The sequence below is a fragment of the Euprymna scolopes genome, chromosome 6 (assembly GCF_053919585.1).
Source record: "Euprymna scolopes isolate OS-2025 chromosome 6, ASM5391958v1, whole genome shotgun sequence".
In the NCBI taxonomy this organism is placed as follows: Eukaryota; Metazoa; Mollusca; class Cephalopoda; order Sepiida; family Sepiolidae; genus Euprymna; species Euprymna scolopes.
In genome coordinates, this window is record NC_136487.1 from 26,136,786 (window position 1) to 26,208,874 (window position 72,089).

The window sequence follows — 72,089 nt, forward strand, 5'->3', positions numbered from 1 at the left end:
TATATACATACATACATATATGTGTGATCGTTTATGTATATTCATGTTTATTTAATTTATTTATTTGTTTATTTTCTATTGTTTTTGTTAGTTTTAAAGCTATTTTGCATCGCTATCCTAGAGTAAGTTTTATTTTGTGAACACAGTTATTTGCTATTTCTCTTCTACGGTTTAATAGATTTTGGGGGTTCTTTAAAGTACAGGATAGCAAATTTTTCATGAAGGCATAATTTACATGGGTAGTCTAAATTCCTACACGTGGTAGCTTGTCTTATTATTTTCCATTCGACTACAGGCGAATGACCGCTTTCTTTGAGTTCCGAGTATTTATTCGCTAGTGTTGTTTTTATACGGTGTTTTTTTTATTGTTGAATGACCACAAAAGTACACTGCCCTGGTGTTTGGATGTGTCTGTTGAACAAAAAAAAAAGTGCTAGTAGGAAGGCAGGCTTGAACCCGTACCGCAAAGGAGGAAAAGAACGGGGTAAAACCTAACGTTTATGCTGTTACCACCACCGCCAAACCGGAAGCGACATTTTTTTTAAATTAAGGCTAGACAATCTAAAGGAGTGGATAACTTTCAAATATATCGGCGAAAAAAGTGACCCCCCTCCCTGTAAAAAAGTGCCTAGTGAAAGGGGAAGATATTAATGTTTTTAGCCAATTTTTCGATATTTGTCGTATGAAAGATCGAACTTCAAAACGATGCTGATCTTGGTAAAATCCGTCGCCTCTATTGAAAGTTTAAGGCAGACATGCAAACAGACATACATACATACATTTATATATTGGTAACTAAAAAGTTTCGACCCAAACTGATGAAAAAGCTTTCCCTGTCTTTGAATACGCTTTATGTAAAATTTCAAATATTTAGACCAGAAATTGTCTGAGTAATTTGGAAGAGACCGCAGAGGTCAATTGTTTTTAACTTTGACCCCTATTATGGCCACTTAAAAGTTATTGTTTTGGGCTCAAATCAAGTTATTAAGTTAGATCCATGTCCAAGGAACCTATATCTAAAATTTCAAGTGCGTAGACACAAAAATTGTCGGAGGAGTTTGGTAGAGTTCTCAAAGGTCAAATCGTTGAACTTTGACCCCTTAATCGCCAAATTTCTGGCCAAAAACCGATCACATCGATTTTCCCAAATCTTAGTAATCTCTATATATCAAACTTCGAGTCTGTAGACTAAAAATTTACAGAGTTATTGCGTAAGGAAATGTACACAGACACACAGACACATAGATACACAGATACACAGACACACACACAGACACTTTCACTTTTATATATATAATAGTGGGGGGGTACCCAGCATTGCTCGAGTGTTTGGAGGTGTGTGTGGTGGGGGGTGTTAATGAAAACCTAAGAATAAGCGAAGTAAAAAAAGAAAACAGAAAAACGAACGTTAAAACTTAAGCGGGGGGTAACCGGGCGGTGTGGGGTGGGGTGGGGATGTATGGTAATCGAAAAAAAACAAAAAAAAAAACTAAAGTAAGGCAAACGGACGATGTTAAATGTAAAAATCGAAAAAGAAACAAAAGAAAACAGAAAAACGAACGTTAAAACTTATCTGAAAAATAAAGCGGGGGTACCCGGGCGGTGGGGGTGTCTAATCAAAACAAAAAACACAAAAAAAACTAACGTAAGGCAAACGAATGATGTTAAATGTAAAAATCTGAAAAACAAAAAGGAAAAGGAAAACAGAAAAACGAACGTTAAAACTTCTGAAAAATAAAAACCAAAAAAAAAAATAAAATAAAACACGTGAAAAGTGGCTTAAATAAGCCTGTTTCGATATTAAAATTTTAAAAATCGGTGGGTACCCGGGTGTTTTTGGGTGTGTGTGGTCGGTTGGGGTTGGGGGTGTTAATGAAAACCTAAGAATAAACGAAGTAAAAAAAAAGCAAAAAAAGAACGTTACGTGAAAAATGGCATAAATAACACTGCTTCATTATTTAAATTTAAAAAATCGAAAAAAAAAAAATCTCACACCACGATTCGAACCCAAAACGTTTAGATAATGAACCAACGCTCCAATCAACTGAGCTATCACAAGAAATTCTTTCAGTTCTTCAAATATTTAAACTAAATCAGGTCATGACGTCGTCTGATGCATGCGTAGAACTGATCATGAGAGGGCGGTTTTTGTTGATCCCCCCCCCTGTAGAAAATTGTTGATTTCAGAATGAAAACATCAACGTTTTTGGCCAATTTTTCGATATTTTTCGGGCGAAGGATGGGGCTTCAATATGAGGCCAAGTTTGTTAATTTTTAGTCTGTCTGTCGAAAGTTTTTACATACATACATCTTCGCTTTTATATATATATATATATATATATATATATATATATATATATATATATATATATACATTAGTGTTTCATCCTTTCAGGAATCTTCAGTGCGGGGTCATGATTAATACCAGTCGAACGATTCGAACTCGCAACACGAGACATCTCTGGCTCGATTAGTGAAGACCTAATCAATTCGGCTACCATTAACCGCGTGGAATAACGTTGAATTTAAACATTTTAATTTTTTTTTTTAAATGTTCATTTACGTCAGTCAGTCAATGATCTAATCGTTATACGATGATCTATGCATTAGAGCTAAATTGACCGATTTTAATTCAACTGAAAGTGCTCAACGATAAGAGACGAATTTCTTAAAGGGGCTGCCATATATATATATATATATATATATATATATATATATATATATATATATATATTTATATATTAAAAATTTTGACTCATGTTCAGGTAACTTAAATAAAAAATTTCAAATGGTTCGACCCACACCACAATTGGCGGAGTAGTTTGGTAGAGTTTTCAAAGGTCAACACCTTCAACTTTAACATCTTGGCAGCCAAATTTTCGCCCAAAAACTGAGTAAAAAACTTGCTGCATGTCTGAATACTCTTTATTTAAAATTTAAAATGTTTAGACCAAAAATTAAAGAAATAATTTGCTAGACACGGCAAAGGTCAAATCTTTTGAACTTTGATGCCTTGACAGTTAAATTCTCGGCCAAACAACGATTAAAAGTCTTCTCCTATGTTTAAATACACTTTAAAGATTAGCTGAGTAATTTGGTAGAGACCGCAGATGTAAATTTTTTTTTTTAATTTGGCCCCAATTTTAACCCCTTAACATTTATTGTTTTGGGCTCAAATCAAGTTAAAAAGTTTGATCTATGTCCAAGTAACCTACATCTAAAATCTCAAGTATTTAGACCCAAAGTTGGCGGAGAAGTTTGGTAGTGTTTTCAAAGGTCAAATTGTTTAACTTTGACCATTTGACAACCAAATTTCTGGCCGAAAACGTATTAAAAAGATTTTCCCAAATCTCAATACCCTTTATGTCAAATCTCGAGTCTGTAAATTGAAAATTGACAGAGTAGTTTGGTAGTTTGGTAGGGAAATATACGCACACACAGACAATTCCACTTTTATAGATATACTAGCATAGGTGCCCGGCGTTGCCCAGGTATTTGGAGATGTATGCTGAGCAAAAAAAAAAAGCGGTAATTTTTTTAAAACTTTGACCCCTATTATGACCCATTAACTTTTATTGTTTTGGGCTCAACTCAAGTTATTAAGTAAGATCCATGTCCACGGAACCTATATGTAAAATTTCAAATGTGTAGCCCCAATTGTCTGAGGAGTTTAGTAGAGTTCTCAAAGGTCAAATCATTGAACTTTGACCCCTTAACAGCCAAATCCCTGGCCGAAACCCGATCACACAGATTTTCCCAAATGTCAGTACCCTGTATATCAAATTTCGAGTCTGTAGACTAAAAATTGACAGAGTTACAGACAGACACACACAGACACACAGACACGTTCACTTTTGTAGATATACTAGCATTTCGGCCCGACGTTGCCCAGGGGATTGGAGGTGTATGCTGAGCAAAAAAAAAAAACAAAACAAACAAAAAAAAAAACCAACGGTAATTTTTTTAACTTTTACCCCTATTATGCCCTCATTAAATTTATTGTTTTGGGTTCAACTCAAGTTATTAAGTTAGATCCATGTCCAAGGAACCAATATCTAAAATATCAAGTGTTTAGACCAAAAATTGTCGGAGGAGTTTCTTAAAGGTCAAATCGTTGAACTTTGACCTTTCAACAGCGAAATTTCTGGCCGAACCCCGATCACATCGATTTTCCCAAATCTCAGTACCCTGTATATCAAATTTCGAGTCTGTAGACTAAAAATTGACAGTTATTGCGTAGGGAAATGTACACACACACACACACACACACACACACACACACGTTCACTTTTATAGATAGATAGATAGATAGATAGATAGATAGATAGATAGATAGATAGATAAACTAGCATTTCAGCCCGGCGTTGCCCGGGTGTTTTGAGCAAAAAAGAAAAAAGAAAAAAACAAGAAGAAAAAAAGTGTTAGTAGAAAGGTAGGCTCGAACCCGTACCGCGAAGGAGGAAAAGAACGGGGAAAAAAAACTGACGTCCATGCTGTTACGACCACCGCCAAACCTGAAGTGACATTTAAAAAAAAAAAAAAAGATGATGACTTTCAAAATAATCGGCGAAAAAAGCGACCCCACTTCCTATAGAAAAGTTCCCAGTTGAAGGTGAAGATATTAATGTGTTTAGCCAATTTTTCGATATTTGTCGTCTGAAAAGTCGGACATTAGAATGGTACTGACTTTGGTAAAATCCGTCTCCTCTGTCGAAAGTTTTAGGCAGACATGCAAACATACATTTATATATTGGTAACTAAAGATTTTTGACCCAAACTGATGAAAAAGCTTGCCCTATCTCTGAATACCCTTTATGTAAAATTTCAAATATTTAGACCAGAAATTGTCTGAGTAATTTGGAAGAGACCGCAGAGGTCAATTGTTTTTAACTTTGACCCCTATTATGACCACTTAAAAGTTATTGTTTTGGGCTCAAATCAAGTTATTAAGTTAGATCCATGTCAAAAAAAACTATATCTAAAATTTCAAGTGCGTAGACCCAAAGTTGTTGAAGGAGTTTGGTAGAGTTCTCAAAGGTCAAATCGTTGAACTTTTACCCCTTAATCGCCAAATTTCTGTCCAAAAACCGATCACATCGATTTTCCCAAATCTCATTACCCTGTTTATCAAATTTCGAGTCTGTAGACTAAAAATTTGGAGAGTTATTGTGAAGAGAAATGTACACACACAGGCAGACACACAGATACACAGCCAGATACACAGACACGTTCACTTTTATAGATATAATAGCATGGGTGCCCGGCTTTGCCCCGGGTATTTTGAGATGTATGTTGAGCCAAAAAAAAAAAAGTGGTCAATTTTTTAAACTTTGACCCCTATTATGACCCCTTAAAATTCATTGTTTTGGGCTCAAATCAAGTTATTAAGTTAGATCCATGTCCAAGGAACCCATATCTAAAATTTAAAGTGTTTAGACCAAAAATTGTCGGAGGAGTTTGGTAGAGTTCTCAAAGGTCAAATCGTTGAACTTTGGCCCCTTAACAGCCAAATTTCTGACCGAAAACCAATCATGTAGATCTTCTCAAATCTCAGTACCCTGTATATCAAATTTCGAGTCTGTAGACTAAAAATTGAGTTATTCCGTAGGGAAATAGACACAGACAGACAGACACAGACACATAGACATACACAGAAACACTGAAAATGTTTGACTCATGTCCTACTAAAATTTCAAGTGTTTAGACCCACAAGTAGCTGAATAGTTTGCTAGAGAACGCAAAGGTAAAATCATTTCAACTTTTACCCATTCGTAACCACATTTTCGGAAAAAAAACGATTAAAAAGCTTGTTATGAACAGTACATATGGCCCGAGCAAAGCCGGGCTAAACTGCTAGTCTATATATCTATGAAAGTGAAATTGTTTGTGTGGATGTCTGTGTGTGTACATTTCCCTACCAAACTACTCTTTCAATTTTCTGTCTACAGACTCGAGATTTGTCATAAGCAGTATTGAAATTTGGGAAAATCTTTTTAATTCGTTTTCGGCCAGAAATCCGGGTCTCAAAGCATCAAAGTTCAATGATTTGATCTTTGAAAACTCTACCAAAGAACTCTGCCAATTTTAGGTCTAAACGCCTGAAATTTTAGATGTAGGTTACATGGACAGGGATCAGACTTTTTAATTCAATCTGAACCCAAAACAATAAATGTTAAGGGGTTAAAATTGGGGTCAAATTTAAAAAAAAAAATTGACCTCTCAGCTAATTTTTGGTCTAAACATTTGAAATTTTACATAAAGTGTATTCAGATATAGGGCAAGCTTTTTTTTTTATCGGTTTTTGGCCGAAAATTTGACTACCAAGGGGTCAAAGTTCAAAAGATTTTACTTTTGCGGTCTCTAGCAAACTATTCAGCCAATTTTTGGTCTAAACATTTGAAATTTTACATAAAGGGTATTCAGACATGCAAAAAGCTGTTTAATCAGTTTGGGGGCGAAAATTTGGCTGCCAAGAGGGCAAAGTTTTAAGAGTTAACCTTTACAGACTCTACCAAACTCCTCCGCCAATTATGGGTCTAAACACTGTACATTTTAGATGTAGGTTACCTCGTCATGAGTCAAACTTTTTAATATAATATATATACATATACACATAAAGTTATGAACAGTACATGGGGCCCGAGCGAAGCTGGGCTGACTGCTAGTAATTAATAATAGCAGTAAATCTTACATTCAACCATTGTTAAATATTTATCTACCATTAATGGAAAGTCAAATTGCACGAGTTCGAATCCTCTATTGATCTCATTTTTCTAATTGAAAATTTCCATGTTCCAAGCGACACATTGACAGCTTCATTTAATAACAGTATTACACACGGCATAATCACGTTAACACACCGGTTCCCATTATATCACAGGAGTGAAGCGACGTTGAGCCTAGCCAATAATAACATTTATAGTCATTTGCAAATACCAGATCCTGTATGTGGGAAAGCTCTCCGCTTATCTCTGCATTGTTTCCAGTTATCATGGATTTTGACTTACGATTGAAATCAAGCAGTAACGACTCAGGAGAGATGTTGTTTCCTCTGTCTTTTTTGTTCAAACAGTATCGGAACTTTAAAACTGCGAAACTTATCGGCAAAACTTACCACTAAAACCTATCCCTGAAATTTCCGTTAAATAATGGTCCCTGCATTCTTTCCATTATATTCCTAGCTCTATCGACTTCTTAAGCTCGTCCCAACCCACAATAGTTCTGTATAACATCCTACGGCTCTAATGTTAGAACTTTAACGAATGTTGTGTAGTCCCTCATTTATCACTACTCCCAGGCCCACTCTGACCTGGAGTACTGCAGGGGTTTAGCTATGAGGTAAATAAAAGTTATCCCCCTTTATCCACTAAACTGCTTTGGAAACCCTTAGGCAAATTGTTTGCCTCTATACTATCCCACCACCTAGAAACACATCTTTCCAAACCATTTCTAATTTTTTTTTCTGCTTAACTATCCACTACTGTAACTCCCTAACACCCAAACCATAATCCTAACTCTAAGCCTTCCCCGCCATCATGCATATGACACATAACTGCATCCAGTTACGAGGCCTTTAGTCTTTTTCTTACAATTTCTCGGACGCAGCGTAGTATTATCTGAGAGAGCTATATTTATGGGTTCAATAAAAACTATCGTTCACATATTTATTTACGAAATACTTATGCCTACCATCAACAACAAATCAATCAACAAACAAATCAATCTACAAAGAAATCATATGTAGGGTTTCAACATGAAATGATTCAACAACGGTTGACATGCCGTAAAACCCAACAACGACAAAATATTTCAGATTTATAATTTAGCTAGCGGTGGTGTCAGGCGTTGCCCGGGTGTTTGGAGGTGTGTGTTGAGCAATAAATAAATAAATAAATAAATAAAGTGGTAGTAGGCAGGCAGGCAGGCTTGAACCCGTACAGCGAAGGAGGAAAAGAACGTAAAGAAAAAGAGGATAGTGAATTAAATGAGTTGGTAATTAACTTTTGCCCGAGTGGAGAATATTGGCGCAAAGATGAAATTAAAAAAGTTTTTAAAAATATAGAGAGGTGTGATCGAACTCGAAAATATAGTTTACGTAGTCTTCCTCACTAAACATTACGCCAGAGAGGACACTGAAATCAATGATTTTGTAATAAAGTTAAGAATCATAGGAGGCGGCGCAGAAATGAAAGTTGCTTTTAAACCTGGCCGACGGCCAGTTAAGCTTTCCACTTTCTTTCATGGTATTTATTTGCTTCTCCACGAAAGCAAATTAGACACAAGGTCATTTATAATCTGGGAGAAAAACCAGCCCCCCCCAAAAGTGGAGCACTCTGGTAATATCCAAATAAATAGTAATTGTCTCAATGTGAAGGGTTTCCCCTACATTGACCAATGACCAATTACAGAACAGATACTAGCCGGTTCGAAGTCTGGGAGTTTGCGGTTGCGTTCAATTAGTTTTGCTTTACGAAAAAGACAAACAAACACTCAAAACGAGGGAATTTTTTAAAACTCGATCAAAAGGAAAAGATAGAGACAGAAAAAAAAAAGATAGAGACAATGTCAGTTTGCAAATCTGAGATATTATCATCTAAGAAGTATAAGAAAACTTCTCCTGGAATCTAACTGACACGAGAACCCCAACACAAAATATGACCTTCACCTTCACTGAGGTGCACGACATATGATCTTCATCGAGGTGCGCGACTTGACACAAAAAAACCAGCCTCTTAATCACCTGCTAACGCACGCATCACTGTAACGTCCAATCACAACAACAACAACAACAACAAAAAAAACAACAACAACCTTCTCACTCGACCTGCCTTTTATACCACTATCTCAATCCCTCCTCTTACGCATGCGCCCGTAGATTCCTGATAACCTCGAGACTTCCGCTTATAAAAACCCAAGTTTTGTTGTCGCGCATGCCTACACAAGGCACAAACACGTGGGCGTTTGTTTTGTTGGTAAGTACTACACAAAAAGCCTTTCCTGGACACACACAAACGCTCGCGCCCATTTTGCTTTTTATATAATAGACTAACCTGAGTATTCGGCGTTGCCCAGGTGTTTGGAGGTGTGTGTTGAGCAAAAACAAAAAAAAATGGTAGTAGGCAGGCAGACTCGAACCGGTATCACGAAGGAGGAAAAGAACGTGAAAAAAAAACGTGGTGTCTTGTGGCGTCCATCGCAAAACCAGAGGTTAAGGCGACCCCCTCCTTGTACCTATATACAATGCCTCCCCACGGGTCAGAGTTAGACACCAAGGTCGTTCCCCTCCTTGTAGAAAAGTTGAGGGTGAATAAATTCATGTTTTGGACCAATTTTTCAATATTTGTCGCCCGAAAGGTCGAGCTTCAAAACGATACCGATCTCGTGAAAATCAGTCGCGTTTGTTGAAAGTTTTAGGCAGATATACATACATACATACATACATACATACATACATACATACATACATACATATATACATACATACATACATACATCTAAATAGGCAGGTGAGATTTATATTATAGATATCGATAGTAGATCTAAAGGTTGCTGTTGTTGTTGTTGTTCTTCTTCTTCTTCTGCTTCTTCTTCTTCTTCTTCTTCTTCTTTTTCTTCAGAATCACATGTTTAGTGATTTATTAACGAATTGTCATTTAATTGGAGCGCATAAAAAAATATATTTACAAATGGTGACAGTTTTGCGACAAAAAAGGCGGGATTTTCCCAGTCCTCCTATTATTTCCGTTTTTCCTTTTCTTTTCTCCTGTTTTTAAATACAGCTCATTGTTTTTGTTTTTTATGTCTTTTTTTGTCGTGTTTGTTATAAATAAGTTATTTTCACTTGGTTGACTGCTGTACAAGTAGGAAAAGCAGTTTTGAAAAAGACAGTGACTCAGCCTCAGGTTCACATTTTGCTAAAAAAAGATTTACTGCAGTCGCCATTATGATTTTATCTGAAAACTTATACAACACGGAACAGTAAACAAAACTTGATGATCACTTTAAATTTGGCTAAAACATATAATTCTAGCTGATTCATTGCGAGCTGCACCTATCCGGTGTTGCCCGAAAGTCTTACTTTCATTTTTGTTTTTAATTTATAATTAATAGAGCTCGGTAGTAAGTTATGAAAATATATATGGCAATAAAGCTACACAGAATATTCCGCGTTTCATCCACACTAGGATTCGTCGACGAATCCTAGTGTGGATAAAACGCGGAATATTCTGTGTAGCTTTATTGCCATATATATTTTCATAACTTACTACCGAGCTCTACCTATGTATTGAGCAATGGGGAAGTAAATTCTTAGTTTACGCATAAAATTATATTTTCGTATATTAATTTATGTGATTAATTGAAGTAATGTTATATATATATATATATATATATATATATATATATATATATATATATATATATATACTAGAAAAAGTACCCGTCGTTGACTGGGTTAAAAAACAGCCTACAGAAAATGGACTCTGATTTATTAAAGTATGATAGGTTATGAAAAGGAAGGGTTGTAAAGAGATAGCTTCGAATTAGGGGGTATCAAAACCAAAGTAAAATATGATGAAAGTAAAAATATAATCGATAAACCCCATAATTTATTATACCATACCTGTTCACACTGAAACACTTATCACAATATTCTGTGGATCTATATTAAAAAAACGTTGTTAAACTTTGTGATACATTTCCATTCTATGGAGGTTAAGTGCGAACGGACACCCCATAATTTTATTATACCATATTTCTTCAAACTGTAACATAATTATCAAAGTATATTTACGCAGATAGATATGAAAAATCTTTATTAAAGTTTGTGCCTATTTCCATTCTATGAAGGCAATGCGCGAACGCAGACCCCACCCTAACCCTAACCCAAACCCTAACCCTAACCCAAACCCTAACCCTAACCATCCCTATTTAAGTTAAAACATACTTATCAAAGTATTATTATGTACATATATATCAAAAACACTTATAAACGTTTTTTTTTTTTTTTTTTAAATTTTTTATTTCCATACTTTGTGGACCAGGCGCGTACACAGACCCCACAATTTTAATGAATCATCATTATGCCAGATCAAACATACCCATTCCTGAGTCTCGATACATCTTCTATCATTATATGTGATAAGTTTCATGTAATAGTCAACCATATAGGAGCCTATTCGTGACCAGAGATTTATTTGCTCCCCCACTGAGCAAATTAGGTACAAGGCCGATTTTTAAAGTGAGGAGTTAAGGGGAAATGGGGACCAACTCCCTGGGGAGTAGAGGAGCTGGATAGTGACAATTGGTATGAAGGGTTGCGCATACATTGACCAAGGTCTTATATGTGGGGTTGCCTCCACATATGGCCTTTGCTTGCAGTATGTATTTATTTGCTTCCCCACTGAGCAAATTAGGTACAAGGCCGTTTTTTAATGTGGAGAGAGAGGGAGGGGGAGAGAAAAGCGGACCAGCTCCCGATGGGTGGTAAATGGGAGCTGGATAGCAACTGTTGGTATGAAGGCTTTCCCCTACATTGACCAATTCTGATATGTGGAGTTACCCCCACATATGGTCTTTGCTTGCAGTATCTGTTCCGACAGATGGTATTTATTTTCTCCCCCACCGAGCAAATTAGGCACAAGGCCGATTTTTAAAGTGAGGAGTGAAGGGGAAATGGGGACCAACTCCCCGGGGAGTAGGGGAGCTGGATAGTGACAATTGGTATGAAGGGTTGCCCCTACATTGACCAAGGTCTTATATGTGGGGTCGCCCCCGCATATGGTCTTTGCTTGCAGTATCTACCGGAACAGATGGTATTTATTTGCTCCCCCACCGAGCAAATTAGGCACAAGGCCGATTTTTAAAGTGAGGAGTGAAGGGGAAATGGGGACCAACTCCCCGGGGAGTAGGGAAGCTGGATAGTGACAATTGGTATGAAGGGTTGCCCCTACATTGACCAAGGTCTTATATGTGAGGTTGCCCACACATAGGGTCTTTGCTTGCAGTATCTGCCGGAACAGATGGTATTTATTTGCTCCCCCACCGAGCAAATTAGGCACAAGGCCGATTTTTAATGTGAGGAGTGAAGGGAGGGGGAAGGGGAAAAGGGGACCAGCTCCCGAGAGGTGGGAAATGGGAGCTGGTTAAAGGTCAGACATGTGGGGTTGCCCCCACATCTGGGCTTTGCTAGTCATAGCTAGTCATAGCTTGCAGCATCTGCCGGAACAGATACTACACTTTGATCTTGGCCCGAAGGCCACGGAGGTGGCCTATTCGTGACCAGGCACACACACAGACATTCAGCTTTATATTATAGATATAGCAAGTTATAAAATATATATGACGATTAAGCTACACTGAATATTCCGCGTTTCATCCACGCTAGGATTTTTCAGACTTATAAGCCTGAAGAATCCTAGAGGAGATTAAACGCGGAATATTCAGTGTAGCTTAATCGCCATATATATTTTATAACTTACTAACTAGTATTGAGCACTGTTGAAATAAATACTTTAAGTTTACGCATAAATATATTTCTAATCCATTCCTTGTGTTAATCTTTTTCCTTTTTCCAGGTACATTATTGCCATTTACACTCATTTTCGCATGGGTCTGAGTTTTACGTTACGCATCTACTTTAAATGAAATCCGTTGCTGGTGAAATAAACGAGTGTTTGTGCAATCGAGTTGAAATCCCGATAGAGCGTAACAAATTTCCCTTGTTTTATTTTTTCGGCTATCATCATTTAAACTATGCTGAAATTCATTATTTTGCGGTTATGCGGCATGTCAATTAATTATGGCCAATAAAACATTATATACATAAAAAGAATTACTGCGTAGAAGGTTCGTCTCTTATCCACAAAGAAACGTTACAGTGCCAGAACAAGTCATGCTTTTAAGAATATATCGCTCGACTCATCGACATATTACATCATTTAAAAAAAATATAATTTAAAGTTAACAGATTATCCACATGCGCGTAAAAAGAACATAAAAAAGCGAACAGCCGTTTGGTTGATTTTTTACTTCAGCCCAGTCAACTGAACTAGTAAAGAAAGATGAACCAGTTCGAAGAAAGGTCGTGGATGCCCTTCAACCCCAAAGATTCATCAAACCGCAGTTTTAAACACGATGGGTATGCATGACAATCTCTCGCTTTCAGGGAGCGTTATGAGAAAAAGTGATATCAGATTAGATGAGGGGGTCGGCTATTATTAGTTCAAACATTTATCAATATCAGAAACATGATTTCTTTTACTCGTCATCAATTACTTGAAACACATGTAAACATCTTAATTTATATTTTTAGCAACTTTTGCGTCTGGGTGAGAACAATTCGTTGTTTAAATTACATGTAAATTGAATTCTCCATTGCAGATTTTTAGCAAGAATATTACCTAAATGTATCTCTTTGACTTATAGACTCCCACCACCTATGTGTTTGAGGAGGGGCGGGGACACATGCAAATTACTGTAAGGCTTATTTACAAATACAAAACTCGAGGTCGAACTTTTAAAATAAGATCAACGTATATGAAATATATATATATATATATATATATATATATATATATATATATATATATATATATATATATATATAGTCATCCACATACAGTACTGTTTCGCTCTTTCACAGCTCATCAGTGCGACTAGACAGGCAACTGTCTCAAGCAAGGATCGAGACCTGACCGGCCAAATGACAGTCAAGGCTTCTTACCATTACTCTATATGGCTGCTGCTGTGTGGGTAATGAATTTAACGATGTCGTCCAAATACCTCCGCTCGATTTGTTTACATAAAGAGCATCGCTTTATACGTTAATGGCAGTTTTTATATCACTTCCCATAATGCTGAACACAGGATAGGGAGCATTATACATTAAGCAGCATTTTTTCATTCAAGCAAACATTATTAAATGCAACGGAGATACTTTGCTTTATGATTCTTTTTTTATCTTTTCGATTTTCCGCATAAAAGGATAAATAAATATTTTTTTCGATTTTCCGTATAATAGGAAGTAAAAGTAAGAAGGAGCGAAAACAGAAATTAAAAAGTGAAAAGTAAAACATACATTAAACCGCGTTAAGTGAAGGTAAGTTAAAATATATAAAGTCGATGAGAAATCAAATAAAAAAATTAAAAATTATATTATTAAAATTTCCATTTTCGCTCCTTCTCAGTTTTACTTCCTCAACACCTGAAGATGATTCGTGGACGAATCGAAAGCGCTCATGCCAGTACCAATTATGGAACCTTCATTAATATTTTCAATTTTGATATAAAAAAATCATACGGAAAATAGAAAAATAAAAAGCAGAATCATAAAGCAAAGTATATCCGTTGCATTTAATAATGTTTGCTTGAATATATATATATATATATATATATATATATATATATATATATATATATATATATATATATATATATATATAGTGGAAATGGTAATTAATAAAAACTGAAGAAAGTGCTCAATGCTGTTGTAGAGCTAATATGCGTTTTATTTTTTTATTGCCGTATCTTTCTGTTAAGTTACATTATTGTTTCAGCTACCCGGCCGTTTTTTTGACCGTCTGTAACTTCCTCAGACTTTTACAGAAACCGTTCTGTTCTGTAAAAGTCTAAGGAAGCTACAGACGGCAAAAAAAAAAACGGCCGGGTAGCTGAAACAATAATGAAACTTAACAGAAAGATACGGTAATAAAAAATAAAACGTATAAATTAAAATGTTTAAAATTCAACACTATTTCACACGGTTAATAGTAGCCGAATGGATACGGCCTCCGGTAATCGAGCCAGAGATGTCTCGTGTCGCGGGGTTCGAATCGTTCGACTGGTAGTAATCGTGACACCCTGCACTGAAGAATCCCGAAAGGATGAAACACTAGTGTCTGTAGGTATTTAATTATTATAGTAAAAAAATTATGACAGCCCCTTTAAGAAATTCGTTTCTTATCGTTGAGCACTTTCCGTTGAATTAAAAAGTCGGTCAATTTAGCTCTTATGCGTAGATCATCGTATAACGATTTGATCACTGTCTGTCTGACGTAATGAACATTTAAATTAAAATGTTTAAAATTCAACGCTATTTCACACGGTTAATAGTAGCCGAATGGATACGGCCTCCGCTAATCGAGCCAGAGATGTCTCGTGTCGCGGGGTTCGAATCGTTCGACTGGTAGTAATCGTGACACCCTGCACTGAAGAATCCCGAAAGGATGAAACACTAGTGTCTGTAGGTATTTAATTATTATAGTAAAAAAATAATTATATATATATATATATATATCCACATTTAGTAGAAGAGACTCAGTTATTCATTATATTAAATAATCTGGATGATAACAAGATGAAGATCAGAGTGTGAATAGACATCGCGTTTGAGATGCAGCTGTGACTTTTTTGATAATTCCAAGATTGAAAGTAAAATTACAATTCTAAGCATTTTTTGTTTATATTTGGACGTATATCCACCAATAAATGTATTAAAAACAATTGCAGAATTACGTCACTGATCGAGAGAAGGTAAGATCATCAAAACAATACTTGACGATCGAAGGCAGCAAAAGTTCCCCCTTTTTTCTCCTGCAGTTGGGGTTGGGAGTTAGCTCTAAAAGGAATGTCGATATTCTACATGCAATAAACTGCTTTGAATATGTATTGGTTAGAACAAGTAATCAGAGGTGATTGTGACTTTTCTAAAAATAGGACAAACGTTTTATGTGAATATTTACTCTCAATGCGTGACGGCTGTTACATGGGTATTGTGGATTCGAAACGTTCTATTTTCAATAATTTATACGATATTTATTAAATTATCTCTCTCTATATAAATAAAATGAACTCATTTTTCCCGTCTGATTTTGACATTAATAGGATTAAAAATCAAGATATTTCATGCAAATATAATATGCACAAACGGCAGAACGATATCTGAGGTGTGTTATAGGCTTATTATTTCTCAAATTCCTCGATAATCTTAGATTTCTATACTTTTTCTGCTGAGAAGTCACGGCCAAAATCGGTTAAGATCAACGGAAGTGGTAAAATATTTTCTCTCTAATAAATTCCTCCTCCCCTGCCACCACTTAACGCCGTTTGGGGATCGTTCACAAGGAACAGTTGAGAAGAGAACACCGGTTTGGCTTCGTAGTTCTTTCATGTGAAGTTATTTAAAATCACTAAACTAAACTGCAGTGCTCTGTGGCGTAGTGGTTAGCGTGCTGGACAATTCACATTATATTTTCACGTTCGCGCTGACCTACCGTAGTCGTTTTTTTTTTTTTGTTTTTTTTCCTAAACAACTGGAATGGACTTTTCTTGGCGGCCGAACTGTTAACGTTGCAGATGTTTGTTTTTTTTTGTTTGTTTTTTTTCACACTTTATTTTCCTACTTTTACTCATGACTCCGGGTTTGATCCTTCCTACTTACCTACCATAACATTTTTTAAAACTCCCCCCCCCGTCCCGGAAACAAACACTCGGGCAACGCCGGGTACCCCCGCTAGTATATGATATAATATAATCAATACTTTATATATCTATATGTGTGTGTGTATGTGTGTGTGTCTGCGTGTATCCGTTTTTTCTTGTTGTTGTTATCCTTTTCATTTTTCTTAAATCGAAGTTTCTTGAATTGAAAACCACCTTTAATTTCAGAAGAGTTTCCGATGAGTAGCTATTCTGTACAATTCCTGGATATGAAGAGTTTTCTGTATGTCTCGGACTTTAAAATTTTGCAGGCAAAAAGCAAAAGATCTTTCTCACGTTGACATGAAAAAGTTATATGCCAGAATGCTAAAAGATTCAATATTTTTATGGAAAAATTTTGATTTCTGATTGGTTTCTAGCAGAACGTTGCTCCATTTAATTGGTCTGTTCCTATCGCTAGTGCCTATGAGCAGAGCCTTCCAACTTTCGGTGATCATACCCTTTTCTTATATAAAAAATATTGCAAGTTCTCAGAAACCAAGGAGGCCCCTCCTTGGGCTAACACTTTATCTCTATATGAGATAGATAGCTATTCGAATATAAATATGAATAATATGAATTAATGTTCAGGTTTTCTTATTTAATGCTTATTATTTGTACAAAAGCAGGAATTATGTTTTCGGTTGCGTTTGTTTGTTTGTGTACAGCGTAACGGCAAAACTACTTGACCAAACTAAATCAAAATATCGATCATGGTCTAATTGATTTAATTCGGAGATGTCTAGGTCAAAAGTGAATGTGAAGGTCACGGAAAGATAGACGAAGACTCTCTATTGTGCCCATATTGTAACCAATGAAGTCCCACATTTTATGTGACATTGGATCTTGAGAAGCGGTCTAAGTCGAAATTTTGACAGAATTTCAACTTTCGATTTTTCCAAAGTTAATGCATAAACCCCATGCTTTTTGATTACGTAACCACCATGCAAAATTCCAGGCTGAGCAGATAAATAGTTTTTGAAGTTATCGACCTTTTCATTGCATCATTTAGACAATGCTTTATTCGATATTGAGATGTAATGTGATGCTATGTGTATCACCCCTCTTGACAATCGCCGACTCCAACGCTATGTGCCGTGATTTCATCTTGTATTCTGGCTGTCATCTTGCCAAGTTTGGATGACGTGAGCTTGCAAGTATACAAACAAAACAGAACAACACAAATTCACAAAAACAAACACAACCCGATATATCGTGTCTAGGCCAGTTGTGAATCTCCAAACGTTGTCTGTTTATAGTTTTCCCTCGAGACATGTTTGTCGGTCGGCTAATCAGTTCATCTTCTTATCTGCTAAAGCTCTGCCCGATCTGACTCCAATCTCTCCGATCTCTCTCAAGGGAGCTCCAAGCTGCCTGTCGTCGTCAACTGTCCCAAACTGGAAACTTTCTAGAAACTAACTCTGACTCCTAAATTTATTTATTCAAAATCGGAAATCCAAAAGCATCTCGTCTTTGTCTAAGATAAGCAGAAATGACCTGCTCTCTCAGCAATTCCCAGTTGATTACTGATCGCCTTTGTGTACTATGTTGAATCACTTTCCCTATTGTATTAGACAATGGCTTTTTTAATTTGCAACAACTTTTCTTCTATTATTTATGATTCATTTCCCAATGTTTCACTGAGTCTTGGCTTTAGGCGGGGGAGGAGACGTCTATAATATCACAATCAATCTCATATAAGGTTTTGGTCCATCCTTACATTGTCAGCCAAAGGCATGCAGTCTCACGACTCACTTATGCTCTTGTCTGAAAATATAATTTGAGTATATTGGTGAAGAAATTTGTTTTTTTTATATATAAGCTAGCGAGGGGTACCCCGCGTTGCCTGGGTGTTTTTCGGGGTATGTGAAAAAACCCCGAAAATGTGAAAAAAAACAGGTACCCGTGAAAAAAAAACGAAGCCTTCACGACGCGTAGTTGGAAAATAGTAGTGTTTAAAAAAACAGGTGCGCGTTATTGATTGACGTGACGGCGATAGGTATTCAGCAGTTAGCATTTTGTGCGGGACAGTTTTGAATGAAGTGAATAAATCGGTTTGTTTGTTTTTAAAAACCCGCTCCCTGTTTATTAAGAGGAGCGAAATGAAAGCTACAGTCTGATATGACGAAGTCGACATTGAACAAACGTTACTTAGCTCTCTTGAGATAACTGGCTTTCGGCCTGTGATTAGAGTCGAGTTTCGCTTTTTTTTATACCGAAAACCGAATGTAACGCGTGCCGATGCGGGAAATGTCGAATAATTAACGTTTGAAAGCCAATAAAATTAAATAGACAGGCGAGCTCCGTGGGTAACTCTGAGATATTACAATTTATAAATTTATTTATATATAAAAAGTTTTAAGAAGTTGTGAACCGAGCAAGCGCTTCTCTGAAAGAAGCCTTTTGTGGACATCGAGGAAAAGCGTACGTACGTACATACATACATACATACATACATACATACATACATACATACATACATTTTCGCTTTTATATATATAGATGATCGAACATTAAAGTTTTAAATCCCTGAAATTTTTATTTTTCTGAAAACCCATCTCAAGTCACAAACCGCGATTTGTGAGAATTCAGCAAAATTCTCACGATAACCGAACAGTACATTAGATCACGCTTTAATGTGAGTTAAGCCACGAGCACCAAGAAGAGTGGCTTGTAGCAATTTATAAAATTGCCTGCATTGGACCCTTTGGCATTTCTAGTAATAGCAATAATTCTCTCTTTCTCTCTCTCTCTCTCTCTCTCTCTCTATATATATATATATATATATATATATATATATAAACCTTCATAGTGAAAATTTATTCAAATTTTCATATCAGCTGGACCTGTGGAAATTCCACGGCGGACTCTTTCATATGAAACATATTGATGTTTGCATTCTGTGGATATTCAGCGTAAATGGAGACGCCCTGATATTATTATTGCTCTTTTATTAAAACTGCAAAAGTATTTATCTACGCTAGCAGGGACTCCCAGCGTTGCCTGGTCGTAAAATATGCTCGAATATAATATTCGAGCAGATTTCGTATATATTATTATAGAATCAATTTTCTATCGATTCTTATATATTATAAAGTTGTGATCTCAAAAATAAAAAAAATATATCTATATAATTTAGGTGCATCAACTTGAACCGAACCCAAACCCTATGAAGAAAAATATATATATATATATAAATATATATATATATATATATATATATATATATATATATATATATATATATATAACTTGAGTTCCTTCAGCTATAATCGAAACCGAAACCAAAACTTATGAAGAAACTAAAAATTATTTATTACAAGAAATGGAAGGTTTTAATGATTAAACGACAGTCACTCGGAAAAAAAGACGTAAGCATGACACACAAAATAACACACACGCTATCGTATTAATATATAGATAATTACCCTAAGCACATAGAAAAATCAACAAATCAAATAGGGCCGAATATGAAACAAGATCAAACGTCAATGCGAGTAAGCCATGAGTACTACGAGGCCGATTTGAAACAACCTTTAAAATTGCCCGAGTTAACCCCCGTGATATTTCTTGGTAGCTGTGCCTTGAGTGATTACCGATAACAGACGAAAGGAAAAGGTGATGCTGGTGGGAAGGATACCTCTGTAAACATCTAACAGACACAGCAAATCAAAGCTTAGCTCAAGGGTCGACGGAAATGTAATGTAAACGACATTTAATCAAGCATATCTGTCTCACGAGCGACACCTGGCATATTTGTTTGGGATTAAAATAAATAAACATTTGTTAATTGTATTCAAATCAATTCGGAAATTTTCAAAACAAAAGTCATTGACGAACAATGTATTTTGGTTTTCAAGTTAAATGTATCAAATTTGGTTCCATGTGTTTGTTGACCTAAGTAGTTCGCCTTCAACGCTTTAAAAATATTTACCAATTATCTTTTTAGTTTATTGAAGTCTTCCGCGAATGTCGTACACTACATTTTCTTTTAGCAATCCCGCATTCAACGAATACTTGTTGTATGAAGCAATACATATTTTTATGTTTTTCTCTTTTTTCCTCAGCAACATGATCAACCTATTTAGTCATCAATTGTGTTTTTGTAGGCAACCGTGACGATCTCGATAGTAAATGATTATTCAGGTCAGAGCAACGAAATTTTTATTGAATTTAAGGCGACCTCATTTTCATATACTTTTATAGCCTTTGGGAATGCAGCCTAGTTTCCGCTTTTTTCCAATTTTAAACCTGTCTATCCTCCTTCTCCAGATTCCTGATACCACCCCTCTCTCTCTCTCCCTTTCTCTCTCTCTCTAAATATTTCAATCTATTATATAAATCTCACCTTTCTGTTTCAATGTATGTATGTATGTATGTATGTATGTATGTATGTATGTATGTATGTATGTATGTATGTATAAAACTTTCGACAACGGCGACGGATTTTTACGAAATCGGTATTGTTTTGAAGCTCGACACTTCGGACGACAAATATCGTGAAATTGGCTAAAAACATTCATTTCTTCGCCTTCAATTGGGCATACTTATACAGGGAGGGGTCGCTTTTTTCGCCGATATTTTCGAAAGTCAACCCTTCTTTTCGATTGACCAGCCTTAATTAAAACATTCGTCACTTCCGGTTTGGCAATGAGCGCAACAGCAAAGGCGTCAGTTTTTTTTGGGGGGGTCACGTTTTTTTCCTTCTTCGCGGTACGGGTTCGAGCCTGCCTACTAACACATTTTTTTTTTTTTGCTCAACACACACCTCCAAACACCCGGGCAACGCCGGGCACCCAAGCTAGTATATATATATATATATATATATATATATATATATATATATATATATATATATATATATATATATATATATATATATATATATATATATATATATATATATACAAGGTGGGCCAAAATAAGGGTCCTATTTTTAAAAATTCATAACTTTTTTATTTATTGATTTTTTTTTTTTTTTCAAAATAAGTAAATTTTCAGAATAAGTAAATTTTCAGAATAAGTAAATTTTTTTAAATTTTTTTCAGAATAGTAAATTTTGTGGAAGTTATTCAAATTTAAAGATAGGACCCTTATTTTGGCCCACCCTGTATATAATTATTTTTTCTACTATAATAATTAAATACCTACCCATTCAACATCTTGACACATAGTGAAAGGGACGCACTTTTTGATCGGCCTTTTTTCATGTTGCTTACCCTCTATCGCTGCCTCTTTCCCCTTCCATCACCATCATGATCGTCATAATTCCTTTCCGGCGGTCTCCTCCTCTGCCCCCGCGGAGCGAGGAGGTGCGCACGGAAGAACCTTTGCCCGTTTTCGTCAGTTTGAGTATAGCCGGTCTTATAGGTGGAAGCTAACTTCGTTCTCCGTCAAAAAAAGGTTTTGACGTTAAATATAACGTTCCTGGTTTTTCTCCTATAGAGAAAGACGTTTGTTTCGAACTCCATTCCCAGTTATTACAAGGCGACAAGGTCTTACCAACTGGAAAATTATTAGTCTCAAAAAGACCAACGGAAAAAAATCTTTTTAAAAGACAGAAATCAATTTCGCCGGCTTGACTGACAAAAAGAAGATCGCCAGGAGAGAAAATTTCCTCTTTGTTCAAGGAACTAAAATAGACCATCTTGGAAGACAATTCAACCGAAGTTTCCCTCTTAGAACAACATTTTTATTTTAAAAATGAAAAAAAAAACCTAAAAAAAACATAATTACCAGTCCATTCTGGGCAGTCTGGAAATACAGACGTAAAAATTATTTTATTTGTATTCATAAAGCCTACCAAAGCGGTTTTATGGTTTTCTTTTCTCTTCTTTGAATTTAAACATATCTGAGCCTTCACAAAGGAAAAATATTTTACCCCCTTTTCTCCCATTTAAAGTCAAAGGGACTTTATTTGTTTCTGGTTCCCATTCGAGGAAGAAACCCTTTTGTTAAAAGAAAGATTGAACTTAAAGACTTTAAAAAACTATTTTCTGTTTTTGCATGTTCTTTTCCTTTCAGCTTTTCAAGTAAAAATTGTTGTTTTTTTTTTGTATTTGTTTTTTATTTGAAATGTTTCTTTAAGGGGTTTTTAACCCTAGCTTTGGAAAATAAAAGCAACCATAAAATTTTATTTTCTTTGAATAAAATTTGGATCATTTTAATCACATTTCAGGCTTGTTCTTCATTTCTTTAGTTTCCCATTTCCGGGAAATTTGCTTTATATGTTTCTTTTGCCTTTTTTTAACGGATTTTAACAACGACCCCATAAACCCGTCTCACTCTCTCCCTCTCTATCTCTCTCTGTCTCTCTCCCCATCTCTCTCTGTCTATCTCTCTCTCTCTCTCTCTCTTATATATATATATATATATATATATATATATATATATATATATATATATATATATAGTCATCCACATACAGTACTGTTTCGCTGTTTCACAGCTCATCAATGCGGCTAGACAGGCAATATATAGAGCGATTATATATATATATATATATATATATATATATATATATATATATATATATATATATACGACTGCGAACAACTTGTGAATTTGATATTCCCTAGAACCTTCCTTCCTCGGAGGAAACACGTTCAACTGACACAGGGTGAGTGTCGCTATATTAGAAGTTTTGGCAAATGTACAGAACAATTTACAACAAAAAAAGGGTAAAAAAACAGAGAAGGACACAGGAAGCTTGAAGAAAAGCGTATTAAGTATGCAATATTGGAACGTGCTCTTGAAAAGCAGGATGAATCCGCAGTTCCTGCCAACTTTCAGCAAGAACTAAAATGCACAATATGTGGCAGATTTCTTTTGTCTAAATCTGGTTTGGTGAACCCTGTGAAGTCACACAATATTAGACAAGGCTAAGAATTTTATGAGGATGTGTTGTCATCCAGACCACCCAAGGATTGTAATATATGTACATTGGTCTGCAAATTAACAAGTAGTTTGACAAGACATTCAAAGGTGCGTAATAAAATCTTTCCATAAAAAACACCACCAAATATTGGCAAATTCCCTTGCCACATCTGTGAACGATTATGCAAGAGTGAAGCTTGGCTGAAAAGCCATCTACGCGCACATGGATGATCCACATCAATCTGAAGAGATGACAAGCTTTTGTCAACAAGTGGCTATCATATACGTTACCATTGTTTCAATGTCTAGTTCGACAATTTCAAGCATTATATCGTTTGAAAAATTTTCAAAACCAGCATTTCTTCAGGCTTTATGAATAAACACACGCAATGGAGCATTTTTGAAGAGAAAGAAAAAGGGGGGAAATCCCTAACGGGAAAAGTATGCGAGAAACATTTACCTTGGCTGTGGTTACGGAAAAGCCCATTTAAATATTAATATATCGTCTAATTTTCGTATCCTTATTTAAGAGCAGAGTCATGGGAAGTTCCTACAGAGAACTCTAAACCATTTAAAAACTTATTTATATATCCCATTCGTTGGGTTCCTAAATTAGATCCTGCTATTCCTTTATTTCCCAATAATTAATTTTTTATAAAAAGAATTTTTTTTAATTTTTGTTTCTATATTTATATTATGGCCATAACAACCTTGCAAAAACGTTACGGTTAGTTTTAGTTTTGTATTAGTGGCAAGTAATGTTTATAGATTATTCTTATATTGGTACTTGGATTTAAGAGCATTTTAGGTTTAAAGTTTAATTGAATATGAGAATAAATAAAATGGGTGTATTAAATTATATAAATCCTTGTACAACATTTCGTGTGAAGTGTTCTAATCTATTTATTATTATTTAATGTTTTAAAATTCATTGTTATTCTACTTGAAAAATCTTTTTATATCGTTACTTAGGATAATTATGAAGGGAAATAATCCAATTATGTTGTTAAGTACTGCTAGTTAATTTTTGATTTAATAATTAATTTAATCAGATAGGTCCAGAACGTGCTACGATGGCTTATTTAACAAATTAAGTATATAAATTATGTTTTTGATCTAAAAGAATTGGTTTATTACACATGAGTTTAACCGGTATATATATATATATATATATATATATATATATATATATATATATATATATATATATATAAAGAGAGATAGGGCATCCATACGCAATTATTTCCTCGTTCTATAATCAATCTGATGAGATATAGCAGGCACATCAACCTTCAGATTCGAACCCTAGACTATAATCATTAACAATCGTAAAAATCCGACGCTCTATATTCTGAGCAAACAAACCAGCTGCTGTTAGTAGAAGAAATATATTGCTTTTAAATAAGGCTCGTGCTGAAGCATTTATGCGCATATGTAGCCAAAATGCGTGTATAAATAAAAAATAATACTAAATAAATATGCTTCAAAACTTTTTAGATGAGGATAAATAATTTGTATTATTTGGATTCTTCAGACTACATGTTGTAACCTTCGTCAGGTGCATCTTCTCGAACAGTTATACACTTATGTCGCACTTTAGAGTCAATACATAATTATAAACAGAGCGCTTTAGTTGATCCACATGGTTAGATTGTTATCATCGTCTCATGATCGGATAGATATCTTAAGTTAGTATATATTTTTAATTCTTATTTAATATCTCCTTTAGTGTGGATTGAACCATCACACCAACCTCCAGAAAACTATCACTTTGAACAAAATTCACTTAACACCTTTATCCGTTGCTCTACGTGTCATACTAGTTAATCAATAGTCAAGAGAGGAAAAATGAATCCATAAATTTCGCACAGAAATTCGTGAAAGTAACTTTGTAGCAGCCGTAGTGATTACATACGACCACAGCAGCAGCGACAGCTCTCAGTTTACGATTTCGAATCTGTGTTTCGTTTATAAGCTTGGCACTGGTTGGTGCACGTATTCAACTTCATTTTGGGCCTGTTCAATCAGAAGCCATCGCTCAGGTGAGCTGAGTAAGTGATAGGTCTTCTTTTCTTGATCAGGACATGGCTCGACCCCCCCCCCCAAACATTCGTCTTTAGGCACAACATAATCCCCTGGGTCTTTGGCCCTGGATTCGACTTCGACAAAAGATATATAACCCATTATGATCACCGCCTGACATTGACTTCAGCACCTATGTTCGGTATACGTATATGAACACTTTTTCTCCTTAAACGGGGTTTTATAATTTTTTATTACTAACACTCTTTTCTTTTCTATTCTTCTTTAATTAACACCTTAACGAATATTAACATTGTTTTCAATAAATCGTATCCCTTTAATCATTTATAGTAGGTGCGATGTGTTTTGACATAAATCATAAAATTGGTTTTATTTGCAGTACAAATATAATGGTACTCGTTGTTGTCCGTTTCAATATTTACATGAATAAATAGCTATTCGTTAACATGTAACACCAAGGGAGGTAATTTCGTATATGTTGAACGTAGAAGTAACTTCACGGTTCATTGTTGTCAATAAATCGCATCCTTTTAATCAGTTACAATAGATACGTTGTGTTTTTTTTTTTTTTTTTTTTTGGTATCAATGAGAAAACAGGTTTGATTTGAGGTATGAATATAATAATACGCATTGTATCCTTGTTTCAATATTAGGGCATGTTTTACAATGAACAACAGAACGAAAACTTTGCCCCCCCCCCCCCGAAAAAACAAATATATAACAAATTCAATACTTCCGTTTAGTTTCTAAGACAAAGGATACTCCAGTAGGGATAGCTGCGCGTATAATTGTGAGGTAACCACACCTCTCTTGAACCGGCAATGCTCGAGTCCAGTCGCAAGAAGTCCAGAACGACTGGAAATAATGCTGAGATGAGTAAAGGGTACATACAGCACCTAAAATCCCAAATTGTCACCCATTTAGTACTGACCAGGTTCATTGTTGCTTAACTTCGTTGATTCAACGGGAAGCAGTGTGCCAACATGATTATGCCGTAATATAACAAATATATATAACAAATGCATGTTAGCAAACGACAGGATTGGTTACTTTTCTATCTACCTGAATAAGTTGTTAATGTTTTAACTTATTTTAAAGCGTTTATTAAGTTTGAAACACAAGTAGTACTGAGCGCTTAAGTTAAAACGAAAACAAAGATGACGACATGAAGAGTTCACCTTTGGAGTCCCGAGAATCGCCCAAAACTCAAAAATTACCACAATACTGAAATCCCCTCAATAAGCGTCATGGCGTTATTTTAGTGGATTTCTACAAGAATTTTTATCTATGTTTGAGTTTTGAGCGATTTTGGGCATTCGAAAAGTGGCAGACTTTGATTTCGTTTTAATTTAAGCGTTTAGCACTATTTGCGTTCCAAACATAATAAACGCTTTAAAATAAGTTTAAACACAAACGACTTATCCAGTTAGGCAGAAAAATAACTCATCTTGACTTTGGTAACATTTATTTGTTGCATATTTTTTCTTTATCACGTTTTCGTTCTGTTGATTATTGTAAAACATGCCTCATTATTTAAATGAATAAACAGCTTTCCATCCGTGTCTAATATTAACGGGGGTAATTTAATATATATTTAAAGTAAACTCAGGTATTTTATTTAATGTGCTTACCCACGAAAGTAAATTAGACACAAAGTCATTTTTAATGTGGGGGAAAACCAGCTCCCCCCAAAAAGGGGGCACTCTAGCAGTATCCAAATAAATAGTAATTGTCTCAGTATGAAGGGTTTCTCCTACATTGACCACTGACCAATTACAGAACAGATACTACACAGCTCGACTCAGGTATCAGCAGTAGACGACTGAAGTATTAGTATAATTCACAATTCAAAACAGACGGCAGATGTTTGTTTTTGAAATTGAATTTATAGTATGACAACCTTCTGGTTAGTAGGGCTAGGACAACAGCATATTCTTTTCATTGTTTTGACTCTCGAGTGTGTATCCGTTGATATCTTATATGCTTTTATATAGAGTGATGTGGTTCTCGGTTGATTAACTGTGTCTGTGTCGGATATATACTCGAGAGTCAAAACAATGAAAAGAATATGCTGTTGTCATAGCCCTACTAATTAGATAATGGTGTTTTGCATCTAGTTTGGTGCACAGCAGCGTCTGCCGTGGCTATAAAGTCAAAGCTGGAGTTGTCTCTCTGGGTGTAGGCCTGGGCGGGTGATAAGGAAACCTAGGTTTGCCCAGTTACCAGGGTCCTCCTCTAGGCGTTGCAGATTAAGTCCAACGGAAAAGAAGGCCAATACGATCAGAGCTATATGAAAATGTTTATAAAATACACTTTTTGTGTAAGTGGAATTAATTCTATTGAAATATGTTTCTTCAATTTGTAGTGGAAAAAAGTCTTGTATGTGTAACTATATGTGTTTAGTATGTGGCATTAAACAATTCATTAGACGCAGCAGCTAACATGAAGTATCAGTATTGTTTGTAAACAAAACATATGATTCCAATGAGTAAACTTAGTAACAATAAAAATATTACATTTTTACGATACAGTAACACTAAAATATAATAAGAAAGTAATTTCTCTGACTAGCTCTCTGTCAAACTGTCCGGATGTACAACTAAAAACAAAACACTATACCAAGATTAAACTCAACTTTTCTCAGGGAATTTTAAAGAGGAATTCTATTGTGATATTCATTTTATATTAAGATTTTCTGTACTAAACTATCATGGGATATGCATCCGCACCGGACATGCATAAATTGCAAATACCCTATTTTATTTTATTTATGATAGAAATTGTAAATAATAATAATAATAATAATAATAATAATAATAATAATAATAATAATAATAATAATAATAATTTTGGGTTCAGAGCTGGAAGCAGAAGTAAAAAGAGGTCCTAATTTATACCCGGGTAACGCCGAGAGTGCCAGTTAATAGCAAATAAAAGATGTTTCCCAAGTCAGTTTTACTTTTTTATGGAAATCGCTCCAGTCAAAACATGAAGCTACTTGATGTGAAGAAATAAAATAAAATACTACTTCAAAGTCAAAAACTAGCTAACAAGTATTACGCGACTAGAGTCCGATTTTTTTTTTTTTTATCGTAACATTTTAACAGTGAAAAAATGCAGAGCTTCTCAAAAGTGCAAATGAGGCCAGATACAAATGCAAACGATGTTATCTCTTGATTCGTGAAAAACTGGCAAAACCAGTTTGACCTCCTTTCTGTCCCTCCGTAATCTCAAGAGATAAAAATGATTGGTCCGCCATATTTAAAACATTTGTCAGCCTTTGTCTAAAACGGTCACTGATAAAAAATAGAAAAAAAAGTTGGTAATCGACAATTTCAAAATTCAAATGCTATCACTCTCATTTGTTGTATTTTTAAATATAAATTCATAAAAGTAACAGAAACTTATGAAATCCCCTTATGGAGAGCCCCCCCCCCTCTCTCGAGCCTCGAGAAATTGTGGATAACCCCTGCACATAGTCTATTGTGGAGCAAAGGTTGCTTATTCACCAACCAGACGTCTCCTTAACCAACATTGCCTGAGTTCAGTGGTAATGAGAAGTTTAGGACGACTGGAAGTAATGCCGGGATAAGCAGAGATGCCTCTAATATATATATATCACCTGATATTATTAAATGGTCATTCATTTAGTACTAACCAAGATCAACATGGCTTAATTTCGGCGATTCCGTATAATTGTATATGAAAAATGTGACTCGCTGCGTTATCCTTTGAATCAGGAAAAGTGAGTTTGAAAAAAAAATTAAATAAAAAGAAATAAGGAATAAAGACAAAATGAAAATATTAGTCTATTTCTGTTCGCTATATCTCTCATTGTTTCTTTCTCTTTCTAATTACGGGTTAATAATATTACTACTTGTGGTAATATAACATTCAATTTATAATGGGCTATTTTAATCTGTTTATTCTTTCCTTTCTTTATTAACCCCAACTATGATTAAACTGAAAATTAAAGAGTGACGGAAGCGAGAGTGATAGTAGACGCAAGGAATCAAACAACCTATTAATAATATTACTAACTGCGGTGATATAACATTCAGCTTATAAAGGGGTGTTCCAATCTGTTAAAAAGTAGTTAACAAATGCTGTGATTTAATTTTTAAGAGATGAGAGTAATTAAAATCAGGTATAGCCGATTAAGTGGTTGACTTTCAGAAGTTTCGTAACTCGCTCTCCTTATTTTGTCCTTTAGTCCTCACATTCCATGAGCGATGTTTGTGACAAAGAACGAACAATTTGTTTTCTGAATCAGAATCTCTTCCATCTAACACTTATCGTTGACAAGTTTTTGTCTTTGAAGTAGTTTTTTTTTTTTTAGTCTGACATCAAGTGGCTTCATTCCTTGTCTGGAACGATTTCCATAAAAAAATAAAGAGTCGGTCATAAACTCCTAAAGGAATAAACTCAAAGCAATAGATAACGTGACGATTACTAACATCCATTGTGAAAATAGTGTTATGCAACTGAAATGATTCGAACTCTGTACCCCGGTTCTTCAATCCATGTCATGATCAACTTTAATGCCGCCATCTTCCAATCGTTTAGTGTTTACTGCAAACGCATTCAAGTTGTTTAGTTGCTGTTCTTGGAAATTTTAGTGCCATTTCTTGAACTTGCTAAATAATATTTTCCTGCAAATAAAGAAAAATAATCGGTATGTAAACATTAAATAAATATGTAAACGCTTCAGAGAGCTGCCTTTCCCTGTTTAAGCATGATTCTTGCTCATCTGTGACTCTAATATTTAATGTCTGATAAGTTCAGCTTTACCTCTTGAGGGGAAGACTCTCCTTAGCCTTTGATGGAAATCCTTCTGATGATGATGTCACAATAAAACACAAATTTCTGGTCACTCACTTAACCAGTTTAAAAGTAGACATTTTTGTCAGCAACTTTTAAATCCTTACCTCCTTATTGACGTTATTGGGTGTAGGGGTTTAAACGGGGTCTCTTTCAGGCTTAGTTTATCTTGAAGTGATTCTACTTTTCTATCCATTTTTATTATTATACCTTCTATAAATCCATACAACGCACACCTATAGTAACACCAGAGTTTTAAATTCAAACTTTCCTGATGTTCAGCTTTTCTCTTGGACAAATCTCCTCAAATCCTTGCTTTTTGTGAGACTAATTTAGATGCTTCAATTATTAGCAATGATCTACTTGTGGATGGTTATTAGTCACTTGTTTGCATACACCCGTCCACTCATTTGTATTGCCTTGTTCTTTTTCTTCACAGAGAATCTTTCCATTATATTTGTCCCCAGTCTGGAATCTAATGTTTGTCTTTAAGGCATTCCACTTTTTATTTGCTCTTTCTGTGCGTTTCTTCTTCTGACAACGACTACTCTGTTGTTGACGCTATATTCAGCAGTATTAATAATGCATTGCATTTCATCAGTTTATATTTGCTTTTAGTGACTTCAATACTCATTATTCTGACTGGCTCATTTGATCTAATCGCACAGAAGTAGCTGATAAAATCTCTCTTAACTTTCCTCTGGCTTACGACTTATTTTACGACTTGTCTCAAATTGTCATCTTCCGCTCCCCACATGCTTTCATGATAATCACCTTCATTAACTATTCTTACTTGATATTTTTCTCACTTTTGTTTCTAATTTATCTTCTATTTTCTTTTCTTCTTAATTGCGCTTTTCTGATCAGGTTGTTGTTAATAGTCAGTTTGATTTTTCTGTGAAATCTTCTGTTGATCCTCCCTTGTAACTCTATCAACCCTATCACATCTTATAAGGTTTGTTTTGATGGCTTTTGGAGAATCTACAACAATGTTTGTTGTTGATGGTGGCAAGTCTGTAATTTCTTCATTTTTTTTATCGTCTCCATGCTATTTCATATTCTCATGATAAGGCTGATTTCTTTGCTCGTCTGCTTTGCTGACAATTATTCTCTTGATAATTCGGATGCTGTTCTTCCTGATTTTCCTTTGGAAATGACCACTCTATTGACTCCAAAGATGGGTACTAGATTTCTTTCTGGTCTTGATTCAATTCCTGTGCCTATTCTTAAACATTGTGCTCCAAAACTTTATTCTATCTTCTTGAAATTATTCAATCACTATTTGCCACGATCCTTTTTGCTCTATGTCAATGGGTCAATGACAGGGATATATATATATATATATATATATATATATATATATATATATATATATATATATATATATATATATATATATATATAACTACTTCATTTACTCACATGAAATTAATATACGGAAGTATAAATTTATGTGTAAACTTTAAGTATTTATTTAAACAGTGCTCAATACGTAGGTAGAGCTAGTTAGTAAGTTATAATATATATTTTATAACTTGATATATATATATATATATTTATATGTATATATATACATATATATGGTAGAAAAATATGTATATATATATAAATATATATATATAAATATATATGCATATATAAATATATGTATATACATATATATGCATACATAAATATATGTATATAAATATATATAAATATATATATATATAAATATATACATAAATATATATATAAATATATATATATATAAAATATATATAAATATATAAATATATATATATAAATATACATACATATATATATGCATATATATGCATAGAGAGATTAAGGGTGAAAGATAGATACAAATGGTAATATGAGGTTTGTGGTTGAGGGCACAACTACACAACTGGGGCGTGGTTACTAACTAGTAAATAATAATTATAAAAAGTCGTTGGTTTGGAGAAAAAAATCAAGTTTGTATTTTCTTTGATCCTTCTCGGTCGTTTATTTTTCCCCTTCATTTATGATTATTCCTGGCAGCATTACTTACGATTACGCGTTACTCCGGATAATCACGAAAAAAATTAGAAATTAAATAACAGCCATTCGCATTCGCCATCTTCGTTCGCCTGACAAGCAATCCGTTGAGCCAGGTCACGCAGAAATAACAAGACACCAAAGATATCAGTAGTGTGAAATTAGTAGACACAATTTATCAAGGTATTTTTGGAATCCTTATGTCAATGTCTACCCCCACGCCATTATCTCTCCAGTTACAGGGGTCGTAAATAATACGAATATGGATAACACAACGAAGGGTTCGTTTGTGAGGAGAAACCAACCAAGGGTGACCTCAGGAAAGCCATGGGACAAGTTATTATATAAAGTGATATTGTCTTTGTGCACACAAGTATCTTCACAAGGCTACGACCAAGATTATACAAAGCTGTGAAGTTCTGTCTCTCTCCCCAACTCTCTCCATTTCTCTGTCTCTGTCTCTCTCTCTTTCTCTCTTTCTCTCCCTCTTTCTCTCCCAACTCTCTAGAGAGATAGAAACTTCACAGCTTTGTATAGTCTTGGTCCTAACCTTGTGAAGATACGGGTGTGCACAAATATATATATATATATATATATATATATATATATATATATATATATATATATATATATATATATATACATAATATGTATATTCATGCAAAGTCTTCATCAATATCCGAGGTATTGTCCAAGAGATCAAAATATGCTCAGTCCAACGAAGGAGAATCCTGTTGGGATCGTTTATAAGAGTGGTTCCATCACTCAAGAGTACGGGAGATGTTGGCAGTGCTCGAGGACCAAAGGCTTTTTAAGCAAATGGTACATGCATTAAGAGTCTTTACAATCAAAGGCCATCTGGATTTAGCTGGCGAGTTTAGCCCACTATTGATTTTTAATTTGACGGAATGATCTTTGGAAAAGACCTTTGTTTGCTTTAAGTGACTGTTGGAGGAATTCCCGATTTTCATGAGAAGCAGATAACATTTTATGATGCAACTCACTTTTAGCACTTAAGAGCTGAGTTATTTCAGAATCATTATCATCAAACCAATCCTGATGTTTAGATTTGCGGAAGCCAAGAACATCCACACTTATATCATAGAGCGTATTGTTAAAATGTGCCCATGATCCATCAAAAACAGTAGAATTAACTACAGATCGAAGTTTTTCACGTATACTTGGATCATCCAGCTTGGGTTATCTAACCTGCCTGAGAATCTTAACAACACCTGATCTACACTTCATCCTTATACAGATTTTCAACTTCCCGTGTACCAAAAAGTGATCTGTGCTACATTTAACTCAACGCATGACACGCACACTACAAGCATCTTGCAAATCTGCCCTCCTGGAAATGATGTAATCAATCAAATGACCTTATTTTGGACGAGGATGGGTCCAAGTAAAACTATGGACTTCGATGCGACTAAACAAAGTGTTACACATAGCAAGGTCAAACTGAGAGCATAGATGGAGAAGATGCAGACCATTACTGTTGATCTTGCTCACACCAAACTGGCCGAGAGAGTCCCAGGTGTGATGACCCTTGCATTTAAATCACCCATGAATAAGATCTTTTCAGATAAAGGAATAGAAGAAATAGTATCACTGAGATCCTAGTAAAACGCTGTGATGGTGTTTCCCTCATGACCCATGGTAGGGGCATACACAGATAAAATCGTCATATACCTACTGTGTGCAAGAGGGGGGTATATTATCATAATTCTGTCACACAGAATCAGAACGCACTATGATGCCAATCCCATCTTCTTGCCTCAGCCCTGATGGTTTCCCTTTCCAGAAAAAGGTGTATCCCAAACCTACTTCCACCAATTGATCTTCATCACTCAAGCGTGTTTCAAACAATGTCGCAATGTCTATGCTGTACCTAGCGAGCTCTCTTGCACCAAGAGCTGTCTACGCTCAGGTCTTTCAGTATCTAGAACAGCCAGCTAATTTTCCACATTCGATGGAGCAACAGTTAGGTTATTCCTCTCCTGATGAAATTTTGATTTTCTTTGTTTCATATTTTTAATTTTATCATGTCTCTCCTGCAAGAAGTTGACCAGCTAATAAAAGAGTAGACAACTTTTAGGTCACCTTTTCTAGACCCTTCCATGGTTGAGCAAAATGTCCCTAGAGAAGGCTGCTCAACAGATAATCCACTAAAATTGCTTCCAACCTGGAAGCGATTTAGTCGACGATGTTAGATCAATCACTGGCCGCCTATGTGTAGATTTGCAGCTATGCACTTCCAGCCTGCCAAGTGTGTGCACATTACGACTCACCTATCACCCACCATAGGACCTTTTCTTTTCTTTTCATTATATTTAGAAAGATATCTGCACATGATGATCACGACACAACATGCGTCGGGTAGCAACATCCTACCATTGATTGCATAGTGACAAACCGAAATAGTGAGATGACTGAGCAATGGCTTGGTGTTCATTATTTATTATCACGGAGTTTAACCTCTCCAGTAGCAGGATATATACATACACACATACACATAAGCAATCAAACATGCATATATATATATATATAATTCTCACAGTATAGTAACCCTCCAGAACTTGAAATTTTATTATACCATATTTCTTCAAACTGAAACATAATTATCAAAGTATACTTACGCAGATAGATATGAAAAGTCTTTATTAAAGTTTGTGCCTATTTCCATTCTATGGAGGCCAGGCGCGAACACAGACCCAACAATTTTATTATACCATCCCTATTTAAGTTAAAACATACTTATAAAAGTATTATTATGTACAGCTATATCAAAAACACTTGTAAACGTTTTTTTTTTTAATTTTTTATTTCCATACTTTGTGGACTAGGCGCGTACGCAGACCCCAATTTTAATGAATCATCATTATGCCAAATCAAACATACCCATTCCTGTGTCTTGATACATCTTCTATCATTATATGTAATCAGTTTTCTATAATAGTCAACCATATTCATGACCAGGTATTTATTTGCTCCCCCACCGAGCAAATTAGGCACAAGGCCGATTTTTAATGAGTGAAGGGGAAATGGGGACCAACTCCCCAGGGAGTAGGGGAGCTGGATAGTGACAATTGGTATGAAGGGTTGCCCCTACATTGACCAAGGTCTTATATGTGGTGTTGCCCCCACATATGGTCTTTGCTTGAAGTATCTGGCGGAACAGATACTACACCCTGATCTTGGCCTAAAGGCCATGTCATGTTCGTGACCAGACACACACACACACACAGACGTTCAGCTTTATATACGAGGTACGTGCAAGAAGTAATGCCCCTGACATACTTCCAGTTGTCTGATCTAGCTGAAATTTTGCATGTGCAATGATTTATATCTTAATATGTTATGTGGCAAATTACAGCTCTGAACTAATTGTGGTTTGTGTTTTACAGGTGTTTGAACTGAGTCAGGTGTGAAATGGAGCCTGTTGAATGTCGAGCAGTGATCCGATTTTTGTATTTGAAAGGACGCACACCACAGGAGACTTTTGATGAAATGAAAGAAACTCATGGTGATAATGCCCCATCATATAACCTTGTAAAACGCTGGCATCGTGAATTCAAACATGACCGGAAGTCTGTGGAAACAGCTCCCAGACCTGGTCGCTCCCCTTCTGCCATTGATGAGGCATATGTCCATCAAGTTGAGGCTGCCATTTTGGAAGATCGGCGCATTACCAAGAAGAAGTGCCAAGATGATGAGTCAAAGTTTTTAAAAAGACTGATTACACAGGATGAAACCTGGGTCCATCACTATGATCCAGAGACCAAAGCCCAGTCAATGCAGTGGAAGCACTTGGTCTCACTACCTCCAAAGAAGGCAAGGGTGCAGCCCTCGGTTGGCAAAGTCATGCTTACAGTCTTATGGGACCAGGACGGGGTAGTGATGACAGATTTCCTGGCAAAGGGTACCACAATTACAGGAGCCTATTATGCTTTACTTTTGAGGAAATTAAGGGAAGCTATCAAAATCAAGAGGCGAGGCAAGGTACCCTCCTCCTGCAAGACAACGCCCCAGTCCACAACTCGCATCCATCCTCCCTACTCTCCTGACCTTGCACCCTCTGACTTTCACTCTTCCCAGCCATGAAGTGGTTTTTGAAAGGAAAGTGTTTCCCAGATGATGCAGCCTTGATTTCTGAAGTCACGTCGTGGTTGGAAGACCAACCTGGAGTGTTCTACAAAACCGGTCTCCAGAGCTGCATCAAACGATGGGAGAAATGCATAACTCTGGGTGGTTCCTATGTAGAGAAAGACTAATAACTGTGGCAAGTTTCGTTGCTCTACTGCTATGGGACGTTGGTCAGGGGCATTACCTATTGCACACCCCTGGTATATATATATATATATATATATATATATATATATATATATATATATATATATATATATCCACTTTTACTTAAAGAGGTAGGGGAACTACCGACAAATTTGGTTTTAATGACGAGTGGAACAAATGGCGAGAAATAATAGAAAATAATCCCCCATCTCTTTAGTAAAATTGAAAAATAACTTTTTATATATGCAAAAAACTTTCTTGAATTCAGTCTTTAAAATGATATTTGGTCTAAGGAGGGGGTCGTTCTGAAAGAGGCACTGCTGAAACATGTATGTAAATATGTAGCGAATAATGTTTGCATTAGTAAGCATACTATATACATGCTCTGTTCATTCATTGAGTACTCTTTGATAAACACAGTTGCAGTGGATTTACATCTAAGAAACTATACAACCCCTGTTGCTTCCGAGCGAGATAGAAAGAGGGAAGATAGGAGAAAGCCGAAGGGGAGTGAGAGGGGGGGTCAGTAATTATTCAGATGTGTTGGGATTAGTCAAGGTGTAGTATCAGTTCTGTTTTTATTCAGAAGAAGAAAACTATTTCGAGATTCAATTTTTGTTTGATCTCAATTTTAATTTTTGCATTTTTATAGAGATAGATTTTTTTCGTCACGTTAAAAGTCGACCTTATGTTTGACTTTGCCACCCACCGTCGGGTAGCAAATAAAGACTGACAGATTCATGCACTAACATACTTAAAGAATGTTTGTGACCTAATTCTCCCCCTCCTTCTCCCTCTCTATTTCTCTCTCACACTGCGGCTCGTTTATTGTTGTGTCATGAAATTCCTGACCAATCAACGCAAGTAAAAACGATTCAAACCTAACTTTTCTCACATAACTTTTGTCTATTAAACTACCCTTCCACACACACACACACACACACACACACACACACAGCTAATACATTCGAGTTTACCTGGGTCGATTTTACGAATGCTTAACTGTCCAACTAAACCAGTTCTATTTGTTCGCAATGTTTAATTTTATCTACTTTTGGACTCCATATACAGACTAAATCATTACAAACACGCACGCACTCGCACGCGCGTGTGTAAAAGTATATATCTATATCATATAAAAGAAACTTTGTGTGTCTGTGAGTTCGTTCCCTATAGACTCCGCAACGGCTGAGCTGACTTTTATGAAAATTTGCATGAAGGTACATTATGTGCTTGGCAGTGTTCTTCGATAGGTTTTGTATCGGAATGTCTTTTCTTTTCTTTTTTTTTTACACGGTGGTCACCACTTATCAAGGCCCAGAAGCCATTCAGGGGTAAGGGTTATGTCTTGCATAAGTATCAATAATTAGCACCTTACACAGCCTAACATCACAGGTGCATTTGAGAAGTTTTATTACCACACAAGCAGAAAGGCCCTACATATAAAATGATCTGTAAGTTCTTTGATATGACAGGGGCACGTTATAAATGAATATTTCTGTTTAGTACACAATTGAAGTATTTTCATTTAAAACGTTAATTTAAGTCATTATATATAAAACATAACCATATAAAATCAACTGTAAGTTCTCTTCAATGCAATGTAGACTATAATGTATTATGAACTAAGTCACTGCTAGAGGCATGTGAGACTTCCTCCTGGTGCACTGCGATGCATTCCCAACTAGAGCAGGCAATCAATCAATCTGAGTGAAAAATGAACGATTTCACCGATTTTGATGGCAATAAAAATATGGGAATGTTAAACGATATAATATGCCGTTGTTCTGTACGTATGATTTTAAGTTATATAGCAATGAATAAGGCGTGCATGGTTTATGTTTTAGTTTCGATTCTAGCTGATGGCATCCAAGGCATACTTTTTTTTTTGTTGTTTTACTTTTGAAATCACTACTTTATGTTGCGTACGATATGATAATCGATAGAGAATTAAATAAGAAAATCTGCATTAATTGAAATATATTTAAGTGTACTTTAGAACCGGGCAAAGCCGAGCGACATGATAATATATGTATATATGTGGGGTTACCAAATTAGTTAAAGGGAAAATTATTCCCAACTTGCATTTAGGTAAAAATGCACTTTCGTAAATACTTGAATTCATTCAAAACGTATTGCAAAAACAAAAACAAATAACATCTAAGTAAATCACAATGTATCCAAACGGCGAGGTGGACGAGCGGGTTAAGAGTTTAGGCTCATTGTCGCTAGATTCAGCCACTCTGATGAGTCGTAGACGACGAAACACGTGTCAGTGGATAATTATATTTTAAAAACGATATATATATATATATATATATATATATATATATATATATATATATATATATATATATATATATATATATATTATACTTAATTGTGAATGAAAAGTTCGCATTATTCCTTTAATACTTTAATCCAACGATCTACTGGCCTAGATACATGACTTCAAAACAGACATTTTTATTTATATATCTACTTACATCGATAAATGAATAAATTTAGATTGATAGTTTGATTGATGGATTTGAAATCCTGAAAACATATAGTGATATTATATATATTAGTGGCCATAAGGGAGATAAACAAGCAAAAAAAACCTGAGCAAAATTCATCCGAAAGCTGGCTTGCTATGAGACTATGTAGGTAAATTGGGGCATTATTGGTTTGAAAATATAGGTTCTTTTTTACCAATTGTCATAAAATTTTAACCATGGAATAGTATTATAATCTTCAAAAAGCCTGCAAATTTTTATGTAGTTTCGTTCCATAGAACCAAAGATATGAGCATTTCAATATTCAATTTGGCTATATATATATATATATATATATATATATATATATATATATATATATATATATATATATATATATATATATATATATATACACACACACACACACACACACACACACACCACTTTTGTTGGCAATTTTATAAGTTCGAAATCTCGGCTACTTTTATCAGAATTTAACAAATAATGGCTCGTTTGGAAAGCTAATGACCTGAATTGTGTAGTGGTATATGTGATATCTGCCCTTAAGATCGCACATTATTGTTTCAAAAAGTAGATCACTTTTCTATATTAATTTAACGTAAAATGAGCACCCACGTTATGGCCATCTGTTTTTTGGGGGGAGGGGGTCTGTTATTTGTTTTTAGGGGTGGTGTTTATTGTGACGTTGTAGACAAACACAAAACCTAATTTAATAAACTTGTTTTCTACAGGTTTTCAGGTGTAATGTAACCGATATTGCATTTAAATTTTTCGCAAATAAGTATTTTCTTGCGCGTACAACACTCACCACCACTTATACATAAAGAATTACATTTGTTTTCCTAGATTTGCATATGAATTACAAAATATCTGATAAATGAGAGGAGACTAAAACTGATTTGAAATAACAAGAAGGCGAGACTTGATTCCAAATATTTTTCATATGTCATATCTCCCCTCTTTTGGAAATATGTTACGATTATGAATATCTCAAGTATCAAATAATCCTTTTACACTGTGCAATTTACTTACTGCATGAAAACAAAAGGGAGGAGATATAAAATATAAGAAATATTTGGAATCAAGTCTCCCCTTGCTGTTATTTCAGGTCATTTGAAAGCATAGCAGCAAGTTTTAGTCCATCAAAGCCAAAGGTTTTGGGGATATGTAATTATGGGGTGGAATGATGAAATTGTCGCCCTAGAAAAGATGACTTGATTGAATTCCCGTTTGATGAAAACTGGTTTGGTTGCTGACCATCTACTAGTTGGCCAGTTGTGTACAAATCCCTTCTATCATGTCTGAAAGTGACACAATGTCCAACGAGCGAGATCGGAGATGCACTTCTGTACAACTCATGTTCGCTACCGGGTTATGACACCAGGAACATTGCCAGCACCCGCAAAATGCAAATTCGGATGGTTCAATGCTTGAGGGTACAGCTCAACAGAATTTTCCGGCCACAGTTATGGTCTTTGGTATGGTTTCAAGTGATGGACATATTATGTCACCTCACATCTTCGAAGTCAGCTTGAAAGCCAACATCAAAATGTACCTGGATATGCTGAAGAGTGTAGTGATTCCCTAGTGCTGGTAGACCTAGTGTAAGGTAAAAGAACTCAGCGCCAGCTCACAAGTCCAAAGAGACCCAGGCTTGACTTCAGAAGGAATGCTATGAGTTTGTACCCTTCTCTCACAGCTCCCCTCCTTCCCTGACCTAAACTTACTGGAATACTTCAGTTCCAGACCCATATTGAGGCAGTCCATATTGAGGCAGTGATTGAGGCTGAAGGCGGCTACATTGAATAGATGTCAGCTCTACTATATAATCAAATTACCTGAATTGACTTTTCCAATAAAAGTTTTAAAATAAAACTGTAGTGTTGTTTTCTTTAGGCGACAGATTTATCTTTCCCTGCAGTGTGTGTGTATATATATATATATATATATATATATATATATATATATATATATATATATATATATATATATGAAGTTATGAAAATATATATGGCCATATATATTTTCATAACTTACTACCCTGCTCTTCCTATGTATTGAGCACTGTTTAAGTAAATACTGAAAATTTACGCACAAAATTATATTTCCTACATTAATTTATGTGATTAAATGAGGTAATCACACACATATATATATATATATATATATATATATATATATATATATATATACGTATATATATATATATAAAATGTATATATGTATAAATATTTTTAATCTTTATATATTTAATTTTAAATAAATAAGAATGTAAATATACAAAATACTAATCATAGTGGGGGTGATAAGTAGTTAAATGGATTAATCCTAATCTTATAAATACAAGACTGATAAATTAAAAAATATATCCATCTTTAATTTGGAAATTGATGAATCACATAGGTAAGAAATTCCTTTTTATAGCATGAAAAGGTTAGTAATTGCAATTAAGAATAGGAAATTGGATTAAATGTTTGTAACATATCTTCTTCCTAATATTAAGGGAGGTGGTGTTTAATCAACACTGCTGGGGAGCCATGATGTAATATACTGTTTTGTTTTTATATCCCTGAAACAGTGTTTCATGGTAAACAACTGATGATCCCTTTAAAATAAATTATTAGTACTATAGTAAATTCGAGAGCGAGCTGATGAAGTGATTGCAGGTGATTAAATGCCTTACTTACTAGATGGTTTTCTAACGAATGATAAAAAATATTTTTTTGTACAGTTTTAAAGGTTAAAAACTTCAAAGACTATATATATATATACTAGCTGTACTCTGCCACGCGTTGCTGTGGCTCAATTTGGTGTAATGGAAAATTCTAATAAAAAGAGAAAATGCATGTTTCTTATATTCTTAGTCCAGCAATCCACTCTAAAAAAAAAAAAAAATGAAAAAAATGGTACTTTTGCAGAATTGGATCCTGATCCTCAGGATTACCGTCAATCATGGCTTGGGCTCGACCAACAATCAGTGGATAAAGCTAACGTTGAAACACTAATTTTTTTTTTTTTTTGCTGTATACAAAAATGTGAGTTAGTAATTAATATTTGAGTGATGAGGGGGAGGGTTACTATACACAGATTCGAAAAAGTTGTCCAAAAACAAATGAAAGCAAAGGTAAGGTAAGTTACATTTCTACCTAACTGGATAATTGTTTAGTGTTTTTATGTAAGGTAAAATGTTTAATCGGCTGGAAAAACAGAAATGGTTGCAGACTGTTGAATACGTTAAGTTTGGGAAATTAAGTTGAAAACTAAAAACTATACAACAGTGTCAAAAACCCACCGAATATGTTACCATAACATAGGCTGACATCATCGGTGGGTTTGTGACAGTATTTTGTATAGTTTTTTAGTTTTAACTCACTTTCTCAAACTTAACATAATCAACAGTGTCCGCCACCATTTGTATCTTTCAAATACACCGATAAACACTGTTTTTCGAGCTGACTAAACGTTACATTAAATGAAAAGGGTTTGTATTAAAAGATACAAAGAAGTTGTCAAAAAATGAATATATAACAAATAAATGTTATCAAAGGCAAGAAAAGTAAATCTTCTACCTAACTGGATAAGATTGTTGTGTTTTTATGTAATGTATAATGTTTAATACGTTCAAAAACATGCAGTGTTTATCGGTATATTTGAAAAATACAAATGGTGACAGACTGTATCGAACACGTTAAGTTTGGGGAAATTTTGAGAAAATGAGTTTAAACTAAAAAACTATACAAAATACTGTTAGGAACTCACTCAATATATGTTACTGTGATGTAGGCTGACATATAATCAGTGGTTTTAAATGTTGCTCGATACAGGTAACGACTTTTAAGAGTCCCTTTTAGTGATTACCTAGTTTGAGGATATTATACAACTAAATGGCAAATCTGCCCCCCAAAAAGGCCCGTCTCATGGTCGTATATAACGAAATATTTTATTGTAGATTTCAGTGTACTAAAAACGAATCTGCAAACCGTTTCCGTCGCAAAAAGAAATTTTTCATGATATGAAGAAATTACTTTTTCGAAAAGTGGGTGATCACTTTTCAATTTAAATTTAACTTAGAATGAGCACCCACTTTCTGGCCACCTGAGAGAGGGGCATTTTTCTGTGTGTGTGTGGGGGGGTTGTTTTGGCGGCCGACCCTCCGCCCCTCCAACCAATTTAAGTAGGTAATTTTAAAGAATTTTCCAAGGGTAGAAAGAAAGCTCTCACCCCAAAAATTGTGGCCACAAAGTGGGTGATACCTAAATCGATCAAGTAAAGAAAATCAAAATTTGCGATTTTTAGCGATTTTACTACTAAACTGCATTTAATGCAAGGCTTATTTTTCATCCCAACTTCGATTTGAGTTGTCCCTCATTTTTTTATTTCATCGGATTCGGTTGCTGAAAACTCTACGACTCGCTTAGTTGTAAAATTTGATTATCTTGAATAATATAAAAAAAACAAAACTACTTGATCCACATTACCTGATTTTTGAAATGGGTATTTAGCAGAGAAGAAAACGAAGAAAAGGGTCAAAAATTCAAATACACAACGTACGAGTGAGGACCCCGATGCGTAATACGCATTGGCTTCGAGGGAGCGTTTATTCTGAAAGGAAAGAATTTTTGGCGTGTTTGGCCATTTTTTCGGCTGAAAGCTCCCCCGAACGTGATGCGTACAACATCGGAGCGTATTTCGCTATGGGGGGGGGGGCCTTACTCGTGTACGTCCGCCAATAAATGAAGTGAAAAATAATAAACAAAATACTGATAGAAATCCATCCAATAAGTATTACACTGCATGCATTTTTCGGCCATCCTGATTGCCCGTTTAACTTTGCACCACTTGCTTTTCAGACTGAATAAACGCTTAAAATTCCATTTAAAACATACCGTCAAAGGGTGCTAATGCACTTACTGATCCGCGCTATTTTAAATCGCATTTCCAAGTTTAATTACATTTTTGATGTTTTTATTCAATTGTAAGGTTAAAGTACAGAATAGGTACAAAATGCCTGTGCCTAAATGAAAACGTAGATTCATGAACAAAGCTTCTTTCTTAGAAGTGCACGCTTGTGGAACTCTTCCGTTTGCCTGTTTCGACTACAACTTGGATGTCTTCAAGTCCAACATAAACAAATTCCTGATAAACCGCCCCCTTAAGTAAGATGCTTTATCAAATCTCCATTACTAATGATTACTACGATATCATCCCATTGATTACTGTACACGCAATAACCCTTATCCGTGAGTGGCTTCCGGGCCTTGATAAGTGGTGATTACCATGTAAAAAAAAAAAAAAATTATTATGGAAAAGTGATCCTTCACTTTTTTAAACTAACATTTCTTCATATCTTGGAAACTACTCGTTTGCCTTAATTATAAAGGTTATTTTCGTTTTCAGCGACCCCGAAAACCTATAGGAATGGTAATTTTAAAGGAATTTTCGAGGGTGGAGTAATTCCTCATATCTACCTTTTTTTTCTTTTTTTTTTCCAATAACATAAGAAATTTAGAATTAGACAAATTTATTTTAGGTGGGCTTCGCCAGGAAAGCTTTTAAAAATAAAAAATTAAGATAAACAAATGGTGTTAATGCACTTACTGATCCATACTATTTTTTAAATCGTATTTCCAAGTTTAATTAAATTTTTTTTTTATTCAATTGTATTCTAAATAATGTTAATGCTTCAGTACTGTTCCTTCTCTGCTTAAGTTTAATTTTTGTTTATTAAATTGTTATGTGAAAGTCCAGAATAGTTACAAAACACCCTCTTCTCCCCATGTTAAGAATGGCTTTTTAAATAATAACGTTATTATTTCAGCACGGATCAATAAGTGCACGAGTACCCAATTTCTTTAATAAAGAAAAAGCATTCATATTTTAGAATAGATGCAAAACTCCTTCCCCATATTAAGAATAGCTTTCTAAATAACGGTATTATTTTATCACGGTACCTTCTCTGCATAAGTACTATCTTTTGTTTATTAAATTCTTAGGTGAAAATATAAAATAGTTACAGAACACTCTCCCTTTCCCATGTTAAGAATAGCTTTCTTAATAGCGTTATTTCAGCACGGTATCTTCTCTGCATAAGTACCATCTTTTGTTTATCAAATTGTCAGGTGAAAGTATAGAAGAGTAACAAAACGTCCTGCCCATGTAAAGAATAGCTTTCTAAATAACGTTATTATTCTATTATTATATTATTATGGAACTTTCTCTGCATAAGTACCATGTTTTGTTTATTAAATTGTTAGGTGAAAGTACAGTACTCATGCAGAGAGTGATCCGTGTTGAAATAATAACGTTATTATTTAAAAAGCCATTCTTAACATGGAGACGGGAGGGTGTTTTGTACCTAATCTGTATTTTAACCTTACAATTGAATAAAAAAACATATAATAAAACTTTAATTAAACCTAGAAATACGATTTAAAAAATAGCGAGGACCACTCTTTGCATTAGCACCAAATATTATTTAAACTGTACTTTTACCAATTAATCTTATATCGTAAAACAAAAGAAAAACTCAAAAAGCAAGCGACAAACTTTTTTATTGCCTTATATAATAAAGAAAAAATGTTTAAATTAAAAAATGTGGAAGATAAACAAATGAATTATGTTTTTTTTTTGTTTTTTTTTACTTATCGAGTAAACAGAAAATTAAATCTTTCGTCAATTCGTGGCTGTGAAATGAATCGAACCGGAAGTTCAGTTTTATCAACAGAACAGATTCGCACTAACGGTTACGAAAATATATTTATTTTATTTAATATTTTAATAATTCGCCAGGTAAATTTATTTTAATAACATAAAAACATCCCTCGACTCTAAATATGAGTTGTCTGAAAATTTCAAATAAATTGGTAACGTAGAAATATGGTTTTATTCACTTGTAACAAACCAAGAATTACATATATATATATATATATATATATATATATATATATATATATATATATATATATATATACACACATATATATATATATATATATATATATATATATATATATATATATATATATATATATATATATTAATGTGCACTGTATGCATTCACTGCACAGGCCGTGATTATTAGCTCCATGCTCCATGTGCAAGTCCAAAATTGTTGCCTGATTCTGACAATGTTTGCAGTATCGCCACTGCCGAAACAAAAAAAAATCTTCCTTTAAGTAAAACTACAAATCCAGTTTAAAACAAGTAAGCAGTTTATTTGTAGATATATATAATGGTACTCATTTCTCACTAACAAATATACAAATAAAAGATTTCTGCCCGACCATATCAAAGCACAATTGAAGCTTAAAGAGGCACATACACAATTCTACTGTCAAATCAAAGACAGGTCAAACATCACTGACATCGCATGCTTATCTCAATGAATATGTGTACTTTCGACCGGAAATCCTTGATAGAGTTGATAGAGACGTTGAATCTCTACAGTTCCAGATGAACATTGTCTGAAGATAGCGGTTTCAATCCCAACCAAAAGCGTGCCAGAAGTTAATTGGCCAAAAATGTGGTGAGACGACAACAACTACGGATGGCAGTGATGGCTGAGAATGCAGTTAGGAGATTCGAAGTTCCTATCCGTCGCGGTTACCACCTGACGAAGGCCAGAGGAATTAGTTGGCCGAAACCTTGTGAATAAACAATCCAATAAAAAAATAGAAAACAACAACTAATAAAGATGAGACTAGTAGTCCGAAATAAAAATAAATTAATATCAAAACCTAATATCAAAGTGATCTCAAATAGATTTTAACCACAACAGTGAATCTCGTACCAGAAAAAAAATTATTTTATCAAGAGGACAAATGAAATTCTGGTTGGCCCAAATAAAAAATTAGATATATTTTCAATTACTTGTGTAACCTTTTTCTTTTAGTCAAAAATCTTTCACATGCAATAATGTTATTAGCATATACCATAAACACGCAACCCACTAAGTATGCCGCCTAGTGTATGTTTACCCCCCATATATATATATATATATATATATATATATATATATATATATATATATATGTGTGTGTGTGTGTGTGTGTGTGTGTGTGTGTCTGCGTGTCTGCGTGTATATGTGTGTGTGCGTGTATGTGTGTGTGATAAAATGTCTTAAAAATTGGGCCCCTCCATTTAGTTGGGTTTTTTTTTTTTTGTGGGAAATGGTGACTACGAATGGGTCACGAAGTTGCTCCCGGGATAAATAGAAACCTCACAGCTTTATATAGCCTTAGTCCCAGCTTTGTGGAGATACGGGTGTGCACAAATACACCGTTCATGTGGTCACGCTTAGTTGATTTTCCCTCACAAATGAACCCTTCATTGTATCATCCATATTCATATTAACAAGGTACTTATAGCCACAAACTATAGGAATAGAGTAACCGCTTTCTAACAGAAGAGACGTTGCGAGTCTTATCTCTCGTCTATCGTTATTTTCATGGCATGTGCTCGACTGAGCACCAATACATGCCCTTTTCCCCTGTAAAACATTCACAGCAAACACACATCTAGCTAAAATTACACTCAATAATTTTCCCAACTCTCCATCTGCCCTTCCAAACTAAAATTCCAAGAGCAAAGTTTATTTCTAAGAACTGGCCGCCTATGGAAAATAATACCGCGGATTTGCTTCCCAGCTGACTATAACATGGTTGTTTTCAAGTCCAACGCAAACAAGTTCTTGTTGAGCCGTCTTCTTAAATAATCAATTTCGGACTAATTTCGACCATTACTGATCATAACTGTGTTGTTTCAGCAGCCATCTGACACTCTTTAACACTTTTTCTCGAGTGGTCTTTGAGTGGTGGCTCACTAGTAAAACAAAAATTCATTCCACACATCAGAGTATTCATGGCAGACGACGACTATTATTGTCAGGTTTAGACGCGGCTATGTAACAAACTAAAGCTCAATGTTACATATGTAATATAATGTCTACGTTACAGCCCTCGTAAACTGTCGAATCCGAATTTCCATTCTAAAAGATAGTAAGACATTTCTTCGGCATGTTGGGAAGAAATTACATGGTATATGCAGGTCGATGCACGAGATATGTACAAGTTGTGAAACTGCGTTAAATTGTTTCCGAAGATACTTCAGAAGAAACATTGTCCGGTGGGGAACAACTATTGGATTCTTAGGGATATAATTTATTTTTCCATAATTAAGAAAAAAAAAAAATTTAAGCACATACTATTTGTATACTATTACCATTAAAACTGTTGTGAATATTGGCAGATATCAGTAATAGCAATGGTAACTTTTGGTTTCACTGCGCTACCAAGTATCTGTTAATATAATATACTATTTTCGTTTAAAACCTGGTCAATTCTGCGGTGATGATGCAATAAAGGCCATCTCCCTGGCATCGAGGACAAATATCAAATTCAAAAGAAATAGAAAAGTAGAAATGGGCAAAAGACATGTGAGGAGTGACATGATCTATAACGCATATAATCGCCCACTTTGGGTGGTAGATATTGTGGGATAGGTTCTAATATAGAGTTACGTCGATGCACAACATGTAGGATAGTTGTGAAAACGATAGGCAACAGGCAATACCGTACACGTATTCCTTAATTTTATTATTGGCGGGAGAACTTGGGTGACCCATCAGTAACCACTGTTTCTAATAAAAGATAAACCAAATCGAGGAATCTCCATACTAACCACATAAGAGGCTGTATTCCTCATGCTTATTGATAATTTTTCATATAATTCGCTGTGGAATCTCAGTTGAAATTATCACTAAACATCATAATATATTCCTCCCTGTTATTTATCTGATCGCTATCTTATCGTTTTATCGTAATTTTATTTATAGTTGTGTGTAATTTAGTTATTTTAAAATATCACCACTATCTTAAAATTTGATCTATTTTATTTCTATGAAATGATTTAATTATTTGAATCATTCGCTGTGACACACTTTCTGTTTTTACTTTTACTTATCTTCTTGACGCCGATATCTCGGTAATCGTATGATGACAATATGAATTTTTAAAAATATTAACTGCGAGGAATAACACGTGGAATAAAGACGAAATGGATATTTTTAATACATTTCCAACGATCGGGTTTACCTGGAAATTCGAGTTTTTTCGCCAACGAATGACTAATATATATATATATATATATATATATATATATATATATATATATATATATATATATATATATATACTAGCATTTCAGCTCGGCGTTGCCCGGGTGTTTGGAGGTGTATGTTGAGCAAAAAAAAAAAAAAGCCGTTAATTTTTTAAAACTTTGACCCCTATTATGACCCCTTAAAATTTATTGTTTTGGGCTGAAATTAAGTTATTAAGTTAGATCCATGTCCAAGGAACCTATATCTACATTTTCAAGTGTTTAAACCTAAAATTGGCGGAGGAGTTTGGTAGAGTTCTCAAAGGTCAAATCGTTGAACTTTGATCCATCAACAGCCAAATTTCTGGCCGAAAACCAATTACAAAAATTTTCCCAAATTTCAATACTCTGTATATCAAATTTTGAGTCTGTAGACTGAAAATTGAGATAGTTATTGCGTAAAGAAAAGTACACAGACAGACAGACAAAAAGACAGACAAACACACACACACTTTCATTTTTGTATATATACTAGCATTTCGACCTGGCGTTGCCCCGTTGTTTGGAGGTGTATGCTGAGCCAAAAAAAACGATCAATTTTTTTAACTTTGACCCCTATTATGACCCCTTAACATTTATTGTTTTGGGCTCAAATATAGTTATTAAGTTAGATCTATGTCCAAGGAACTTATATCTAAAATTTTAAGTGGTTAGACCCAAAATTATCGGAGGAGTTTGGTAGAGTTCTCAAAGGTCAAATCGTTGAATTTTGACCCCTTAACAGCCAAATTTCTGGTCGAAAACCAATCACATCGATTTTCACAAATCTCAATACTCTGTATATCAAATTTCGAGTCTGTAGACTAAAAATTGACAGAGTTATTGCGTAGGGAAATGTACACAGACACACAGACACATAGACACGTTCACTTTATATATATATATATATATATATATAATAAGAAGAAGAACAGATTTGCAAAGGGGAGTTGTACCAACGGTTTTTATTGTTCGGTGGAATAGTCCAAAGATGGTGCTCCTTAATCCGCGGAGTTTCAAAGAATGCTATTCCTTCTCATCAGAGCAAATTTTTAGTGAAATATCTTCATGTATTTGCTGGTAGCTGCATAGGTTAAAACTTAAAAGTTTTATGATTTGTAGTCACAAAACTTAAAAACATAAGTTGTAAATATGTGAAACTGTTCACGTGGATAGTTCATTCAGGGTTAAAGTTACAAAAAGATGACTAACCATATTTAAGGATGTCCGGTGTAGAAAAGGGTAAAGATTTGCCAGAAAGTTAAGAGGCCTGTGTCCATTTCAATGGTTAAAAATGAAAACTAAATCGTCAGAGAGTTAGAATTCCAAGGTGTTGAAGCCAAATATAACCTCCGACCTTCTTCAGGTGTATCTTGCGAACTCGGGAATGTTTCTGTCGATCTCGGGGATTTGGACGGAATTTCGAGCGGAACTCTTTATTTACTTTACCTAGTAGCATGCTCGTGTTCTGTCAGCCACGACTGGATAGAGGTTCTAAGTAATTCGCAATTGTATTTTTCGGTCGCCCACATTGAGGATTGAACCTTCAACCTTCAGAAAAACATCACCTTTTTCCAAGTATTCTAACCACTGCGCTACTCTGTAATACGCGGAGAGACTGAAAAGTCGGTATAGCTGACCATATCTGGAAGAAAAAGGAAAGAGAAACCATCTACCATTCTGGGACGAAGTAAAAATTATAAACAGAGAAGAACGGTAGAGTGTAAGACGACTGAAAGAAGCAGCACATATGGTGGAGAATAACCAATTACTAAGTTTAGTTTAGAATTTAATACATGAGAAACATTAATCATAAATAATAGATAATATATACAAGTAATAAGTAAAAAACATTAATATATATATATATATAGATAAATAGATAGAGATATACTTTAATATATAGTAATAATTAGTAATAAATAGCGATATTAACAACTAGAAATAAAAATAGGTTTAAGGCTCCTAAAAATTCGTACTAGACTGTCCGTAAGGGCCCGTGGTGCAAGATGAGAATAGTAGTCCGATGAATCCAAATAATACGAATAACCAATCCTCATCTAAAAAATTCAGAATATATATATATATATATATATATATATATATATATATATATATATATATATATATATATATATATATATATATATATATATATATATATAACTCCGGATGTTGTATTAACAACTGTTTTTCTTTTTTGTTTTGTTTTGTTTTTGTTTTTTGTTAGAAACGAAGTAATTAGGATCAAATATTATTATTGAAGGAGAATTCTGGAATCGAACGCAGTTATTAAAAGTTAAAATGAATATATTTTATTAGTTAAGATACGATTCCAGGGATGCAATGAATTATCCATTGTAGTGAGGAATGTAAGTTAGAAATAAGTCAGACATCAAAAAAATGCAGGTAAACAAAAAGTCGTGTTGGTTTAATTTAGGTCAGAAGCAGGAATAATGGAACTGTGGAATTAAAGAATTTCCTCAGACAAAATCTGAGACTTGTGCTGCCAGAGCACGTGTTAGAAGCATGTGCATGGGATTCATATGTCTTGCCCGCCTGCTGACGTCACAAAGAAGTATAGAATTAATATATACACTTAAGTTAGACTAGAAAACAGTCAGTCAGAGAGTCTGTGTGGGTTGGGAAGAGAGAAGCAGTTAGTCCGGTAGAGCAGACCGGGAAGACTATCAGAAACACCTTATCAAACTATGGATACCATCTTACCAAAGCGATATATAACGACCATAAAATCATTATCTCACCTGTAAACAAAGGTGGGGATAGTGTAATTATGGAAATAACAGAATACAATGATAAAATATTTCAACTCTTGCAAGATAAAAAATACATATGAAGAAACTAATTTTGAGATAATACGAACAGAATTTGACAAATTTAACAATACATACAAGAAATGAATAAACAATAATAAAATTTAGTCAACCTATATAGAATATCATCCCATAACCCCCACTCTATATGGGTTACCTACAACACACAAAAATAACACTCCAACTCGCCCTATTATCTCGGGCATTGGCAGTGCTACCCATAAAATAGCACGAGCCATTGCTAAACTAATAACTCCATTGTTCGGTACAATCAGCAATTCCCATTTAAAAAACTCCAGTGACTTACTTAATAAAATAAAATAAAAAAACTTAATCTGAAAAATAATCATATAAACAACCTCGACATTGATTCCTTGTATACTAATATTTCCACTGGTAAATCTCTTAACCTACTTCTAAAACATTTGAACAAAATAAAAATCAACTTACCTATTTTTAACTGATAGTATAATTAACGTTATAAGTCTATGTGTTGATATGACGTATTTCACATTTGACGGACTCTATTACAAACAGAAGTTTGGTTTACGCACGGGTAACCCCTTAGCGGGATCGTGGCATATATATTTTTGAATTCATAGAAATTGGAGCTTTACAATACAAATTGCTCAAGGACACGTCTTATTACAGATACATTTTAATTTTCTTCCTCAAAACATCCAAGACAGAGAACATTATTAACAAATTAAATAAAATCGAACCTACCATAAAATACACTTATGAAAAAGAAAACAATAATTCCATATCTTTTGTAGATATCTATCTAATAAATAATAATAACCAATTAAGTTTAAGGTTCATCGCAAAGTAAATAATAAAAATGAGTATACACATTTCTACCCACATTAAAATGATAAAGTGAAAAGAAGTTTTATAATTGGCTTTTGTCTCATGGCTTTAAGAATTTGAAGCAAGGAATATATAAATGAAAAATTTGATTACATAGAACACACCTTTAAATATTTGCAATGCCCTCAATAATTTTACTAAATGCAAAAAGAAAGGCTCTAAAAAATTACTGTAACTGAAATAAAGACGATATATAACCAAATACATAGCAGAAATCTAATCCTACCCACTAACAGTAATAACAGCGTCATTTACAAAAGTCTACATCAAATCGACATCCAAATATCACAAAAGACTTCCTCGACAATTAGAGATATAACCCGTAAATCTGTATCTAACACTAAGACTAAAATCAAAGCCGAATTATACTCCATACCCTGCCTTGATTGTGGCAAAATAAATATAGGGGAAACGCAACGCGATCTAAATAAGAGGTTATATGAACACAAGAGAGATGTGAAAAATAATAATTCACTTAGTGCTATTTTCTGTCACATTATAGAGAATGATCACCATTTTGACTTTAATAATGCGATACTCCTAAAAAAACATACACAATAAATCAACAAGTCGTTTAATCGAATCTACTCTCATTAGCCAATTCACTACTAATACTATTAAGCAAAGAAAAGGCTTCTCCATATTTCTTCCTATTTGTCAAAAATCATTATCAATGAAAACAATTTAGATTCAGGATAAACCTAAATACCCCCTTCTTATATAATTTTTTTTACAATCACCAAAAACTGTATATATGTATATAAATGTTTAATTTATATAAAGACTCCTCCCTATTTGTATGTATATAGAGCCCTAAACATTTGAGAAATCCCGCATTAGGCGGGCGAAACGTCGAGTCGCTACTTCTCTCCGCCTCCATTTTAAATTTCATATATATATATTTATATATATATATATATATATATATATATATATATATATATATATATATATATATATATATATATATATATCGCCAGATCATAATATATATAGATATGTATTTGCGTGTGTGCGTGTGTGTGTTTAAGTTGTTTTAAAGTTTAAATAAGCTACTTTTGAAACGAATATGGAGTAATTAAGTATACCCGTGCCACTATTCAGTTGATTCCATGAAGCAAGTAAATTGGAAAAAAAAAAAAAAAAACAGCTAAAAAAATGTTGAGGTTCTTATCAAAGTTAAAAATCGCGACAGACTAAATTTACCAGTCTAAGAAGAAACAATGTGATTCATGAATCGTGCTAATCTAAGCACAATTATTACACAACAATTACGGCATTAAGAGGAAACACTTTTCTCTACCTTTTCAATTACTAAAAGTTGGAAAGCAGTATTCTTGTCATTCGGTTTGCTCTTCTTATTCACGGAAAAACGATCTGAAAAAAAGAGAAAATGTGTGTGTGTGTGTGTGTGTGTGTGTGTGTGTGTGTGTGTGTGTGTGAGAGAGAGAGAGAGAGAGAGAGGGAGAAGGAGAGAGAGAGAGGCGTATCACAGTATGTTGACGTTTTTAAAAGCAATTAGAAAGTGACTCATAAATATACAATTTCCGCTTCAGTGTAAAGCAAGATGATTCTGTAGAAAAATAATTGAATCCTATCTGGTACCAACACCGTAAATAAGATAAACAAATGAATATAAACATACGTTTATAAGCGGTGTATACATCTTCCATTTACCAGCAGTCAAGTTAGCTCAGAGAACAGTGTCGAGCTGTTGCTGTTGGTAGTGAATATTATCTAGGGTTCGATTTTCGGGGTTAGTGTTCGTTGTATCTAGCCATACTAAAAAGATGAAACCTGTGTCTGTGGATAGGTTCAATAACTTCTGACAGTTCGATTATCTATGTTGATGAAGAAAGTTGATGTTTTGCCTAAAAGTAATTAATTGAATTGTTTCGATCCTGGCTTGCGGTAGTTGCCTGTCTTGCTGCACTGATGAGCTGTGATACAGCAAAACCGTACTGTATGTGGATGACTATATATATATATATATATATATATATATATATATATATATATATATATATATATATACAGTACTGTTTCGCTGCATCACAACTTATCAGTGTGGATAGACAGACTAGCACTCATCCCTAGCCAGGGACTGAACCTACGACATTTCAGTTGATAGCCGATAGTTCTAACCTCCAACCCACGGGATCGATGCTCGTAAACGACCTAATCAAATGTCCATTTATATAGACACTTGCCCATCGCTTTTACAGTGCTTTACCTGCTTGTTTAGTTACGAACAAACAAGCAGAGAGCTTTGCATTAACGCTAATTAAGAAACGGATGAAATCATTTTACGACAGTGCTTTACCCATGGAAGGGGGCTTAAAATAAAGTTACCCAAATACAGTACTGTTTCGCTATATCGCAGCTCATCAGTGCGGATATATATATATATATATATATATATATATATATATATATATATATATATATATATATATATATCATTTACCCACATAAAATTAATATACGAAAGTATACATTTATGTGTAAACTTCAAGTATTTACTTCAACAGTGCTCAATACGTAGGTAGAGCTAGTTAGTAAGTTATAAATATATATGGCGTTTAAGCTACACTGAATATTCCGCGTTTCAGTGGATGAAACGCGGAATATTCAGTGTAGCTTAAACGCCATATATATTTATAACTTACTATATATATATATATATATATATATATATATATATATATATATATATATATATATATATATATATATTGTCTTCCGGTGATGATACAGTTACGCAATTCCACACTAACGAGCGTAAAAATGCTAAACATATATGTCTAAAGATACTAAAAATATTTAATTATTAATAGTTTTGTATATTCACAAGGAAAAACAAACATTTTTGTGACGTTGTCTACTGTGCACGGTAATCTCCTATCTCTGGTTTCATGGATGACTTCACAAAACGATAATGTCATCCAACATTCACAAGGAAGAAAGCAATTAATTTTTTTTATTATTATTAGCGATAGTAGCCGCTGTTGTATTCAAATTTACTCAAATAAGTGATAAATAATTTCACTACCTTGCCAAGAAATACTTGCATTTTGACGAAATGTCTACACACACACACACACACACACACACACACACACACACACACACACACACACAATGATTTTTACGTACATAAATGTTATATCTATTGACGTACGTTTGTTGCCAACCAGTGGTCATCAGTATTCTGAACAAAGATCATATCATACAAGTAATTCTTCTAGGGTAAAAGTGAAAACGTGATTAAAAAAAATCTGATGAAAACAATTATTATAAATTTATTTACTAAACGTTGTCATGGTGACCGACTTAAGTAAGATTGATTCACGTATTTAAAAAATTCCCTCGACTTTCCCTTTATTTTACTTTTTATTCCAATAAAAAAACGATTAATAGTAAAACAAAAAAAAGAAATCAAAATTCCATTCGTGTCTGTTAAAGTTACATAAAAGCAAAAAACGAGAAGCATCACAAAGACACAAAATGACTCACACTTGAGAACTTTTTAGATTCTTATATATTGTAATATATTTGCAGCAGCTGGTCGTTCAAATGTGCTTTTCAGTCTATATAATTTCTAAATCTATTTTTGTCAAGGGTCAACGTTATATACACACGCACAGCGAATAAAACACAATACAACTGATCTACAGGGTTATTCAAAAATATAAAGACTTTATTCAAAAATCAAGAGACTTTATTCAAAAATATAAATACTTTATTCAAAAATCAAGAGACTTTATTCCAAAATATAAAGACTTTATTCAAAAATCAAAAGACTTTATTCAAAAATATAAAGACTTTATTCAAAAATCAAGAGACTTTATTCAAAAATATAAAGACTTTTTCAGATATAAAAAAAAATATTTTTAAATTTTACCCTTAATGGTAGAATCAAATCAAGGTATGGAGAACAATATGAACTCGGATGGTTCTGCTAACAAGAAACCCAGAGTAATGATGAATGAATCTCTTTTTGAGTTAATAAAAAGGCTTGTTGGGCAAAATGTACCTGCAACGGAAATTATGCAGATGACAGGACAGAGCAAGTCTACTGTGTATAAAGCAGTTTCAAAGATAAGAGAAAATCCAGATTCCTCTTATTCTGAGAATTATGGAAAATCAGGGCGACCTACAACACAGCATCCTGACTTGGTAAACAAGGTTAAAAATATTATTAATGAAGACCAGTCGTTAACTCAAAAAGGGATTCAAACCAAGTTTGAAGAAAAATTTGGATTTACCCCGAATCAAACCTCCGTTTGCAGACTTTTGAAGGAAGCGGGGCTAACAAGAAAAAGGCTGAAGAGGAAGGCAGCTGTCGTTAACACGAATAATCACCGTGAAAAAATGAGAGAATACGCCAGGGCTTTTGTGGGATATCGAAACCGCGAAGTTTTGTTTCTGGATGGAACAGGCTTTAATTTGCACACATCCAAAAATTATGGATATTCGCAAATTGGTGTAAGCCCAGTTACTTATGTGCCCCCTTCTAAAGGACAAAACCTATCAGCCTGCTGTATTATTTCACAGTTCAGCTTATCCTATTACAAACTGATTGATGGATCGTTTAATGGGGAGAGGTTTCTTAAGTTTCTCGTCGGGGCTGTTAATGAGGGTGTTTTAAGGAGAAATGTAGTCTTAGTAATGGATAACGCCCCAATCCACAAGACAATTGTTGTTAAAGAGTTTTTAGAATCTCACCAGATTGAAGTTGTATATCTCCCCCCCCCCCTACAGCCCCGACCTTAACCCTATAGAAAATTTTTTTAGTATGGTTAAGTCTAGATACTCGGCCATAAGACCTCGTGCTGTTACTAGGGAAGAATTAAAAATTAATGTTGGTAATGTTTTGGAAAACTTAAATGGGGAGGATGTGCAAATTTTTGAAAATCTCATAAGAAAAATGTGGGACCTAATCTACCAAGTAATAACAGGTGTTGAATAAATGAAATTATAAAGTCTCTTGATTTTTTAATAAAGTCTCTTGGTTTTTAAATAAAGTCTTTATATTTTTGAATAAAGTCTTTATATTTTTGAATAAAGTCTGTTGGTTTTTGAATAAAGTCTCTTGGTTTTTGAATAAAGTCTTTATATTTTGGAATAAAGTCTCTTGGTTTTTGAATAAAGTCTCTTGATTTTTGAATAACCCTGTAAAAATAATAATGTGTAATTTACAACTACAACAGTTTTGGATTCAGTTATGAGAGGTATGTACATCAGTGAAGGCGCGTGGCGGGAGTGTGGATGTTTGGCAGTGAAAAAATATGTTAGCTTGTCATCGCTCTGTGCGACTAAATCGTTTTTTGTTTGTATTAATTTAAATAAACATTTTTTGCTCTGGAATGTTTAATATTTCCAATTGTCCATTGTCTCGAACTCTAACTGATATCCTCTAACATATTCTGGGTCAAATTATTATGCATTCCAATAGATAATGGCGGAAAGTCTTGCATTCCTTACATGGAATCGTATTGCGCGTGTGCAACCGCATTGATATAGCCTTCAAACACAATTCACACTGCGCACAACGCTTCAAGTAAACTACAATATCCTTCTCATCCTTTGGTAATTCATTTTTTCATTTTAATATTCGATTGTTCAGACTTATAATCTCACCTTGGTTGCTATATTCACAACGTTTCGACCGATGTAACCTCCGGCTATAAATTTTAGAATTTTAGAATTTTCTAGTTTAACAGAATACTCCCGTCCATTGAAACCCATCATTCCACATGTTGTAATGGCGGAAAAGTCAATAGTGGTCTAACAATCAGTTTCTTTATTTTATTTTTGATTTCAGTTTAATAATACTCATGTTGGCGATTATATTCACAAGCTTTCGACCGGTGTCACCTATACATATTTCCAAATACAAACGGGCGCACGGAGATAAAATATTAAAAATAAATAAAGTTTACAAATTTGTATAAGTGTTAAAAAAATTGTGCATTGGTTAATCGAGTTACTATTCTAATTTTGTCTGCTATTTTCACAACGTTTCCGCCGATGTAACTTCGAGCTTGATAGTTCTAAGCTGTGAAACTATAGCCATAACTGTCAACAAATGGGTAAATAAACAGACAATTAAAAAAGTTGAGAGAAATATAGAATGAATTTAAACGTAAAATAAAATACTTTCAAACTGTTAGGCACACCTAAAATCGTGTATCATTGTCATTTATGACCAAAAAAGGAAAAAAGAAAAAGTAAATAGGCAGGTGTAAAATCAAGAAAAGAAAAGAAAAGAAGAAAAAGAAATGAATAAAAAAAACGGAAATTAGTCTGACTAAAATATAGTTTAGGCATATCCGGTTAAGAACGAAATCAATATGCGCTTTTCTTGAAACTAACGCGAGCGGTATCATGTTTGTGCTATACTTTGAAATGCAGTGTTTTATTATTTTCGAGTTCTTTAAATTTGAAATCCTGTCATATCGAATTAAATCATCTTGTCTTTCTTGTTCTTGTATATAATAAAAGAGGCGCCACTTTTTCCCTTCTGGGCGAAACTAGAGTAGATTGACATTAACAGATGGCACATAAAAATTATTATATTTACACCATTAGCCATCACCTAATTTACCTGTAGAACGCATTTACATACTCATTATTTCGTATTATTAAAATATTACATTTATTCCGAGGAGCACTATGTTCATCATCGTCGTAACCTATAGAGGAAGTAGCTAGATTTCCACCGGCTCTTCCACAAGTCCTCTAACGCCCCCAGTCTAAATCGTATGCATTTATACACAAGTTATGGATACTGTGCTTACACTGTTCTTATCAGATTCATAAACTTAGAGCCCAACCATTAAATTTCCATCCGTTTATTCGAAAAATAATAACTTCTCCCTTACAACAATCCTATCCTGATTGGCTTAGATCATACCGATCTCTTTTTCAAGAATACTATTCTAAACACTAAAATGAACACTCGATCAAGCTGTTATCCAATATGGCGACTATCGATAAAGGAGGCCAAATTTTTACATTAAATAAAGCGATTACTGCACCTCAACGAAATTATTTGCTTTTCAATCCCGCTCCCTCTCCATCACTTTCTGTCTGTCTGTCTGTCTCTGTCTGTCCCTCTCTCCTTCTAAATGCCATTAGAGGGAGATAGAGAAAGTGAGAGAGATAGAGATAGAGAAACAGAACCGAAGTGTGAGAGAGAAACAGAGAAATACAGAGAGAGATTAAATCATCATATCGACAGAGAAAGAGAGAGAGAGAGAGAGGGGGGGAGAGAGATTGCATTTTTTTCTTTTTCTTACGGTGATATCTAAAATTATTGAAAAAAGTACTGCAGTTATTAACTGCAATACTTTAACTGATAAATATACGAAAGAACCAAAGCGAGAGAGAGAGAGAGAGAGAGAGAGAGAGAGAGAGACAGACAGACAGACAGACAGACAGACAGAGGGGGGATTAAATCATCGTATCAGCAGAGAGAGAGAAACACAGAGAAGGACATTAAAACAACGGTAATTTTTTACGCCGTGACCCAGCGCTGTTTAACCCATAAAAATATTAATCTACATTTTTCCACGCCTTTATAAATTATATGAAAGCACAAATTTTGATAATAACTTAAAATTTAACTTTTCAGGGTGGAGGATTACTTTCCTATCTAACTTTATCGGAAAATGCGCCCCCACTTTTTGATCACCTAGCGTTCAACGAGACAAGTCACCCCTACAATTTTTTATAGTTTGATGATTGAGGTGGGAGGGAAGACAGCAAAACATGACAATTTTTTTTTTTAAGTGGGCAGGGGGTAGGTTTATATTTAAAACATAGAATAACGATAAATTTAATTAATTCATTTTGGCGAAAGGGGGTCTAGGATAAAAAATTTTTTATAAAACACTTCTGTAATTTTACCTAACAATTTCCAAACCAAAACTAACCCCAAAATATGACAAATTAAAATGGGGAAGGGGGGATAGAGGATTACATTAGAAAGATGAAATATTTCATTTTTAATTTTTGGTTAATGTAGCCTGGTAGACCAATGCACAACCTACCTTTAAAAAATTGTTTTCGTAAGGAGTTGGGGGTGTCTGTTTCGAAAGCCGTTCGTAACATTAGGAAGCTAGGGGGTTGGGGAGCAGCAGCATTAGAAACAACAACAACAACAACAACAACAACAACAACAACAACGGTACTGTAATTTTTATCGAGGGGAGGGGCACGCTCTCACCAGGCGACGCCGGTTAGTGGGTACTGCTAGTATACAATTATACTTTATTGTAAATACTAAAAAAATATATACTCATTTCGGTGTGAGTCATTAAGTTACATCCCTGCTAACTCTTTATGACCTGAATTATAATCTAGATGATTATTTCTGATATTCATAAATGACCTCCCTGATAAAATTTTTTCTGATGGGTATATTTGCTGATGACACCACTCTCTATAACAGATATGAGGGGAAAACAAATAAACACATATTTAAGGGAATGGCAGAAACACTAGATGAAAACCTCCAATCTGCAGTGGAATGGGGACAAAAATGGATCGTCACATTCAATGCTGCCAAGACTAAGCTTGTTTCCTTCAATAATTATAAGAAACCTCTACCACTAATAGCAATGGCCCAAAACACATTACCTAAAAGTACTTCGTTTAAACTCCTCGGCCTAATGTTTACAGGGAGCATGAATTGGAACAGATACATTGAGAGCATTGCCAAGGCTACTGTGAAGGTGGGCTCCCTCTACCGTGCTAGAAAACTACTTACGCCTGAAAGTATCCTGTACATCTATAAGGCCACCATTCGCCCATGTACGGAGTACTGTTGTCACATTTGGGCTGGTGCATCTGCTACTTATCTCTCACTCCTGGACAGGGTTCAAAAGAGAGACGCCAACCTGATAGGTCATTTATTATCATCTAGGCTTCAGCCTCTATCCCATCGACGAAATGTTGCATCCCTCTTCTTGTTCTACATGTACTTTAATGGTGAATGCTCTGACGAACTACAAGCACTTGTACCCCCTTGATGTAAATACACAAGCAGCTAAATCCCACCCCTTCACAGTAGAGATCCCTAGATGTAAGAAAGCCTTCTACTCAAATAGTTTCTTCTCCAGAACTGCTAGACTTTGGGACTCCCTTCTGGGATTCTGCTTCCCCAACTGTACTGACATGCAGAAGTTCAAGTGTAATGTGAACAGACATCTTGTTACTCCATCTCCCTTCATAATATCCCTGCAACTTATGCCTCCGATAGTAGCCTCTACTTTAAAGTGGCACTGTGCCTTGTTTAGGGTGAAAATTGAATAAAACAATTTTTTTTTAAATACTGGTCCTCGACAAAAGGAGGATGGACCTGTAAATTCACCTTCGTCCGTTCGTCTGTCTGCGCTTTTCTCAAAAACTATGCTTTGGAATTTTTTGAAATTTTGCACAAACATTAAACATGATATGAGTAAAAAGTAACAGAATGGAATTTTCGGGAAAACTGCGGTTGCGCCCCCCCCCTTAGAGGTGCCTTTTGTGTTTAAGTTGTTATAATTGACTCTTTTATGCTTATTAAAAAAAAATTGATACCTTGGATTTTTATAAAACTTTCTGAAAAGTTGTAACTAACTGATTTCTATATAATTTTGTTTGTCTATACTTCGCGATAACTCTTGGTTATGTCCCAGGGGTTCTTTTAGGGCTAATAAAAACACTCCATTTTTGGGACTATTTTACCATATTTGTCCAAAGTTTTCTATGTATGTCTATTTAGCAGTTTTGCATGGTGCTGAACTCAAATTTAAATGTGTTAATGCCTTGGGGACTTTGGGGGCTAAATGGGGGGTGCAAATGATGTACTTAGTCATTTCTTTTTTTGTATGGTGCAGAACTCAAATTTACATATGTTAAGGCCTAAAACTGCAGTTTGTTCATTTTCACCAGGATTTGACGTTCCCTAGGGACGTTGGGGGCTAAATGGGGGTGGGGCAATGCTGAACTTAGTCATTTTTTTATGCCTCGTTCACTGTGCATGCTTCACTTGTTTATTGTTAATTTTAGTTTGTTCAAAGAGTAATGATACTATGATTGTCTTAAAAAATTATGAAGTTCAATACTTAAATTACACTGAGGATTTTTACATTTCATAAACTTACCTTAATTATTATCCATAGTGCTTGAAAAAAGTGTGTTTATGACAACAAACGAAATCCCCCACTCTCTGAGATAGATGGCGGCATACTGAATGTAAGCAATGAACAGTTGCAATCTGGGGGTATCTGGCATCTACCCAGATACATAATTAATACGTACAAGGTGTGTTTGAACTAATTGCCACTTTATTTATGCCGTTATATGTATATAGTAATACTAACAAATATATACTCCTTTTGGTGCGAATAATAATATTAATTATTGTTAATAAAATTATGCGACAACTTCACATGTTCGTATGTCTTTTTCTCACGTCCATGTAACTTCGATAATTACACAGATTGTACTTTTTTTTAGTAATTGAATATTTATTGAAATGAAAAACGATTTTTTTCTTTGCAATTCTATTCACAAATTAATTTCATTCAGTAAAAATCCATCAGCATGCATTTCAGTTTCTTGTCTCTACTGTAAACACACCAAGCTAAGCAAGCTAGCAACGTTTTCTTTGTGTCTTATTTGGGTTTCCTCATTGTACCACATGCTCAAGATCAGAGGAAAGAGAATTAGAGAGAACTTGGTCGTTTACAACCTGTGCTGCCATAGATGATCGTGTCGTCAGCAGAAATGCCTAGGAATGATCTAAGGATGTGACTATGAAGATGTAATTTAGATCAGGAAGAGAGTTGGGCCCAGGATGGACCCCTGAGGGACTCCAGCATGAATACTATGAGCTTCTGATTTCTGCCCATCAACCACTACTCTTATGAACCTATCAGAGAGAAATGATTTAATAACTGAGAAGACATTCCAACTATACCATAGCTGGAGATCTTTTGAATTAGACCTTTATGCCATACCCTATCAAAGGCCTTTGATATGTCAAGAGCAATTGTCTGAGAAAGGAAGCCTCCGTTGAGAGATTCGCTAATCCTATGAGATATGACAGTAAGCACATTTGCTGTAGATCTAGCAGAACGGAAACCATATTGCATGTCACTAAGAAGGTTATTTTTGCTGAGGTGGTTGACTACTTCTATTTAACAGATTCCAGTAAGTTACTCATGACGCACAGGAAACTTATTGGTAAAGGGAGATGACCGATTACCTGAATTCTTAAATACTGGGCATACCGATAAGATTTTCCAGTGTGTTGGGAAGCAATTTTTCCTTAATACAACGTTTAAACAGTTTTGTACATATGGGAGCAAGTTCTGGTTAAAGCTTTTTCAGCACTATCATTGGAATGCCGTCAGGGCCAGTTGCTTTACTGGAATTATATAATAACTTTGTTTATTAAGGATTAATAATGTTGATATTTTGTTTGGCTTCTCTACGCGATATTGTAGTGTTGATGAAGATATATAGAATTAACTTTTCAAGTTCTTTCGTCTTAGAAACGACTGTATCCCAAATGGTTTTGTTGGTGTTGAATTCACAGAACTGATATAAATTTTATAAATTCAATAATTTCGATTACTCTCTTTAATAACGATAAATATATATCCTGGACATAAACCCATGGACAGAATACCAGGGGACAAAAACTATACATATAAATACTCAGCTACGAAGATTACTGCAATGATGGAGCCTGATATCATCATTAATGCCGCAATCCTGTAAAATATATAATAATTGAAATAATTGCGTGACGAATTTAAATCAAATTATTATGAGAATAATGTAACGGTGGAATGGTACAAGAGTGTTTACATATAATTAAATCGATACAGACAAATCAATATAAGCAACAAAATCAATAACCTAAAATATAATTTGTTGAAACCAAATAACTAAAGTCCGTTATTGCATATGAGGCAGCAGATAGTTTGACAAATGAAAGTTCATTCAAGAAACATGGATAGGGGGAGTACACTAAAAAAATCGACATATATATATATATATATATATATATATATATATATATATATATAATAAAAAGCTGGATGTGTATGTGTGTGTGTGTGTGTGTGGTCACGAATAGGCTCCTATATGGTTAACTATTTAAAAAACACTGATTACATATAATGATAGAAGATGTATCGAGACACAGGAATGGGTACGTTTGATCCTGCAGAACGGTGGTTCATTAAAATTGTGGGGTCTGCGTTCGCGCCTGGTTCACAAAGTATGGAAATAAAAAACTTAAAAATTAAAAAAAAATACGTTTACAAGTGTTTTTGATATAGATGTACATAATAATACTTTGATAAGTATGTTTTAACTTAAATAGGGATGGTATGATAAAATTGTGGGGTCTGCGTTCGCGCCTAGCCTCCATAGAATGGAAAGAGGCACAAACTTTAATAAAGACTTTTCATATCTAACTGCATAAGTATACTTTGATAATTATGTTTTAGTTTGAAGAAATATGGTATAATAAAATTATGGGGTGTTCGTTCGCGCCTGACCTCCATAGAATGGAAATATGTCACAAAGTTAAACAAGGATTTTTAAATATAGATCCACAGAATATTTTGATGTGTTTCAGTGTGAACAGGTATGGTATAATAAATTATGGGGTTTATCTATTTTATTTTTAGTTTCATCATATTTTGCTTTGGTTTTGATACCCACGAATTCGAAGCTATCTCTTTACAACCCTACCTTTTCATAACCTATCATACTTTAATAAATCAGAGTTCATTTTCTGTAGGCTGTTTTTGAACCCAGTGAACGACAGGTACTTTTGTTAGTATATATATATATATATATATATATATATATATATATATATATATATATATATATATATATATATATATATATACGGAGAGAGTAGGGGAGAGAGAGAAAAGGAACAACTCAAATTATATGTCCATCTTACGTATTTAGCATTATCGAAGTAAATACTGGAACGAGATACATTATATATATATATATATATATATATATATATAGAGAGAGAGAGAGAGAGAGAGAGAGAGAGAGAGAGGTGTGTGTGTGTGTGTGTGTGTGTGTGTGTGTGTGTGTGTGTGTGTGTGTGTGTGTGTGTGTGTGTATATATTTCAACCTCGGGGTTTTTTTTGCTTAAATCATTACAACTTGTTTCAATCGACAGCACATATAGCTCTACTAAAGTATTGAACACTTTTTACCCTCTTGTTTTTACCAAATATATATTATATATATATATATATATATATATATATATATATATATATATATATATATATATATATATATATATATATATATATAAGGCGATTGCTAATGCTACACTGATGAGTCATAGAGACGATGAAATACGTTTCTACGGATAATTATCTTTAATTATATATCAACATATATGTGTATATGTATATAAATTATACACACATAGAGGTGGAGAGGAAGAGAAAGGGGAACAGAGAGAGAGAGAGAGAGAGAGAGAGTTGCGTGTCGAATAGAATCGTAGATAAAATTAAACATTGTGAAAAATAAGACTCGTTTAGTTGGACGGTTAGACATTCGTAAAATTGACCCAAGTAAATTCGAATTTATTAAAGAGAAGTTATGTGAGGAAAGTTAAATTTGAATCGTTTTAACTTGCGTTAATTGGTCAAACATTGCATGATACAACAATAAAGGAGTCGTAGTGAGAGGGAGAGAATGGAGTGTGAGACAGAAAGGAGAAAGAGAAGAAGGCAGAGAGAGAGAGAGAGAGAGAGAGAGAGAGAGAGAGAGAGAGAGAAATAGAGAGAGAGGGTAGGTCACAAACAAACAATCCTTAAGTATGTCAGTACATTAATCTGTCAGTCTGTCACTCTTTATTTGCTATCAGGTGGGTGGCAAAGTCAAAAACAAGGTTGAACTTCAATTTGGGGGAAAAAATTAAAATTTACAGTCTCGAAGGATTTCTCCTTTTCTGACCAAGGACAGAACTAATAGCATACTTTTCCCCTTGCCCTAATGCATCTGTATCCCTTTCTCTCGCTACCCCATCTCGTTCCCTCTCTCTCTTTCTCATTCTGCACACACACACACACACACACACACACACACACACACACACACACACACACACACACACACACGTGCGTGCACATAGATAGATAGATAGATAGATAGATAGATGGATAAATAGATAGATTGATATATACTCGTATAAATATACATACGTATACACACGTATATTTATAATATATATATATATATATATATATATATATATATATATATATATATATATATATATATATATATATATATAATGCTTATATCGCACGCTGTAGTTGTAAAAGTGTAATTCCTGCTGTTTACCAAAAAGTGATCAATAACAAGCAGAGCGTAATTATAGCATGTTTTTTTATGCAAACATTACTGGCTACATATGTGCATACATGTTTCTGCTGCAAGTCATAGGGAGCACTAGCATCTTCAGACCGGCCTGAAGACGCTGCTTAGTGCTTCTCTAAAGGAATCGAAACAAAAGCATGTCTGCACATATTTAGCCAAAAGCCTGCACATATTTAGCCAAAAATGTTTGCATTGTGGCCGATTCGGCGGGAGGACGATTTGGCGTCAAATTCGTTATAGTTAAAGTTTTTTTTTATGGACATTTTTAAAATGAGTTCAGTAAACGAATATATTTTTCTTTGAATAAAATTGAAATAAAATCTATTAAAAGAAAAAAATTAATTTGATTAAAAAAAAAGGAACTTAAAAATAACCGTGTTTATTTAAAACACAATACAAAGCCAAACAACAGTCAGTCGTCAACAACAAGATTATATTTTCATATTGTTTTTTTTAATTAAAAAAAATTAAAAATTTTAAAGTTTTTAATTTTTAACAAATTAATTATAAAATAATTAACCAGGACAGTTTTGCAAAAAACATGATGTTTCCTTAAAAACAGTTAAAGTGATATAAACATTAACAACTTCGAATCGTGTTTATTTAAAATACAACATTCAGTCATCAACAACGAGATATTTTCATATTGTTTTTCTTAATTAAAAAAAAAAAAATTAAAAATAACCGAGTTTATTTAAAATTTAATTTATTTTAAAACACAACACAAAAACAAACAACACTCAGTCGTCAACAAAGAAACTATATTTTCATATTGTTTTTCTTAATTTAAAAAAAGAACTCAAAAATATTTTAATGTTTGTAATCCTTAAAAACTTAATTAGCAAAAAAAGAGTTTTGTAAAAACATGATTTGGTACATGTACAGTTTAGTCAAGACATTTAAAAATGAAAATATCGAAAAAATGTTATATTTTACGTATCCGTTTTGGACTGAAAATCTCTGAAAAAAATTTCATTTAATTTGATCGAGTAGTTTTTTTTTTACAGCGGAAAAACACGTTCTTATGAGAGCGCGTTTAAGTCAGCCATTTTGAAATTTGCTGAAAACGCCACGGGGAGATAACTCCATGTAAAGCGCCGACACTCCTTCCTCATCTTTAATTCTAGTTTTTCTTCCTAAAAATCGAACCTTTTGCTCGGTATCATAGCAAATTGTTTTTCGCTGTTAAAAACAAAAAAACTACTTGATGAAATTAAGTGATTTTTTTTTTTGGAGAACTTCGTTCCATAACAGATACATGCAATATAACATTTTTTTGATATTTTCATTTTTTTAATGTCTTGACTAAACTGTACAAGTACGCATGATTTTTCTTAAAAACACTTAAAGTGATATATTTGTATATTATTTTTCCATAATTTAAAAAAAAAAGTTATAAAATATTAATAAAAATGTGACCGACGCTGTTAACGCTGAATTTTCCCTCCGCTGATTCGGCTGAGCCAAATCTGCCAAGCCGAACCGGGCACGCCGAAACGTCCAATTTCCAAGTTATTATCATTTTGATGACTCGCCAAAGACTTTTTGTTATAAATTGGAAGATTTAATTCTGAAGTCATTTCGGGCGGTAAGACAGGTCTAATTGCCTGATTTGCTATTTAATTTCCCGCTTTCCTTTGAGATTATTTCGTCCAGTGGCTAGAAAAAGACAATTTCTTTTTAACGGGATGAAAGTGTATACATTAATTTATACAAATAAAAATACAAATAAATACATATTGGTGCTTATTATAGTATGAACTAATATATATATTTGTGTGTGTGTGTGTGTGTGTGTGTGTGAGAGAGAGAGAGACAGACAGACAGACAGACAGACAGACAGTTTTTTATGAACTCCGAAACGGTTGGGACGATTTTTATGAAATTACACACAAATGTACTTTATCTGTCCGGGGGTGTTATTTGATGGGTCTTGTATCGGAATACCTCCGATAAGCATTAAAGAAAGAACAGTCCGATCTTGACAAAAGTAAACACTTTTATCCAGCGTTATAACAATAACATAACATCACAAGTGCATTTGAAAAGTTTTATCGTTACACAAGAAAGGTCTGGCGTATAAAATAAACAGTAGGTTTTTTGATAAGACAGCAACTCGTTCAAAATGAATGTTTATGTTTAGAGCACAATCGAACCATGTTACTTGACTTTTACATTTTAAACTTTAATTCAAGCCATATAAAAAAATAATTTCATAAAATCAACAATGAGTTCTCTACAGTGCAATGGAGTAAATCACTGTGAAGAGGCGTGTTACGCTTCCTCTCGATGCACCGCAGTGGGTTCCCGACTAGTGCAGGCAATCAATAGATTTGATTTTAAAATGGGTAATTTCACCGATTCGGATTACAATAAAAATGTGGGAATGTGAAACATTCGTTGATCATTATTCAACTCCAAGAAAAAACGTCGAGTCTGCCTGCTAGTACATATATAAATAAATATGACCATTTATAGATAACGCAATAAAAATCAATATTTTTATTGTACACTCACAAAAAATATAGAACTAGAAACCGATTGAACTTATATGCAAAAAATAGACTATACGAAAAATTGAAAAAGTGAAAAGAGTCTCATAACATTTTTTTAAATCTTTAATCAGATTTAAAAATGTTATGAAGATATTTTGTTTTTACTTTTTTTATTGAAAAATAAAATAAAAGATGAAAACATTTCGACTATGCTGCATTCTTTCATTTAAGCAACCATTGTTAAACGTAACAGAATCTGTTGCTTTTTTTTTTATTTTTTCAATTGTTCTAATGATCTATGTAATAAAAAATTATATTAAAAAGACATCTAAAGCATTTTCCAAGTGTATCACAAACGTTTTCGATTCTTCGTCAAATCATCTTCAGTATACAAAAACAAATGAATAAAAGAAAACGCGGAGGAAAAAAAGAGGAAAAAGTCAAGAATCCCGCACGAGAAGTCACTTAGAACAAACAAGTGTAGTTCTAGACGTTAACAATTTAAATTCCCGAACGCCAGAATTAGTGTCACGCGGTGCATTGTATTACGTTAAGCATTCTAAAATATTACCACTGGTTTCACACACAATGTTATTAGCTGTATAGTGCTGAATTTTGATAAAGATAGCTTCGGATATATTTAATTGGTTTCAGAATGCTTTATTTTCGTGTTATTAATTAACATGCGTTTGAAATCAGAGAAGAGCAGTGATGTTTTTGTAAATTTTTGTAAATTAATCAATTTATAAGGTGCATGATGAGGCAGTGGGATAACGTAGTGGCTGTAAAACCAATATAGCTATTAGCTTTATTATTATTGCAGTTTCATTTTCCCAAAGAACATTTAAACTAATAAATCACATTGGTTTTATGGGTTGGGTATGGATTACTTGGAGTTCCAAACTTTTAAAGTAAATAATGAGTCTGCTGTTGTTGTTGTTGTTGTTGTTGTTGTTGTTGTTGTGGTTGTTGTTGTTGTTGTTGTTGTTGTTGTCGTCAAATGGAGATATGTATCGGCGTGCAATACTTTTTATGGCTTTAAACTTATAAGCCTAGCTAACTTTATATAGATATAGGTTAAATAAACATGAGGTTAAAAACCGTTTACTGTAAAATTATAGTCTGTTCTGCACGGAGATAATATCTACATTTGAAAGAAAGAAAAAGCTACGCTAATTCTCTGGAACGAGGTTAAAGAAATGATAGCACAAATGCATTTAAAAGAAATAAAGAAAAAAATCGAATGCTAAATATGAGAAGATAAAACGTGATTGGCGAGAATCCAACATCAGAACGCAAATATGAGTTCAGAAGAAAAAAAAACGCATTTTGAAAATCTAGCTCTTCCCCCATCCTCTCTCTCTCTCTCTCTCTCTCTCTCTCTCTCTCTCTCTCTCTCTCTCTCTCTCTGTGTGTGTGTTCCATACTCCGCCCCATCATACAATCACGAAAGCGGGTTATAATATTTCTTTCGTTCGATAATAAGATGTCTCACCTGCCCGCAACCCTCCACACGCACACCCACACAAACAGTTAGACACACAAACACACTCACCTCTCACGTTTTACTGACAAATACACAACAGCATTAATAGGCAACAAAATGTACCGCTTCGCTTCTGTTATAACGGGTGGCCCACTTAAATGTAGCCCGATTTTTACACCACGATATTTTTTGTCATACGGCATAATTACGTTAACGTACCGATTCTCATTAATTAAGCAATGTTGAGCCTGGTCGGTACCAGATACATGCCCATTTAGGAATACCAGACGCTGCATGTAGGGGGATCTCTATATATCCTTGTGAATACGGCACAATCGAGTTGACACACCGGTTCTTGTTAGATCACCGAAGTTAAGCAACACTGAACTTGACTAGTACCAGATGGGTGACCATTTGGGAATTCTAGGCGCTGTATGTGCTTTCTGCTTATCTCGGCAATGTTTCTAGTCGTTCTGAACATCATCTTGCCACTGGTATTTAACAACGCCGACTCAGGAGAGGTATGGTTGGAGATTGGGCAATTCTTGTCACAAAAATTCCACGCACAGGTATCCTTACAGTGGGTATCCATAGTCTGTCAAAACCGAAGGAAGCTACTATATCTCCCTACAAGAACTGCAAAAAAAGACTAACGTCATCATCTCTCCCGACCAAGATATACGCGCGACTAGGGACCACTTGTGAATTTTATATTCCCATGGCACTCCATCCTCCGGGGGAAGTCGATTCAACCCACCTAGAGCAAATGCCGTTTCCTTTTTCCATGTTGCTTTCCGATGTAAGT